Source organism: Lathyrus oleraceus, chromosome 4 (assembly GCF_024323335.1).
Source record: "Lathyrus oleraceus cultivar Zhongwan6 chromosome 4, CAAS_Psat_ZW6_1.0, whole genome shotgun sequence".
NCBI lineage: Eukaryota > Viridiplantae > Streptophyta > Magnoliopsida > Fabales > Fabaceae > Lathyrus > Lathyrus oleraceus.
In genome coordinates, this window is record NC_066582.1 from 61,381,217 (window position 1) to 61,453,305 (window position 72,089).

General features: G+C 36.6%; 1 protein-coding gene and 1 pseudogene across 1 annotated transcript; one reads left to right on the forward strand and one right to left on the reverse strand.

Annotated features, from left to right (window-relative positions):
* Window positions 1-632: 632 nt before the first annotated feature.
* On the reverse strand, window positions 633-1,675 carry LOC127135161 (ethylene-responsive transcription factor ERF086-like). Its single transcript, XM_051061950.1, has one exon. The coding sequence runs from the start codon at window positions 1,644-1,646 to the stop codon at window positions 633-635; it is 1,014 nt and encodes a 337-aa protein (XP_050917907.1). The 5' UTR covers window positions 1,647-1,675.
* A 16,911-nt stretch (window positions 1,676-18,586) lies between these two features.
* On the forward strand, window positions 18,587-20,451 carry LOC127135162 (nucleobase-ascorbate transporter 1-like; annotated as a pseudogene).
* The last annotated feature ends 51,638 nt before the right edge of the window (window positions 20,452-72,089 follow it).

Consider the following 72,089-nt stretch of genomic DNA (forward strand, 5'->3'; position numbering starts at 1 on the left):
TCAAACTCAATGGCAGTATTATGTTTTATCATCATGAAATATGAATAGTCATATCAACTGATTCATTGATTCACTTATAATGGTGAAAGAGAACTACTAGTTATCTACAAAGAAAATGAAAAAGTATGATTATAGAAACAATTATAACACTGGTTTAGAGTTTTTCAAAGTTTCTATTCATTATTATTATTATCATAAAAGTATACAAAACAGTAAAAAGGAATTATCTAATCAATCAAATCATAAAAAAAAGGAATGTAATGTACTGCAAGCAAGGGTGGCTTGACAACATATATCTTTCTGTGAACTATGCTGTTACAAAGACACTCGTGCCATAACTTTCTTTATTGTTGTCAAAAGTTTAGACAAACTAGCTCAAAAGCAGGATCAAATCATATCATCAATATGCATCTCACACAAGTAACTTTCCATCAGACAAACTTTTTTCAAATCAACATATTGTATGTAACATATTTAGTAATAATTTCACTAGAAAACATCATTAAAAAAAAGCTTACTTACTAAAGTTACTTGAAAAACATAAACAAAAAAAAGTACTACTATTACTACTGCTGCATGCAATGCAATACAAAATAATGCAGGTGTGTGAAAATGCAACTCATCTAGATAGTTTAAAAGAGAGGGTAACCAAAATCAAGTGATGGAGAATAGTTTGTTGAAGAAGAAGCTTGGTCATTGAGGATTCCATAGCTTGGAGTGAGGTTTTCAATGATGGGATAATTTGGAAACATTAATGTTTCCATGCATTCATCTTCATGAACTGTTAATGGATTGTTGTTGAATATAGCTGAAAGTTCATTAGAATTCCAATCTAAGAAACCTTCACTTGGAGAATAAGAAAACTCTGAAAAACTAGTGACCCTTGTTGGCATTTCTTGAGAAAATGAAGGGATGCCAAAGTGTGATTGAATTTGACCCTCCATGGAAACTTTGTTGCTATCACCAACTTTTTCATCACTTGAAGCAGAACTAACAGTGCTGTTTCTGAAACAGTTATCAGGCACTATGCATTCAAGATAGCCAGAGTTGTTATTAGTACTATTAGTAGTTTCATTGGAGAAGAAGAAACTATCATCATGATTTGATGATGATCCATGTGTTGTTTTTTCATGATCAAAAGTACTCATGATGATCATGTTTTGATCTTTTTCAGTAGTGAGTGAAGTGTTGTTGAGGTGAGAAAAAGTAGCATTTTGATTGGTTTGAGTAGTGGTTGTGAGTAACTGTGAAGCTGGTAAGAGAGTTTGAACATCAATAGGAGAAGAAACAAGGGTGTGAAAGTTTATAGTATCAGTGTAAATGAAATTTGTTCTAGCTTGATTTCCTTTCATGGAAATGGCAGCTCTATCATAAGCAAGAGCAGCTTCTTGAGCAGTATCAAAAGTACCAAGCCAGTGTCTTTCTTTGGTTGTAGGGTCTCTGATTTCAGCAGCATATCTACCCCAAGGTCTTCTTCTAACACCAAGAAACCTTCCTGGTTCGGTTTGTTTTCTTCTACCTCTTTTTTCACCACTAGGTAATGTGTTGGTGTTCCTTTGAAGTAGTGACAGACACATTTGTGTTTGATTTGTTTCATGATATGCTTTGAAAGATGAATCTGATGTTGGTTTTTTAGAGGTTGACATGGCTGAGAAAATGGCAAAGAAAATATGGATTGAAATGAGGCTGCAGAAGGTGAGAAGTTTCTGTTATGATGAATGAATGGTAGATGATTTGATTTGAAGGGTCTTTTAAAGACAGTGACTCTTACATTTTAAAATATTAAATAAAGTTGAGACGGGTTAGGTATTTGTTTGTACTCTTTAAATTCTCAATAGGTCCTCAAAATTTAAAGAACGCTGACAAAAATATATATTATTTACTGACAAATTTTATGTTGATTATGGAATCGAAAGCTCAACTCGACATCTGTCCAACGTTTGATCTCAAATGTGAATCAGTCTCACTCACAAATTTTATGTTGATTACGGAGTCGAAAGCTCAACTCGACCCCTGCCCAATGTTTGACCTCAAATGTGAATCAATCCCAACTGATTGTTGAAAACGACCAGACGAATGAGCGATATGGTTTGAGTATTTTTATAATATAAATTGTAATTGTAATATTATATATATATATATATATATATATATATATAATATATATATATATATATATATATATATATATATATATATATATATATATATATATATATATATATATATATATATATATATATATATATATCATTTCTAATATTAAAATTCTTAATGCACTAAAATAATGACATCTAGTTTTCTCCATATATCTTTTACGCGCAACTATATGTTAATCATTCGAGTTAAAAGAAAACTACAATAGACAACAAATTTCTCCTTCAAAAAATTTAACATTACAATATATTTTAGATTAAGTTTGAACTCATAATATTTAATTAAATTAAAAGAGATTTCTTATCTTTTTACCGATGACTTCAGATATTATATAGTTATCTGATCGAACTGCCATAATTAATATTAATAACAATTTTTGTATAAGATTCATTGTTTGAAGGATCATAGTGTACTTTCCACCCACTTTATTAAAATCTTTCTTTATCTTATTTCCATTAAATCACTAGCTCTTGATATGATATTTACTTAAGGCTCACAACTTAAGAGTGAAAATAAAGATTCCCCTTCACTTGTCAAGTTACTTAAAATGTGCTCTACACAATTACACTTGTGTGTTCATATTTCTTTGCAACAGTCACTATCTTTAATTCCTAGTTCCAATGACACTCTAAAAATGCATTTTCTATATGTAATTAGAATGAGCACAAATACATATAATTAGTAATATATTTAACCAAATGAATAATGTCTAGTTTATTGATCCAATTATTGCATCATGTACATATACAATCTATTGGGATTTGATAAGGATGGATCAAATTAAATTTCTATGCATATCAGTTCACGTGTATAGGCTCAGCTAATCAATTAACTACCTGAAATTGACCTTGTCAACTCTATTGTGCTTTTACCAATACAATGGAATATAATTTTAGAAAAATGCATACTTATCAATAAAAAATTAACCTGATAAAAATTGCATACTTATGAGTCATCAATCTTACTTCCTACAGTATCAATGTTCTAATAAATCGGAAGAAAATATTTATTTATAAAAATAATATATTTAATATTTTATTAATTTTTAAGCAAGGTAAGGCTTAATCAAATATAATTAAACATTAGAGAAAATTGTTCTGGATCGTCCATAAAAAAATATTTAATAGCGGAGCAAGAGGAATAAAGTGCAAACTATATAGTCTTTTTTTCCTCTTTGAGTTGAAAATTTCATATGTGAAAATTTTACTAGTCGTCGAGATTAATCTGACGGCGGATCGTGATCCACGCTTTCAATTACTAATCATTTCTCCTATTTATAAGAGAAAACACGTCATTTCTCGGATATTCAAATTCGTACATTACTTTTCAATTTTATATTGACTTGAGCGTTCGAGTGTTAATTTTATAGGTCAATTTTTCTCTATCACATCGAAAGTTTAGGATTAAAACAGCAAATTTTAACTCTTTTATTTATCGATCAACTCTGATTTCACTATAGAGCATGAATTGTTCTTATATTACATGCGTATCACAAACATCAATTCTAATATTGATAGATATTGACCTAGTAATGAAGGTATGTTTATTTTTGAAGAACTTTCCTATAGGTAGTTGGTTGAATTGGTTGAATGATTGGTAAAACTGAAACCTTATTATGGAGGAATGAATAATCCAAAGACACAAAACGAGAAAAAGAAAAAACAAGCACGTAGTTTTGTCTACATACTCCTAGAGAGTCTCAAAACATTTGAATTTAGAGGTATATAATTTCAGCTTCACACTCACTAGTACATGTGAATCCGCATTTTATGCAAAAATAATGATTCAATTACATCTTAATCTCTTGTTTTCTTCATGATTTTCAAAGGGAGCAGTTAAAATTATCTCTAACTGCACGCAAAATTATCTAACAATTTTGGATACATGTATGAGCTTTTCCTGTCTTGTGTCACGGAAACAACCACACATTAGAGTATACAAATTATTATGTCCTATTTCGAAGGACCCACAACTCAAATATTTTGATTCTTTATATGTCCTATATATGTTTTATTTCATATTCCACTGTGTATCAAACTGATAATACCATTTGATGGCAAATTGATATGTCCGTTTTGTCTAAATCCATTTTTTTTTAAAATCTAGAATAGAAAATGGTGTGAGATATATAGTGTAAGATGCAGACTTAAAGCTTTGCTGAAGAACATATCAGCATAAATTGAACATTTTTAATTTGAAAATTACAAAAATTTATGTTAAGGCCCACTGCAACATTCCACAAAAAACCGAGCAACTCGCGACGAATATATTAGAAAATGCAAATTAAATTTTTTTATTTATCCATAAAGAATATGAGTAAAATAGATATGTTCAACTGATTAGATTTATTTTATCATTTTTAATTATAATAATACTTTTTTTTATACATATTTAGTCAAATTTTGGTGGTGCTATGTTTTAGACATGGTAACTTTTGTGAATAAAATGAGGGATAACATAAAATTATGGTGAAAAAGTGATTCCACAGTTCGTTCGTGTAATATTATGCTTTTTGGTTAATCACCTTTACTGTTTCTTGTTTCTGATCTCCAAAAGCCATTATAAATTAAAAAGCAGTAGTCAAAAGTGCAATGAAAAGTTTAAAGGACATTTACAAGTTGAATTAGACTAACCCAACTCACAAAACTAAAGCATAGAGAGGGACACATAGGATGGAAATGTATAATTTTTCTCTCTTAATTGGCCTACAATCACATGCCTATATTGCATTGGAAATAGCACATTACAATCATAGATTCTTATGGAATGGGTCAAACTATGAATATACTTTCTCTCAGAAAACAAATCAAAAATTGTATTTTATTGATAGAGTTTTTATGTAGGGTCTTTTACTTCTTAATCGAGCATTACATAATTTGTATTTCTTTTTCTTTTGAATATTATTTTTATAAAATATTTAATAGCGGTTGTCTTTTTTTATACTCATACTATAATTTTTTTAACATATTTATCTTTAAAATTCTTTAATATTTTAATTTAAGACGATTGAGAATGTAGCAAGTGTGAATAGTGTGGATAATAGTTATATATTGATTATAAATGTGGAGACTTGAACATTTATAAATGAAAGAATTCATCCACCTATCATCTTAAGATTTTGGGTAAATATGTGGTGTGTCTTTCACAAATGTGTTGCTCTAAAAAGAAGAAGTCTCACAATGTTCAATGTTTTCTAGTGAAAAACTTCTCCAACACATGGTATCAAAGTCTGGTTCGAGTAATGGGTGAGTAGTGTGTGGAAGTCTCACATTGGTTGGAACTTGGAAATGTAGAGACTTGAGTATTTATAAGTGGAAGAACACATACCTATCACCTTAAGATTTTGGTTGAGTATGTGGTATCTTTCTCACAAAGGCGTGTTGCTCTTAAAGAAAATATCCAAAGTGAAAAATGCTCTCTTGCGTTGACCCCCAGAATTAGCCCCAACAGTGGTATCATGAGCCTTTGGTTCGAGTAAAGGGATCAACTTAATTGTATCGAAATTCCCTACTGGATAGGAGTGACCATAGTTCCCTAGTGAGAAACTTTCTCAATTCATGGTATCATGAATCTTTGGTTCGAGAAAGGGACCGATTTATTTATATCGAAAGTCAACCGCACCATAAGGATGATGAGTAAGAAATGTTTTGTTGAAAAGTGTCAACGGCACCACAAAGGTGGCGAGTAAGAAACGTTTCGTTGAAGAGTGTCAACAGCACCACAATGGTGGTGAATAAAAAACGTTATGTACAGTATAAGAGCTAGTGAAAATAGGAAGAGCTTCCACTTGAGGGGGAGTATTGTGGACTCACATTTGAGATTAGTGTTGAGAATGTACCAAGTTGAGTAGTGTGGATAATAATCTCACATTGGTTAAAAATATAGAAATTTGAGCATTTATAAGTGACATAGTCCACTCACCTATCACCTTAAGATTTTAGATAAATATCTGGTGTGTCTCTCACAAAGATGTTACTTTAAAAAAAGTCATATAATTTTCAATACTCACTAGTAAAAAACTCTTCCAACAAAGACAATATTAAAATTCAAATTCATAATATTAATAATATGCATAATTTAAGATGAAATATCACCACATATTTATTCTCCTCTACTTATTATAAAAAATTCACATTTTACATAGTTAAGATATGTAGTCGTTATAGATATTAGATATATTAATTATTTAATAAATTTAAAAAATAATTTTGTTAATATTAAAAATCAAAGGTAGTGTTTGTTACTTCATCACTTAAAAAAAATATAATAGAAAATTTATTATCATGTTGTCCATCTCTTTGTTATTTTAGCTTGATTCTCCGCTAATTGATTCCACCAATGTTACTTGGTGATATCATTTCCTCACGAGCGTTTTCAATATGTGGATCAATACTAATTGAGTTCTACATGATTTTGTTAGTTATAATCTACCAAAACTTTGGGTGACTTTAAAATAATCTTTTTGAGTAACTTTGAAATTACCTTTTAGGATATATTTAATAATGATTTTGTCTTGTATCTTTTAGGAGAAAATTTTCCCTACAATTTTGTTCACGAAAATTATTCAAAGTATTACCAATTATCAAGATTTGAAAAATAAAAGGATTCTTTTTTAATATTCTACATCAACATTAAAGTTGAATATTTTGCTTTCAGCCTAAATAAAGCCCTTCTAACATTTCCATAGATAAAGATCTATATATTCCTAAAAATAACCTTAAAAGGCAACAATGTCTAGTAATCAATTTATTGGATCAACCACACTTTTATTGAATATGTCGCCATTGTATCACTATTCCCCATCTTTAATAGCATCTTTAATAGCATAAGTGTGAAAATAAGTGACATGTCTCCCCTAGCAAAATTATGAATGAAATGAAAGAACTTTGATTGGCCTCAAAGACACCTAGCATTCCTATAACAATAGTTTCATAGGATTATACGCTCGCCACGATTCGAAAGTTAAACTAGATTGCAATCTTCACCTAAATCCCAAATAATCTTCATAAAAAATGGAAAAAGAAAGTATCAAACATGTACTCGTGTAGGGTATGAACTTGAGCTCGTAGAGACACAGAAGTTGTTGTAGGTAGAAAAACGTCTTGAAAATTTTAGCAAGAAAGTGTGTGTAAAAGGGAAAAAGTTGGGTTCATACTTTTAAATAGGAGAAACTATGGGTAATCAAAGGTTCCCTAGGTTTTCAAATACATGTGAAAGGTTCTGCACGTTTTGACATGTACCAGAAAATTAAGGTCAGTTAGGCGTCCCAAGGATAAGTCATCAATAATGACATTAAATGTCTCACATGCCTCTACTCTAACATACGTTTTTGATATTTTTCATCTGACGAATGACTCATGGTATGACACCTTTAAATACGTAAAGACTCTCTTGAGGGACTGAGCTAGTCTCTCGCCTAAGGGACTCAACTAACCTCTCGCCTGAGGGATTCAACTACTCTCTTGCCAGAGGGACTATACTAATCTCGTATAGGGAATTCCACTGGTGTTCCATATTAAGAGCTCAACTTAAGATTGTATCGCTTACGATCCTCCTATGAGGCATATATAAGATGAATAAACTAAATCGCTATGTTATTCTCAAGCCCTCATGCTTGAGGGACCATGTATAAATTAATTTGTAAAAAGGCCTTAAAAGGTGACACTGAGATCTTTAATCACCCATTTATCGGATCAACCACCCCTTTATTGAATATGTCACTCTTTTATTAAATGAATCTCCTTTCTCCAAGTTTAATCGCCTAAGGGCATAAATAGGTGAAGTGTCCTCTCCATATAATGACACAGAAAGAGTCATGGGATATGTGGATCACGCTCCCCTGAATAGTAGAAGGGAATTTGTCCATTCCCTTAGCAGTTGTTATCCCAATGAGGCCTAAGATCCATGACCCATATGGAAATAAATATCCCACCAGCATGGTTAATAAGAGGATTAACAACACAAAAATACACACATATATTAGCTTTACACCCCAAGTCAGCTAACTCTCAACCCTACAACAACTTGAAAGCCTTGGACATCCCTTAACCTCGAAGAATTATCATGCATTTGTACTTTTAGCAAGTAAGATTGACACCTCTCTTGGGGCCCCAACAAAATTAACATGGGCCATGATCACAACATTCAACCATATTATTGTCTTCGTGTCCATCCCCCTTATCTATCATGGTGAACAAAAATATAATGAATTTGGCCAACGAGGAATCTAACAGTGAGAAAAGTGTCATAGCATAGATGTACGTTGTTATGGATAATCTTAGTCGCCGTTAACAAACCTTAGAGAATAATGTCCTTCAGATGCAGCAGCGCCAACACAAAACAAAACATGGATGTCTAACTAGAGATATTGGATCCCCATCCTCTATTAGATGAAATATAGGAAGTGCTCGTCTAAAAGAACTTCGAACTGCCATCATTGGCTAAGTTTGATGGATGTAGCAACCCATACAAACATGTGGCCTCCATCAACACTCAGATGACCATCTTTAGGGAACCATCTGAGATTGATTTCAACCAGGTAGTTGCACTCACCATTTTCACTCAAACAAGTTACCATCTTGCTCGAAATTCCTCTCTGATGCTAAGCCCCATGGTCTAAATGTTGATTACTTCATATCCACCATTTAATTTTATTTTTAGGTCAAGTTCCATTCCTGGGTTCTTGAGAAATATTCCATACTTTAAGCCAATCAATAGCTCATGAGTGTGGAGAAGACAACAATGATGAGTTTGGGAGTTGAACCTGTGGTTGATTCCTCCTAAAAAAACGAGTTGCAGAAGTTTATTTTCGATGGCTGAAGGTTGAAGACAACCTCAGGTATTTGTTGGCTCGCGCGTTTTCAAAAACTATATGTTGGCAACTTTTGATTGGTTGTTATGCGTGCATTTTGTTTTTAATGTTTGATTATAATATTTATTTCATTGAACGCGCTAGTAGTCACCAAAGGGCGCTTGGTCCAGCGAATGGGGGTTGACCCCAAGGTCAGGGGTTCAACCTCTAGCACCCCCCATGTTATTTTTTCTATTTTTCTTTCTTTTCTTTTATTTTATTTCTTTTCTTATTTCTTAACCATTTTATTTCAATTTCATTTTATTTTTTTCATCACTCATATTAATTTTAATCAAAATATTTTCCAAACACACTTGACTTATTTTTTCCCCTTTTATTTTATTCCACACTTGTTTTATTTTGTTTTGATTTATTTTGTTGACTTTTCATGCTTTTATTGATGGTGGTTGATGAGGTCTATTTGATCATGACTTTGGCTTTTTTAAGGTTGATAAAACCTTCAATACTTAAAATCTATCAAAGAATGATCAATGGATCATTCATGATACTTTGAGGTATTGATAGGTTGCCTTTATTTAACCATATTTAATTTATTTGATGTATATATGAAGCCATAACTTGTCTTTCTAACTTGTTGATCCATTTGACTTGTTTTGTTGACTACTAATCCTCTAACACTTATGTTTCAATGTTTAACTTGTACATAATTTAATCATTAATCAACTATTAACTTGTAATCATTGAGGGATATAATCTTCCATTTGTCAAATCATTGATAGATGGACTTGGGATTGTATAACTTTCATTGTTTCAAATCTATTGTTAGATGATCATGGATCATCTTCAATACTTTACATAAATGATAAGTTCTTCCTTGATGCGCCATATTTTGAGTCCTTTGACCTATGGATAGATAATCCTCAAATGTTTACTTTGTACATTTAACAAACCACTAACTATACATAATTAACCTTGATATTGTTTATCTTTGTTATTGTTGATCTGTGTTTATCATCTTGTGGTTTACTTTTATGTCAACTTTATATTGCATTGTAATTTACATTCAAGTACCCATCATTATTATCATTGTATATCTCTCATGTATATTTATCATTGTCATTTATTTATTGTTATCATACAATATAAAACAACAAAAATATGATAAAATTATAAGACCAAAAAGATGCATTTCACTTGTAATCAACTTTGGACTTAGAGGATTTCATTTAGGACCATTGCTTGGAGATCTTGCCCTAATCTTTTGACACTTTGCCTTAACCTTGGATTTCATTTGTAACTTATAATCTTTCATTGTAAGAATGACATCATGTTAGCTTATGTCACTTTTGCATTATCCACTTGTTAGCTTAGGTCACTTTTGCATACACAAGGCTTTCTCTTGGGCTATCTTAGAATGAGACTCTTTACTTTTTTGCTTGGTTACCATGTAAATATTCATGCACGTCACAATTTCAAAATTAAAGTAATAAACCCTTGATCCAACATCAAGTGACATTTTTCATAATCAAACTCAAAAAACAATAAAAATATGATTAATATTGTGCACAACGATCCTTAAATGGCGGGGAATAAGTAAGGGTGGAGCTCTTCTACCCTTACTCTGATTATTTTGGACACGAGACGTTTGGCTTGTTTATCTAGAATATTAACCTCCATACATATAATTTAGTGCAATCTAATTACAAACACTCTTTTCATAAACCCTTCTTCAAGGTAAAATCAACGCAACTCATCAAAACTCGTTTTTTCTCCCTAGGGCATCACACCGAAAACCCTTTTCTCAAAGGTAAAATCAACCAACCCATAAGCATTTTCTACTCCAAACTACAGAGCTTTGATTCTCCATCACCCGGTGAATGATACGTAGGCACAAGAACCCCAATCCTTGGCGACCACAATAGTACAAAACCCAAAATCTCATTCTTTCACACTTTTTCCTAATAAATAATAAAGACATTTTTTATAGATAAATACCCACACACGCAGACAACTTAAATAGCTCCCATGGAGTAACGTGGACATGAGGGGTGTTAATACTTCCCCCTTGCATAATCGACTTCCGAACCCAATCTTGGTTGCGAGACCAATCAATATCCATATACGTGCCCTTCCCTCTATGCTTTCCTTTTCTTTTTCCTAAGGGTTTTACCAACTATTACCCCTTTCCTTCTTTAGGAATAAATAAAATTCGGTGGTGACTCTTGTGTTTCTTTGCAAACGGTCAGTCCCGGTTTTGTTATCTGACCGAAACCTTGTGTGCAATAGAGATCATGCAAGAGATGTGTTTAATTTATATCGGAATCACATAGATGCATTAAGTCTATATTGGATATACAATCATGCATGTCTTACATTTAAGTTGTATCATAATCGCATAGATGCCCCAGTGCATCGAGTCGAAATCTTATAGTACCCCCATGATGCACCCCGATATTGGATTGGCATCTGGCGTTAACTATGAACTTGCAAAATCCATGTGCCATTAATTATGAACTGATGGTATCTTGAAGCCACAACCTCAGTAGGCGCCTCGACAAGAGGGAGACGTTAGGAAGAAATTAGGTCAGAAGGTGAATTGCAAATCTTTGGCAGAACTTCATGGAAATCGCATTCAGACTCCGATATAATCCTAGATCTATATATGAGACTCTTCAGTTTGCCATTCTACTAAGTTTCTAAGAGAATCAAGGATCCGGATTTTGGAGAATCGTAGTTGAGAAGATGATTCGTTGAATCAAGTATGACGGATCTTGGTGTTTTCTTTTGAGCGCTTCCCGATTTAGAGATCTGAGATGGTTTTGAAAGGTGATTCCAGATTCAGTAAAAATGTAGGAATCAAAAGTTAATTTTTTCTTGATTCGGTAACCTAAAGAGGATACGAACAGGTAAACCAAAGATTTGGATCTGAACCACAAGAATCTAGATCCATAACTTATGAGTTTGTTAGATAGGTTTGTAAAGAGAACATGATTTTTCATGGAAATCATAGGAATCAAAAGTCGATTCCACTGACGGCGCCACTGTTTCGTCCAGGAAGCTGAAATGGATGCTCTAGCTCCGCTTTGGAACCAATAATGGAGATAGTTGGATAACGGGTGATCTTGAATGGTGGCTTTAATCTTATTTACGGTGGAGAAGGATGGATTTACATGGTTAGCACTCCAACATCCAAGTCAGCTCAAGATTCAAGATGAGTATAGTGAAAGTGGAGATCAAAGATTGTACCTTACTCTTAGCACGAGAACTATTTTTATACTTTGGATCAAGTAGAGTGGATTCGAGATGGATTAGGCCTTTGGCCGGTCCAAAAAACCTATAAGGAGGATGACTCACTCTAGTCACCCATTATCAGCCCAAAATCCAGGGCACATGGGTTTGTAGGCCCCAAACCAATCTTCTTAGCAAACTGTTGATCAAGTAACTAAACCTATAAATACCATTGGTAGATAACCGAGTAATTCATTCGCTCATTTAAAAATCATAATAGAGAGCACTCTTGTGCATCTCACTGCCTACAGAGTAACCTCTATTGTACTCACCTTAAGTACAATACATTAATTTTATTTATTTAAAAAAGTTTTCCTTTCAATTTATCATTGAGAAGCATAAATTATTTTTTTCTCATATTTTTTAATCTTTTTATTTGACTTAATTTTTTTAATTAAAATAATCTTGTTCTAAGTTATCCAAATACCTTAGTTTATCGGATTAATCCACTAAACTAACATATAGGCATGCCTCTACTCTAGAGCATTGTATAGATGCATGATTCACATCTTCACATGAACCTTAGGCATGCATTCAACGGTCCTCGACAATCCAAGTTGAAACAACCGAATTTGTTCTTACTATTACGTCTATATAAGAGTGAATCTAGGTATTCACTCATTCACAATTGTAAGAATTCCACCTCTCTCAAATACTGACTTTAGCATTGAAGTTGTAACCTTGAAGGAACATGTTTCTCCGATCCATTGGGGAATCAATCCCTGTAGCGAGAGCCTTTCCACATAGGTCATACTTAACTTCTCATCCATGTTTTGTTCCTATAGGGAATATTGGTGTTGTTTGTGAGAATTGTTTTTTGATTTTAAAAATATTATTCAATGAATCTATTTGATCTCAGTTGTTGCGCCTTCTTAACCTATTTCTTTTACCATTTTGACAATTCTAACTATTTTCTAAATGAAACTATTTTTTGCTACTTTCTTTTATGGATGTTTCTAAAACAACTACTCACCTAACATTTTTCTTGATGTTTGCTCAACAATGTTAATCCTCCAATATAACAAACACATCACAAGTTTTTATTCTTGCGACCAAAGAACCTCCTCAACACCAAGATTCATAAGCTTTAATCGTGATTCCTCCAGCAATAAGGGCATCACATCATATCACAACTTCTTATTCGATTGTTCAATATTCTCTTCCAATTCCTTTATTCCAGCATCATGTTCCTCCTACTCATTTTTTGCTTCCTTCGCCACAACATCAACTTTGTCTTTGTTAACCTTAGGTTCCACCACCATTGCATGACCTCCAGCAACTTCAAGCATTGTTCGGAGCTCCAGATGAAAATGAACACATTTTAAACACCTTAAACCTATTACAACACCAAAACATGAGGATTATTTGCATAAAAGTGAACCAATTGAAAAAACCAAGACATAGTGCAACTCATCTAAAGGTGTTGCAACATGGCCACTCCAAGTCCAACCCGATGGATGCTCTTGTCGACTCAGAGTCACAACCATGAAGATCGCAAGAGTTTCTAAAAAGGAATCATCATCGTCATCATGACAACGAATATTCTCCTCGTGACTCCATAGAAGGAGACAACATTCATACGTCAGCTGAAGATAGTTTTCCTAGGAGAACTTCTTCCCATCATTCTCAAAGGGGAAACGAGTATGGTACCGCTAACTATGTTGTTACCCAATGAAGGAGGAACCCGTTCACTAAATACATCATAGACTTCAAAATCTCAAAGTTTTTGTAAAATCCCCCAAATCTAGAGAATTATTATTGAAACAGAATCATGCGCAAATGGAATTTACAACATTCCACCATTAATATAGAATAAAAAATAATCCCATGAAACTGATATAATATATGCGCTCAATACGTATTCAAGAGCGAAAACGATTTTGAACTCCCAACTTCGTAACACAACGAAAGCAACAAAAGAAACAACAACATAGAAATTATAATACCTCGATATTATAGAATGTATACGAAACTCAAAAGTAAAATCGTAACAGCAACATGTATGCACAATGGGAAAAGAAAATCGAAATAGAATATAACTTAAAATGTAACAAAGCTCTCGAACATAACCATTATTGAGTCGTTGAAATAGAGTGAGACCCAATTGTGAGTTTGGATCGATAACGAGTTTGTTGAAAGTTGTGCGTATGGAAACGATGGCTTTCAGATTCTTGGACAGAGGCAGTGGTGCGTTTGAGTGCAGAAAATGGGTAGTTAGGATGGTTATGCGTGAGCAGTATAAAATGGAAGTGGTGTAACGATGCTTATCACAATGGTTTGGAGTTGTGATGTTGTGTTGTTAAAGGTAATGGTTAGAAGCAGATTATGCATACGTGAAACCGAAAGCATGTGTATGGTATGAAGGAGGAAAACATGAGGATGGATGGATCTCGAATGTAGGTGGTGGATGAACGTGACCGCCATTTGTTGGTGTGTGTTAGTCGCATGGTGAAAAGTGAAGGAGAATGAGTATGAGGGTGTGGTTGTGAAGAGATTAACATGAAGGTTTATGGTGAAAGGAAGTTGAGTTATAGTCAAGATGGTGGTCCTAATCAAAGCATGTGACGGATGATGGCCAAAGTTAGTCGAACCATGGTGGTTAGCGTTGCAGTGCAGTTCATGGTGTTGATGGTTGTCGGAATGTCACTACTACAAAAAACACATTTAACCTTGAACGTGAAATGAATTTAACCTCGAATATAGAGGCAAGGTAACAAATGGCGTCATGAAAAGTGGCAACTTTACCCCTCGGTTTTTTAATAATCGTGGGGTAAAGTTATCTGCATATGGATTTGATCCCTAGCATCTTCCTCTTTATTATTTTTCAGAAGTAGATGGTGTGCCCAATATTAAATCTCGGTTTTTGAGTAAAACGAGGTAATATCGCCACTTTTTTTACCTCAATTATATTTAAAGACCAAGGGGATGACTTTAATTTTTATACTTTCATTTTTACTTGTATTACAGAGCCATAGCACAAAATATAGAACCACATTTTGCAGATTTTTGAAGCAAAAACTTGTATATTTTGGTAATATCTCAAACAGAAACATTGTACCACAAATATTAATTGTTTACACCAAATGCAAAGAAAAAATGGCACACACCTTATAGTTTTACAACAAAAATAAAACAAATGATTAACCAATAAATAAATAACCAAAATGGAAACTCTTGTAGTCTATCCAAAAGTTTTAAGCTAAGATTTGTCACTAGTAGTTGAGCTTATATAATTTAAACAACATTTGAAACCGATTAGGACAATCTTCAACAATATTAAGTCTTTAGTAAAAGGAATAAAAATTATCAAAATGAATAATTATAAATTACTAAGTAATATAAAACATGTACTTACTAGTTTTCCCATAACCCCTCTTCATGATATCATTTTTCTCAGATGAATGACGTATATGTGTTGCGAAACAAGTGAGGCTCATAGTTAAAATCTTGATTTTCATCAATACTATTATGAAGCTATTTTCCATAAAGAACAATTGACCATCTAGTGTTAGAAGGATCAAACATAAAAAAATTGTTTTGCTTGAGTTGTCATGATGAATGGTTTGTTCTTATAAGTTTCCTTTCAAAGATCGGCCCATGTGAATCCTAATTTATCGGTTTCTACACCAGTGTTAATGTCAACCTGTAGAGGGATATTCATTACCTTCAGGTTTATTGACTAAACCAAAAGTAAACATACAATTCGAGTCTCCACCGTACTTTTATTTGTCCAAAGGAAAGGCTAAAAAAGCGAACAAAAGCCAAGTAAGAAGTTTTATCAAATCAAAAACTAATAAGAATGTCAGAGATCTAGGTAAGGGGGTTGGTTATGAAATGGGAAGGTTTTAAGCACCCAAAACATCCTTAGTACTCTAAGGGAACCTCTTTTTGCAAATGTGTGTTGTAGGTTGGTACTTGTGAAAATATGTGCAAAGGATTGGAGGGATGAGAAGAGAATAGATTATATTTACAAATTTGTTGTTTGAATGGATGAACCCATTGCCTACATACCATCACAAAGGTAGGATCAAAACCTCGTAGTTCAGGGTAAAAATCACAAAGATTGGTGAATTGATTTGATCAAAAGCCTTAAGGTCTTTTGTTATCAAAGGGAGAAAACTCAATCTAAACCAACAATCCATCATGTGAGGAGAGCTTTAACATACTAGTGAGGGGTTAACCCTATAATAAGTATGGAAGACTTATAATCCAATCACTAAGGATAAGGTGAGGTTTACATCAACCACTATGATAACTCAAACCTATGACTAATGTTTATGAAAAGTTCTAACAAAGGTGGCCATTGGAACCACAAAGTCAACTTGAAGTGAGTTGTATTTACAAGTTAGATTTATTTACAAAATTAAGTCAAAGTTGGATTAAAATTTATTCACAATGAGTATTAATGAAAAGATTTTGAAAAGTGAAAGGCATAAGGCCTAGGTTTCTAACTTGAAACAAAGTAAAAGTTTGCACAAAAAGAGTTTGGCTTGGGTTAGAATGAGGAGAAGAAGAGAAAGGCTAGTCCTAAAGCATACAAGGGTAAGAGAAGTTATAAAACCCTTGGAGTTCCTTTTCTTGAAATCATAGAGATGATTCAAGATGCTCCTTTCCTTTGGACTTAGCAAGCACAATCAAGCAATCAAATAATTCAGATTCAAGCTCCTAGGATCTCCATTTGGCTTGTCTCTCTTAACTTGGTTACTCATGACAATGGTCCTTCTTACTATCTCAAGATGGAATTCCTATTACACAAGAACAAACATCACAAAGTTCATAACACAATAAGAGTAATGGACAAAGAATGAGTTTTGGAAAGGAAGTCCTTTGAAGTCAACTTTGAAATTTAGCATTCTAAAGGCATGAGGCCTAGTTGCTCTTCAACAAATTTAGCATTCTAAAGGCATGAGGCCTAGTTTCTCTTGAACTCCTTTAAGCATAGGTAAGTCCTAATTCTAAGTCCTTTCTCCTTTTTGCATTGGGTTCACACAAACAAAGACAAAACAAACACAAGACAACAATATATTTATGTACAATAATGAGCTCAAATGAGCAAAAGGAAAATGGCATAAACATAAAATATGTGCTCAAGTGAGCAAAGGGAAAAGCAATATGAATAAATGAGTAAGAAAGTAAATTGCATTAAAGTAAATTGCAAGAAATTAAATGCTCAAATTAAAGTTAATAATTAGTATGGTTATGTTAGTTTGTCATAAGACAATTTAGCGTTATGTTAAGCAATCGTAAGTAGACTAATGTAGTAGTCACACCTATCTGAGGCCGGTCAATAAAACTATAGGCAAATAAAAATAAGTTAGAGATCGTGACTAGTAAGCCAAGCTCCTACAACTTGCCATGCCAAAAGAAAAGAGAAAGGCCTTGTATGGATTTTAGGTTTTTTGCTTGACCAAGAAGCAACTTATCTTGGACACAAAGCAACTCACTTGATCTTGGATCAAGTTGAGTTTGATTTGGATCAAAGAAGGTTAAACCTCTCATATGTCAAGACCAACCATATGACATTAACTCATTGGCCAAAAAATAAAACGAAAGAGATGAAGATGAAATGAATGGAAAAAGAAATAAAGTGTCACTACGCCAAAAAGGTTTTTTAACAGCGCATCTTAGACAGCGCTTTTAAAAGAAAGCGCTGTCTAAGGTTAAAATAAAAATAAAACACGGAAAATGTTCTAAAAAAATAATGAAAGCGCTGTCTAAGGGGGGGTCTTAGACAGCGCTTTTAGAAAGCGCTGTCTAAGACCCCCCCTTAGACAACGCTTTTAGAAAGCGCTTTTAAATATAGACCTTAGTCAGCGCTTTTGAGAAAGCGCTGTTTAAAGTCTTTCAATTAAAAAAAATTAAAACCAAAAGCGCTGTCTAAGGTGGGGGTTTAGAAAGCGCTTTTGGAAAGCACTTCATGCTTCCAAGAAACCCAATAGCGAGGGACACAGCAGAGCTTCCATCTTCATCAAGCCCTAGCAGCTCCGCCAAAACCAGACCCTCTTCTCGCAAACACAAACCCTCCAAAGAAAACGATCCTCCTTCAGATCACAACATCATCGTCCCTTACTCCCTCTCCCATGTCAAATCCAAGAGTCTGTTACCACCAAGACCTCCTTCTTCCAACCCTCTCAAACGCAAACTTGCTCTCGACACCATCGCCGCCGAAAATTCACTCCCGGCAACTACCGATTCCGGCGTTAAGATTTTTCTCATCCATTTAGGGTTTTTAGATCTTGTTAATTTATTATCCGGTTTCTTATTTTGTATCTGTATGTGTTGTGTAGGTTATCTACAATCATTTTAGTAACTTTGAAAAATGATATTTAAGGAGTAGTATATCTTAAATTCTTGTTTTAGTAAAGGGTGTTTTCCATATCACAGCTATGCATTTTCAATATTGTTTTTCATTTCAGTTAGGGAACTGTGTTGAAATTGGTATACCGATGCTTCTGTTGGTCGTTGGATTGTCGCAAGTAAGTGACACGATAAAATCATAGTTGTTTTTATCAAATTAATATTTATTTTCTTCAGACAGACTAATTTGGTGTAAATTGCAGTATCTCAAGCATGTGCGACCATTTAGGGACATTCCTATCTTTGAACGTTTCCCAGTTTTGGTTTGTGTCACAATTGTTTGGATCTATTCTGTCATCTTGACTGCAAGTGGAGCTTACCGACACAGACCTTCCATGACACAACATAATTGTCGTACAATCTGTTTTTGTGATTTTTCTTTCAAGCCTGTGTGACTTGAGTGACCATGCAATCTGTTTTCAGTCGACTGGTGCATATAAGGCAGCATCTCGGTTGGCAATTGCCACTCCACCTCCTGCTTATATGTTGAGTCGAGGCATTGGTTGGCAGGTAAATTACCCGAAATGCTAATAACATTGATATGTTGCGGTTATATACGTGTTTGAGACTGAGAGGCTTATTAATTTTTCGTAGGGGATTGGTATCTTGCTTGATGGACTTTATGGAACGGGGACAGGTTCCACTGTTTCTGTGTAAGTTACTCGTCATTGAATTTCGAATACAAGTTGCTTGGTGTATGTCGATACTTTTGTCTTTCTATGATAGCTTGAACATTGTGGTTGGTTATTATTCCAGGGAAAATGTGGGACTCCTTGGCCTGACTCGAGTTGGAAGTCGCAGAGTTGTTCAAATTTCTGCTGGTTTTATGATATTCTTTGCTACTTTAGGTTGATATTAATGCTCCAAACACAATCTTCGCTACTAAAAGCAACAATTTTGATCCAATATATGGTGGCAAGTATTGATGAGAAAAAAAACCCGATTCACTTGCTGATTTTTTTCAACTTTCTGTTATCTGCAGGAAAGTTTGGAGCTGTATTTGCATCTATACCCTTCCCAATATTTGCTGCATTGTACTGCGTTCTATTTGGCCTTGTTGGTATGTTTTTGGCGTTTCAAGTGAACTTCATCGCCAATGTTTCACTATGCACTGATTATTGTAAAATTTACATCACTAATAATGTGTTTCATTGTTCATCGGGTGCCGTTGGAATATCATTTCTTCAGTTTACAAACATGAACTCCATGAGAAATCTCATCATCATTGGGCTCACATTGTTCCTTGGAATATCCGTTCCCCAATTTTTCGATCAATACTGGACTAATTCACGCCACGGCCCCGTTCACACCAACGCCCTATGGGTGTGTTTTCCCTAACACTATAATATTATCCTACTCAATTTGTAGACATTTACATTATAGTAATATTTATATATGTTTTTTTTTATCTTTGCAGTTCAATGCATTTTTAAACACGATATTCTCGTCGCCACCAACAGTAGGATTGATTGTAGCAGTGATCCTTGACAACACTCTTGAAGTTGAAAAATCGAAGAAAGATCGAGGAATGCCGTGGTGGGTGAAGTTTAGAACATTTAGAGGTGATAACAAAAATGAAGAGTTTTATACTTTACCATTCAATCTAAACAAGTTCTTCCCACCTACTTGAAGACGGTGTAGAGAAAATGAAGAGAGTAGAGTAGATTTTATTTTGGATCTGCACATTCCAGAATTCATGACTAACAAATGCTATTCTTCCTTTAACATCACCAATTTTTTTGTGTGGACCATATAAATTTTGGTCCAACAGAGGATTGTAAAAGCATTTGGAACCATGCTTTGTAGATTTCAATGGAATAAAAAATTTCCCTAGTTTATTATTCTTGTGTTGATGGAGGAAGACGAAGCAAATATAATAGGAGGGTCTTAGAAAGCGCTTTTGGCCAAAGCGCCGTCTAAGGAGGTGGGGCTTAGACAGCGCTTTTCAAAAGCGCTGTCTAAGGTATACCTAAAAAATTTAAAATAAGAGGGTCTTATAAAGCGCTTTTGGCCAAAGCGTTGTCTAAGGGGGGGGGGGGGGGGGGGGGGGGCTTAGACAACGCTTTTAAGATTTAAAAAAGCGCTGTCTAAACCTTTAGCAGCGGAGGTTTAGACAGCGCTTTAAAGCGCTGTCTAAGGCTAAAAAAAGCGCTGTCTAAGGTCTTGTTTGTTGTAGTGTGTCAAACACAATTAGTCAAAAGTGAATCAAATCATCATCAACCAATGCTAAACAGAAGAGAAATGAAGATCAGAAGTCAACAAGTCAAACATATTTTTTTGGTATTTTTTGAATTAAAAATAAATGCAAAATAAAATGGACAAAATATGGTTAAACCTCAAATTCAATTCAAATCAACTTCAACAAGTCCAATCAAATTCTCATAGGTCTAACATGGTCAAACAAGCTCTGACAAATTTTTTCAATAATTTTTGAAATCAGAAACTATTTTAAAACAATTAAAAACAATAGAAAATAACACAAATGAACTAAAATCTCAAATAAGTCTCAAATCAATTAAGAAATTGATGAGACCATTTTTCATTGACTTATCATGACCCATATGTGTTAAGAAAATATTTTTTGGATTTTTCAAATATCAAAAAGTAATTAAAATGAATTAAAAACTATCAAAAACCAAATAATTCACAAAAAATATTAAATGAAGTCACAAAATTAATTAAAAATGAAAATATGAAACTAGATTTTTCAAGAAAATTTTTGGCATTGGTATCATATTTTTGTGACTTCAAATAAAATATCTATGAATTTTTGAAATTAAAAGGAATTAAATGAAATTAAAACAGAAATAAGAAAAAGAGAAAAAACCAGCGCGCTTGGATCATTCATTAAATGATGTGGCCATGATCTGAGGGTTCAGAGGCGCGGTCATACCATGTACTCAAGTCAAGCGCATCACACATTGAATTAAAACAAGTCAACCAAATAAAAGGCCCAGATTATAACATTTTACCAAGATCCAATGGCCTGGAAGCTCCCACGTGGGGATGGTGGTGGAAATCACCATCTTCTCCGGCCAGACAACTGATTTTGGCCACCACGCCCAGGGATTTCAACTTAAATGAAAATGAAAAAGCAAGGTATCAAAATGAAGCTGAGGTGATGTACATCACCCCTGTAACCATGGATTCTCCTTAATGTTCCTATTTAAAGAGAAAAACGAGCTTGAAGATCATGGTACACAAACTGAAATGGCACGATTCATGAAATTAAGACCACCACTGGCCTGCCTCATGCTTGAGGACTTCAGAAAACAGCACAAACTCAAGCAATCACATTGTATTTCAAGATCTGAATCAAAAAAAGTTTGGTGATATACCTCTGAAATGGAGCTTCAAAAAGCACAAATTGTCCAAGCTCTTGATCCAATTTTGATCTGGAAGTGTAATGGTGATGCAAGGTTAAGGAATTAAGACTTGAAGATCAACTAATGATGTTGAAATTCAAGCTTGAAATTGAAAATGAAAACTGAAATTCCTTTGAGTGAGGGTTTGGTTTTCAATCCAGCAGCGTTTCAGATCTCCTTCAGGTTGAATTTTGAATGAGGTTGCACTTCTATTTATAGTTGGAATGGATGCAGGGTGGTGCAATGCTCGTGTGCATGAAACTTGGATCCTTCATGCATGGGCCTGTACAGGTGCTTGCAAAGCCCAATAATGAGTGGAAATGCATGCTGAGGTCAAATTTAGTTGAATTGGACGTGCACAAGAGGCTGCACAGGCTTGCATTCCAAGTTATGATGTGAATTGCAAAAATGAGCATAAACATTGAGCTCTTCGAAACATCCACATGGAAAATCCAAAAATGGTCATGTGAGTAATGGTTGGAAAGCTCTTGGCATAAGGAACAAAATTTATGTTGGGAAAAAATACATTTGGAGTTTGGAAATTTATGAAAACTGGCTGTGAAGTTTTGGGTACAAAACATGTTTAGGTTCCCCTTTGAAAAATTTGCCAAAAACAAGCAACTTCAAGCCTTTCTGTTTCAATTATTCAAGCCTCAAATGGAAAAACCTCCAACATCAAAGTTTTAGATCTTTTCAAGATTATAATTTTGGACTTAAATTTCTCATCATTTGGTTTTTTAATGAGAAAGTTATTGGCACTTGAAGTTGGACATTTTTCAAATTCAATGGCCTAGGTCCAAAGTGACCTATAATGTTTTGTATTATCACATGTGTTTATTTTAGGATTTTGAAATTTTGTCCAACATAACATTTGAATTAGACATCTTAAGCTTTCCAATGCAATTGGTATCACCTCAAAATCATAAAAATTAAATAAATTATGTCCTTGGGAAGTTGATCCAAAATTAGGGTTTCAGTCAAAATGACCTATAATGTTTTGAAATTAATGATGACCTTACAGGTTTCAAATGGATTTTTGGTGAACATGAAAGTTGTTCATATGGTTCGTAATAACACCTTTTCTCTTGGGGTCATCTTCATTTGACAAACACATCAAAAAGTATATCTCAGTGATCCTCAGTTTAGTCAGATGACTTACTGGTCAACTTCTCAAGGCCAAACTTCAAATCTTGATGAATGAATGATTGAGGATATTCAAATAAGCTCATATATGCATAAAATAATGAATGAAAGAACTTCCCTTGATTAAATTTGATCATAGGTTGAGGTTGCTTCATGAGCAAGGCACAGTCAATACACAGTTGAATTAGGGTTTCCTTGGGAAACAATCCTCAAGCCCTTTGGGTTATCTTGATCAAATTGGAAAATTGAGATACTTGGGAGACATATATGATGATTAGTAGCTTTGTGGACCATTGTCATGCTTGCCTTCATCTTCATCCAGCTACTTTATTGAGCTTAGGAGCCTCCTAGGAGCAAAGGGAGCACATGATCACTTGAGCTTCAAAACAAAAAGAGTTAGTGAGATATTTTTGTGCTTTTGGTTAGTAAAAAAAATAAGAAAAGCAATAATATACAATACAAGCATGCTTGGTGGTCTCAAACCACTCACACAAGTCCCACCCAAGGGTTAAGGAGCCACACATGCTATGATCCCTGAGGCAATATATTGAGCAATGATATGATGCCATGAGGGATCTTAGGGTCAAAATTAGGGTCTTATAGATGCCCCTATTTAAGGTCGTTCTAGCCGGAGATATGAAGGTTAAAATCTTCGTCTCGACGAGATAGAATGAGCTTAAATAATAACATAGAGACGGATTTTGGTTCCTAAGAGACCTCATGATTCAAATGTATGCATGCAATAAAATCTTCATGATGAATGGTTTCCATGAAGGAAAAGAAATCAGAAGGAACTAAAAAAATCCATAGGAGTAACGCACTCACTAGGGAGATAGAGACTCTAGGGAAAAGCAAAAAAATGCGTGAGCAGGCCACAACTTGAAAACTTGCTGGGAGACACGAAGGGATTCCACGAAAATAAATCGATGTAAAGACTCGAGCTGACGCAAAGATGCATGTATTGGGGAATATGCCAATACAACAAAACTATCCATGAAGGACACATCGGATAAAGATCCGGACTTAGACGGGGAAATCCATAAAGGACTCAGCTGAGGAAGAAAAAACGAGATATTACCGGCTACTGGGTAATAAACTCAAAGAGAGACATGTCATCAAAACACCGGTTACTGGGTGAGAGAACAACATGCTCAGGGAGAAAGAATATCTAAGACCAGTATAAGGGTGAGAGATATCAATCATCTGAAACATCTGAGGAGGACCAAAAAGGTTCATCTCAACTCAGGAAAGTCTGACTCCACAGGGGACAAAAAGTCATAATAGGGAGCAGAAGGAAGGAACATCAGGGATACCGGGCGTGAATCGGGGAACATATCCAAGACACTCATCATCCGAAAGGTGGGCTGAAAAAACAAACTCGACTTACAGGATGGACATTCGATTCCATAAGGAAATACGAATCTTACTCGACTGGGGAAGAAAAGACTTCAACTGAAGAGCGCATGAGATATATTATCTATTACCGTCATAACGTAGATAACATACTCGCATGGAAGACTATTCACAACTGGCTACTGGGTTAATAAAGGATAAATCGACCAAAAAGAAAGGACATCGGGATACCGTTTACTGGGTATAAAAGGATGACCAGTCAGAAGGAGAAACAACCATTACCAAACAAGGGTAAATGAAAGATGACTCGGCGGGGGATGAATTGCTTGATAAGAGAAATTATCCAGGAGAGATATCACCGGTTACTGGGTGGTATACTCAAAAACGAAGGAATGTCAATACCGAATATTGGATAAAGATAACCAACAAAGAGGGGATTATATTTACCGGTTATTGGGTAGAAAACCGCTGAAATAGGACTGACAACTACCGGTTACTGGGTAGAAGGCCACTGATCGGAAAAATAGCAAGTGTACTATTTTTACCGATGTAGTAATAAGGAGTTTTATTTCCAAGTATCGATCTCAGGGATTGCGTAGGAAATACTTATTCTAATTTGATTCTATCAGAACAAAAAGATAATGGTTTGGTTGTTTTGGAATTTATAATAGTAAACACAAAAAATAGTAGAAATAATTGATTAATTTAAAATATGCTAGGGTGAGTGGTTGATTTAACCAGTTATGAATTCAGCCAAGATTTCCTTAATACATATGAAACATTCAATCACCTAACCTCAGAATGTTCTTCCTTAAGTCCTTGAGGAAAAAAACTATTAAACTACCAATTCTTACTCAAATGTCCATTCAATTAATCATTGGTTTTAATCATAAACGATATCAAGGTTTACGGTGATTTACAAAAGTTACTAGTCCTAGATGATGCATTCATAAACCCAATTGTGTGAAAACCCTAACAATCACAATCCTGTTATTGAAAGTCATAGATCAATTTGTATTTGTCCGATACAAAAGCATAATAACATCACACAACTGAATTGAAATAAGTAACATGGTAATAAAGAAATCATTTGTTCAAATTCATAACATACGATCAAATCAGGACCACCCCCCTAGCAAAAGGGGGTTTAGCCTCTCATAGTGCTCAAATAATTCATAATGTAAAGATTATACATTACAAAGAATTAGGAGATTTTGATCTTCAATGGTTGATGCCCTTGAATCTCGCCGTCCTCAACTCCTTCGTAGTAGCTATCTTCTCCAATGCAATGTTTTCTTTCGTCTGTCAAAAAGTGCCTTCTTCTTTCTCTTCCAAGCCTTCTTATAGCTTCAGATGAATCTCTTCCAAGCAAAAGGTCCAAACTACCCTTAATGAGCAGAATCGGTTCACAAAGCAAAAGTTAGGGTTTCCAAGCTGCGCCTAATCAACACGGCCGTGTGTCACCACACGGGTGCCCGTGTTGCTCTCCCTTATAATTATTTTCAGCATAAGCTATAGAGGCAGCAACACGGGCCGTGTTCCTCCACACAGGTGCCCGTGTTAATGCACTGTTTTAATCAACACGGCCGTGTGGTGACACACGGGTGCCCGTGTTGATCTCTGTTTTTCTTCTCCCATGTTGCTCTGCCTGATCAACAACACGGGCAGTGTTGTGGCACACGGGTGCCCGTGTTAACCTGTTGTTTCTTCATATTTTTGCCTTTCTGAGTATCCATAACTTCACCATTATTGCTTTTAAACCTGTGCAATGGCCTGTAACAATGACACTACCAAACGAAGCATAAACGAGATCTTTTTGACATAAACGTGTAATCGAATGCAATGCAATACCAAACCAACAAAACATGATAAATGACTCCAAAGCAACTAAAAACAAACATAAATCTTACCAAAGTGATGAAAATATGTCGGATTAACGGTGGGAATTCAATGGAAATTGTGACCGATCACAACCCCAAACTTGTCTCATTGCTTGTCCTCAAGTGATGTATTGAGTCCAAACAAAGGTCACCCCCGAATTCATTTTCCACAATGCAACCTAGTCTTTCACCATTTGTGTTCTTCCTTTCTAATCGAGTTTCAGGTCTCTCCGATTCAGGTAGTTTACCATATTTCCACATCAGAAACCTCTTCACCTGCAAGCTTTTCACACACTCACAATATCTCTCAGGGTTAGGTGTGTACACTCACAGCACAGTATGCAATACCAAACTCTTAACTTTGAATACATTCTAATGTCACTACCACAATAGATTCCACACACTTTTCGAGGTCTTTTTAGGCTGTAACGGGGCTTGGGTACGGTGGGATAAACAAAAAAAATGGATAACAAAGGGTTTTGAACTCGGTAGTCATGTTGTGTGATTTTTCTTTCTCTTTTTCTGGTGCATCACGTATACTTTGGGGGTTAATTTCACTCTTTTGATTCTTTTTCTACTCAAATTTTCTGAGCATTTTATATGTGTTAGAGTCTTAAGTCTCAGCAAGTGCATTTTTCTCTTTTGTTTTTCTTTTCATTTTTTTTCTCTTTTTTTTTTCTTTTAAAGAAAATACATACTATTTTTCTTTTTGTATGATCTCTTATTATGCACTTTCTTCTCTTTCAAGATTTCCACCCCAAACTTAGTTTTCTTGCACATTTTGCAATTCACACAATCATACCGAGTTATGAAAAAAATGAATGATTAAAACTTCACAGGGGGTTTATGATGAATAATGCTTAAAAGTTAACATGGGGTTTACGATGAATAAAATGGCTAAGGCTCAACAGGGTTTACGAAGGGAACATACAGATAGGGATGGTTAGAAAGGCCCTGGCTAAACAAACAACTTGCCTCAGTGTGTTTTGTCATGCTGTGACGTGTCAACAGGACATACGCAAAATCAGAGTGATAAAGTCATACCTGGTTGAACTCTCATGTTGATATTTCGTGTTTGGCTTTTTGTGATCTCACCATGTTGGTTAGCTTGCAAGCTCTGAAGTCTCCTCGTGTTATGTGGTTCTTTTCTGACTTGGTCTTTCCATACCGCTCTCTTGGTTCGGTGTCCCCAAATTGTGTCTGACTTCTTTTCTCAAGGTTGCATCAACTTCCGGGGTGCCTTATCAGCCTAAGTTTGAGGGGTGTCATTCATCCACTATCATTGATCTCGGGCTCGTCCAACCATTTCTCATCACTCTGTACACACAGTAGGTCCAAAAGAACAGAAAACAAACAAAACCAACAAACATACTAATATAATGATAACATAACAAAAACAAAACAAAACAAATTGAAAGAAAATAAAAACATGAAAGGAGAACCCCCCCCCCCCCCACACTTGAACTAAACATTGACCTCAATGTTTAAATTCAAACACGAAGGGGACTTACAGTGATCACTGTTGAGGAGGAGGCGGAGGATCGTGCGGGAAATGCAACATCAGACGTTGCATCATGGCCTGCATGTCATCCATGATTGTCCCTTGCCGGAACAGTTCCACACTCTGTCTATCTAATTCCGCACTTTGTCTGGTTTACTCGGTGCGGAGAGTTCCCATCTCCGTCTGGATCCAACCCCACTGGTCCTGGGACATAAAAGAGGAGCCTTCACCATGTAGGCTCGAATCATGTGGGGGTGGCATACCGTGGGTAGTTGGCCTCTCATCTTCTTCCATGTCCTCACCTGAAAGGTCATGGTCAAACTGCACATCTTCCCCTACAGCTTGGGCTGAACCTGTGTACAACCAGTTAGCAGCATTGGCAATGCTAATGGACCCAGGTGCAGGTAGTGTGAGAACTTCCACATTGTGAATCATCAGAGCGTAATGAGTCGGCCTGATGGCAATCATTTGTTGATTGACTAGCGTGTGCATATGAATCTTAGTCTTGCCCATTACTGCAGTCTCTTCCATCAAGAGTTGATCATACCCGAAGTGGCCCGCAATCTGCGTGATCATACCACCTACAGAAATATCCCCAGTAGTTGCATGGCCAACCTGTTTCAGATGATTGGCGGCGAAAGCCGCTGCATTGATTCGCTCATTGTGGGCCATGCAATACAGAAAAAATAACTCTCTCTTTGCAGCAACCCCTGTACTATCACCTCGTCTGAACAAGGTGTATGCTAACCCTTTTTGTGCATACCTGAAGCACGGGTTATGAATTCCAGAAGCTTTTCCCGAGCTAGGGTTATATCCAATTTTACCTGTAATAGCTTGCCAGAAATCAATAGCAGAAAAAGTGTCCGGAGGGGTTCCGGGTCGATGTTAATTCCTTAGGATTGGCATTAATTTTAGAAAACAAATAATGTAATCATCTCTGTTGTTTTAATATGTTGGGTTGAAGAAATTCAACATCTGGACCAACATGTCATGTACGATGTCACGACATCAGGTATGTGACATCGCACATGTGTAGAAAACTGAATTAATTAATTCAGTATATATTCTGGGATCAGCAAGGATATCTGGTGAATATCCTAACTCCCATGTGGAGGTCTTGAAGACTCAATCAGAAGATATATAGGCTCAAAATATGGAGATATATATGGAGAGATTCTAGGATTGAAGACCTTGTTTGTAGCAGAATTTTTCTGCTGAAGTTGTAACAGCAAAGAACAAGTCTGCTGCGATTTCTGAAGGCCCAAATCCAGTTGGGTGATTAGGTTATAAATAGCTGATTGTAACCTAGTATTTGTAAGGCTCCTAGAATGAAAATTTAGGGGTGTGTGTGAGGTAAACCTCCCAATCTGTGGGAAGGTTACCATGTGTATCTCAGTGGTAAAAGCTGAGAGTATTTGTAACTCAAAGCCTGTAGGCAAGAGTGATTTTGTTCTTGAATGAAGCTGTGAAGCAAGTTCAAGGTGTGGTAACATTACATTGTATTTGTAGTGATAGGAATGGAAACTGGAGGTTTCTATCTAGGAGTTCCTAGGTATAGATTGCATTGGGTAGGGATTAAGTGAAGAGTTGTAAACGGGTGAGTTTAACTCTGAATTAATACTGCTAATAGTGGATCTTCTTCCTGGCTTGGTAGCCCCCAGATGTAGGCCATGTTGGACTGAACTGGGTTAACAATTTCCTGTGTTTGTTTTCCTTCTGCATGTGTATTTATTACTGTCATAACTCAGTTGGTTTCCCAGTCAGGTTATCAAGATGATAACAGACCTGGTATATAACCTTCTGATTGAATGTCAATCAGAATGGTGTAACATTCATCAGTGACAGCGTATACTGAATAATAAGCATGTTAGTTTCAGTTCAGTATTTATTTAAGTCTGTTCTTTTTAAGGATAACGGACCTGGCTGGAGGATCATTGTGAAACTGTCAAACTGGACGTTTTGACAGTTGATACTGAAGGTTGATACTGAAGTAGAGACTAGTTGGTCTTTTACAGTACTGCAAACTTAGCACAGCATGTTTCCAGGAACATAACAGAATCAGCATATGTTCTGGATGTCGAACTGAATGTTGTGACATTCATTCCCAACAGCAGGTGCTAAAGTGTAGGATGATTGGTTTTTCTGGTTCAGTATTTTTCTCAGGCTATTCTTCAGGGATTCAATAGCTTAGAGAAAAACCAGGAAACCAACTACTAACCTACAATTAATGAACCTAACAAATAGCCTAGTTGTTAGCAATCTAATAAGTGGAAATTAGATTAACGTGTTCAACCTTTAATTCAGGAAATACAAGTAAAAGATATACACACTGGAACAATGTAACAGATGATGTCCACAAACAACAGTAAGTCATCATGCTGATAACTGTGGAAGAAAACAACAGAAGTGAGTGCTAGGTTTGATTTCTGTTGAGTCTTTCTTCCTGATGCACAAAACCAGGTGTTCATACATTCTATGGTGACATAGAATGAGATGTCGTGACATCTGTGAACTTGTGCATATTAGTACAGTGGTTAATAACTATCTTGCTGTATTAGTTACAATGTTAGATCAGATGTCATGACGTGGAGTAGAACATCTAAATTCTGACTACACCAGAATTTCTGTCCAGATACCGGGAATCTCAGAATACTCCCAAGTTCCTCAACAGATAATTCATGATCTTCATCAAGCAAGCGGAAAGTAATTTTCCCATAAAATTCCATCTCCGAACCTGTCCACCTTCTCCTCATCTTGAACTCCACCGTACTCAAGAATTCAAGGGTGATCCGAGCGAAGGTCGGTGCTTCGAATTGCATGTATTCCAACATACCGATGTTGTGGAACATGCGGTGCACCTCTTCTTTCAAACCTAACTCATCCAGGGTAGCATCACACATATATCGGGTTGGAATAAGCTTACGTTTAGCTAGAATCACATACCTCTCTTGATGATTCGGTTGGTCAAACAAAATGCCATGAGGATTTGTAGAGCGTCTAACCTATTGCTTTGGTCGAGAAGACGTGGCTACCTCCTTCTCCTTGCTTGCACGCTTTGGGGGCATAATGGTACCTGGAAAAAAAATCTCAAAATCCAAAGAATAGGTTAGTGAAAACTGCAACCGTCACTGTGTAGAGGACGGCGGGAGGAATAATTTTTGTGAAGGTGAGATGAGGTTAAAGTGAGTGGAGCTATGAGAAAAGTGAAGCTTAATTTGATGGAGGCTAGGTTAACAATGGAGGAAGAGGGAGAGAGAGGTTTCCAAAATCAGAAAAAGTGAGAATGAGTGGTGGGGAAGAGATATAATAGCAAGTGGGGCCCAACATTGAAAATACCCAAAATCACAAAATTTGAAAAATTGGTCAGTTACAAACAACACGGCCGTGTTCCTGCACACAGGCGCCCGTGTTAATCCTCTATTTTAATTAACACGGTTGTGTGTCACCACAAGGGCGCCCGTGTTAATCCACTATTTTGATTAACACGACCGTGTGTCACCACACGGGTGGCCGTGTGGATGCCCTGTTTTCCTCAATTTTTGAATTTTGCAAAGCTTCTTAGTTTTGGCATCCTTTCGCTGAGAAGTGATTATGATTATGGCATCCTTTCTCCTTACATGCAACAACGTTTCATACCCATACACAAAAGAAAAGAAAGAAAAAAAACAAAATAATTTAACAATCGAACACGTGGGTTGCCTCCCACGAAGCGCTTCGTTTAACGTCGCATGGCTCGACGGTTCATTTCCCTTATCATGGGGGATATTTCAGGGTCAAAACCTTGTTGCACCTCTTGTCTACAACTCGGACGTTGTCTCTTTTATCAGTGTGGACTCCTTTGTGCCACGATTCCTTCTTAACTTTCCTTTCGGTGTTAGGAATCCTTCCGTTTAGGGTGGCTACTGGAAGTGGTGAGACTTTGATAGTATTCAATGTCCTGATTAAGCCTACTTGATACTGAGATTCTGTATCTTCCTCCACCTCCTGGTCTCCAAAAGCATTCAATGTTATTTCCTTGTTGTGAACTTTCAAGGTTAATGTGCACTCATCCATGTCGAGCTTGCATCGACTCGTCTTCATGAAAGGTCGGCCCAGAATGACGGGTGCCTCATTGTCTTCAGGTATGTCTAGGATTACAAAATCGACTGGGAAAGTCAAATCCGCTATCGTTACCAGCACATCTTCAGCTATACCATATGCATCTTTTCTTGAGTGATCCGCAAACTTCAGATTGGTCTTTATATCACTGATATTTTTAATACCCAGCCTGTGATAGATCGATAATGGCATCAGATCCACACTAGCTCGAGAATCTATTAGTACCTTTTTGAAGGTTCTTTCTTTGATTGTGCATGGTACTGTGACGGTTCCTGGATCCTTTTGTTTGTTAGGAATTTTCTGCTCAAGGGAGTTTGCATTATATTGTTCCTTCCCGGATACCTGTTCTTCAGTGGTTGGTTTCTTTTCAGCCATTACCTCTTCCACGAATTTCTTGTACATGGGCATCCTTTCAAGTGCTTCAAACAAGGCCATATGACCCTCAATCCTTTTAAACATTGTCATGAATTTCTCCAAGTCTGACTCACTAGGTTCCTTCTTTGTCATTCTCTGAGGGTAGGGCAGCTTAATCACCGGTTTAGTTCCTTTTGTAGTTTCTTCTTTAGTCGGCTTGCTCGGTGATATAATTTTTTTCTTTTTATTAGCCTTTTTCTCAGTTGTCGTGACAATATTAACATTCTCCTGCCCTCTCGGATTTTGAACTGTTTCACTTGGTAGGGAACCTGGTGTTCGAGAACTTGCCAGTTGCTGTGCTATCTGCCCCAGCTGGACTTCTAGATTCTTTAGGGAGGCGGTGGTGTTTTTTTTATTGTTTCTAGTCTCTTCTTCAAATTGCATATTTTGAGCTGCCATCTTTTCAATTGCAATCTCCCAATCTACCTTCTTAGGTACCTGTTGTTGCTGCTGCTGATATTGATTTTGATATTGACCCTGTGCCTGTTGTTGCACGTTCCCTCTTTGATCTTTCCATGCAAAGTTGGGATGATTTTTCCACCCCAGATTGTATGTGTTGGAGTAGGGATTGTTTTGCTTTAAAAACTTGATATCTTCTATCTGCTGCGGTGTTGCAAAGCAATGAACAGTATTGTGTGGTCCATTACAAATGCCACACACATCGTTTGGTGCCTGTTGTACTTGAGCCACTTTCTGAGCACCTATGTTTAGTGCCTTAAACCTTTTCTCCACCTCTGCAGCAACTGCTTCTTCAATTTTTACCTGTTTGTTTGTCTCAAGCTTCAAATCAATTACTGCAGATTTGCTTGACACCCTATCATACAACTCCAAATGCTCATTTGAGGCAATTGCTTCAATTATCTTCTTCATACCGGTGGTTGTTGCAAAGTTAACTGAGCCACCAGCTGCTGAATCAAGGATTTGCCTCGTTTGAATTCGAAGACCATTAACAAACATTTGCATCTGCTCAGTTTCATCCATGTTGTGAGTAGGACAAGCCACTAGAATTCTCTTGAATCTTTTATAGGCATCTCCTAGTGACTCACCCTCCTTCTGCTTGAAGTTTAGGATCTCGTATCTTTTTCTCAGTGACACTGATGCAGGAAAATATTCATGCAAGAATGTTGTTTCCATCTCCTCCCATGTAGTGATACTACCAGCAGGTAAGGAATAGAACCACTCTTCGGCTTCATCTGCTAAAGTGAATGGGAACATACGAAGCCTTATTGCTTCTTCGTTATGTCCAGGCATTTTAAGCGTTGTGCTCATAGTTAAAAACCTTTGGAGATGCTTGTTGGCATCTTCATTCACTCTTCCAGAAAAGGACCGCCTTTCGAGTTGATTAATTATGCTGGGATGCAGCTAAAATTGGTCGACATTAACCGGTTGGTTTACAATTGTCAGACGACCACCCGGAGTGTTGGTTCCACCATAGTCATCGAGAAGTCTCTCTGGTGGTGGTGGTGGTGGGTTTGCAGCCATGATTTCAGGAATTGTTTCCGCGTCTGAATCTGAATTCTCTAAATGCACTGAAACAACTTCCTCGTCTGCTTTCTCTACCAATTCCAGATTTTCTCGCTTGGCTTGTCTCAGTCTAGCGCGAAGAGTTCTTTCTAGATCTGCGTCAAAAGAAAAATCCGCTGAGGTCTTACCTCGCATAAACTAGTTAGACAAATATTAAACTTGAATAACAAAATTGTCACAGATAAAATTTTGGTTGGCGAGCAACAAAATTTTGATAGAATAGAAATTAAAATATGTAGTTTGGCAATCCCGGACAACGGCGCCAAAAACATGATCGGAAAAATAGCAAGTGTACTATTTTTACCGATGTAGTAATAAGGAGTTTTATTTCCAAGTATCGATCTCAGGGATTGCGTAGGAAATACTTATTCTAATTTGATTCTATCAGAACAAAAAGATAATGGTTTGGTTGTTTTGGAATTTATAATAGTAAACACAAAAAATAGTAGAAATAATTGATTAAGATAAAATATGCTAGGGTGAGTGGTTGATTTAACCAGTTATGAATTCAGCCAAAATTTCCTTAATACATATGAAACATTCAATCACCTAACCTCAGAATGTTCTTCCTTAAGTCCTTGAGGAAAAAAACTATTAAACTACCAATTCTTACTCAAATGTCCATTCAATTAATCATTGGTTTTAATCATAAACGATATCAAGGTTTACGGTGATTTACAAAAGTTACTAGTCCTAGATGATGCATTCATAAACCCAATTGTGTGAAAACCCTAACAATCACAATCCTGTTATTGAAAGTCATAGATCAATTTGTATTTGTCCGATACAAAAGCATAATAACATCACACAACTGAATTGAAATAAGTAACATGGTAATAAAGAAATCATTTGTTCAAATTCATAACATACGATCAAATCAGGACCACCCCCTTAGCAAAAGGGGGTTTAGCCTCTCATAGTGCTCAAAGAATTCATAAGTAAAGATTAGACATTACAAAGAATTAGGAGATTTTGATCTTCAATGGTTGATGCCCTTGAATCTCGTCGTCTTCAACTCCTTCGTAGTAGCTATCTTCTCCAATGCAATGTTTTCTTTCGTCTGTCAAAAAGTGCCTTCTTCTTTCTCTTCCAAGCCTTCTTATAGCTTCAGATGAATCTCTTCCAAGCAAAAGGTCCAAACTACCCTTAATGAGCAGAATCGGTTCACAAAGCAAAAGTTAGGGTTTCCAAGTTGCGCCCAATCAACACGGCCGTGTGTCACCACACGGGTGCCCGTGTTGCTCTCCCTTATAATTATTTTCAGCATAAGCTACAGAGGCAACAACACGGGCCATGTTCCTCCACACGGGTGCCCGTGTTAATGCACTGTTTTAATCAACACGGCCGTGTGGTGACACACGGGTGCCCGTGTTGATCTCTGTTTTTCTTCTCCCATGTTGCTCTGCCTGATCAACAACACGGGCAGTGTTGTGGCACACGGGTGCCCGTGTTGACCTGCTGTTTCTTCATAATTTTTGCCTTTCTGAGTATCCATAACTTCACCATTATTGCTTTTAAACCTGTACAATGGCCTGTAACAATGACACTAACAAACGAAGCATAAACGAGATCTTTTTGACATAAATGTGTAATCGAATACAATGTGATACCAAACCAACAAAACCTGATAAATGACTCTAAAGCAACTAAAAACAAACATAAATCTTACCAAAGTGATGAAAATATGTCGGATTAACGGCGGGAATTCAATGGAAATGGTGACCGATCAGCCACAAAGATTCACTAGGGAAAAGGATGAACAATTACTGGTTACTGAGAAATTGAACAACTAAACCACAGGGAACTGCAGGGGATAACAAGAAAGGAGTTAATCTAGGAACAAACTAGAATGACACAATAAAACAAGACTCAACCCGATGAGGATATAACTCAGGGGAGTAATTCCATCCCAATACACAACTGGGGAGGAAACTGAAACAAAAATCATCCACGAGGATATAACTCAGTGGGGAATAAAGAAAGAAAGATAGACACTTTCTGCCTATGAGGCTGCCTCTAAATGGAGAGATCAGACACAATCATCTGCTTGGGGAAGAACATTTCACCAATAGTAGGAGATAACAAACAAAGATATATGGTAAAGTATGCAACATGTATATATGAATGCTATGATTATGCAGGTATATGCGTGGTTTATGTATGATTAATGCTGACAAACAGACATATCTAACACAAACAGGTTCGAGAGCCACAAATGGACATCCGACATAACATCTCAAAAGAGAAAAGGCAAGGCCCGCCAATCACCGTTGGGAATAGGCAAAGTCACAGCTTCCAATTGCCGAGGATTTTCTAACAAATCGGGAATAGGTGACGAGATATCAATAAGATCTGTCTTAGAAGCAACACTACTAGGGAACTTATCAAAGAATGGTGTGAAATTCTGTGGGGGAACAACCACCAAATAGACACACATCAATCAACACTCCCTTCTACTGCTGGAGAGACATCTCCGCTAAGGGGAGAAAGAACAATTGCTCCGTTGGGAAAGGAAATAACACGTCTTCCTCATCACCGTCCAATACTGGAAGAGATCTTCAATCACGGAGGGGATACAAATTATCAAGCTCGGATTGGGAAACCCCACTGGGGATGGACTGTAAGCGACCATACTAGGGATAAACTGCCGACAACCCTACTGGGGATGAAAAGGGACTCAAGCCCTTCACCAACTGCTCTAGGTAAACTTCCTGCTTGAAGAGACAATTATCTGGAAGAATAGCTCTGCAGGGAATACATGCCTACTCTGCTGAGGACTTCTACTCATATTGGGGAAAGACAAACTTCCTCGTGAATAGATAGCATACCAACTTTTATCAATCTATAAGGGATTTTAGGTTAGTCCACACAAGAGATGACAACCATATAATTGATAAAACACAAATGCTATTGTCAGACTCTCTGGGGAGCTGACAATGTATTACTCTTCTCTGCGCTCGCTGGGGAGACAATTTGAAAGCTGATGAAGAGGATATCAGAATTCCAGAAATATGAGCAAATGTCTTACCTTTTGGAGATCGTACTATCCTTGGGAGAGCACTGAAGACATCCCATTTATCCTTTTAGTCTTTGTGAATGTTCACTTTGTTTTAAAACAGTTCAAAAAACTTTATTAGTTTAAAACAATGATATTTATCAATTAAAACATGCAAACATTTGTTAAACAGAAACAAATAAGAGTGCAAATAATTGGATAAAGGCTCAAATTTATTTAATAGAATCGTAGCCCGCAAATGGCGATACTCCATGGATCTTTACAAATTTGGAATTGGTGATATATATTGGAAAAAGGGCTACATTGAACATAATGACCATTTCTCCACCAACTCCGAATCCAATGTATTTGAAGCTTCAGTTGACGATGACTAAGCGAGAATCTTTGACAGATGACAACTTGTAGAACAAAGTCTTGTCAGGATGCAGTTACTTGCCAAATCCCTAATTTTTGCCTAGATTGCCCTAAGATGAGGTACTCAATCTAGCGGGATATATATATATATATATATATATATATATATATATATATATATATATATATATATATATATATATATATATATATATATATATATATATATATCATTTTTATGTCTCTAACTTTTGCCTGGACCGCCCTTTCGGGTTTTCAATCCACCGAGACGCTCATTTTTGCCTAAGCTGCCCTTTCGGGTTTTCAACTTAGCGAGCTATTTTGTTTTTATTTTTAGGCGAAGTATTTCTTGACTGCATCTGAATTCATAGGACGAGTGAAATCCTCCCCATCCATAGTTGTAAGCAACAAAGCACCGCCTGAAAAGGCTCTCTTAACAACATATGGACCTTCATAGTTTGGAGTCCACTTGCCCCTGGAATCGGGTACGAAAGAGAAAACTTCCTTGAGAACGAGGTCACCTTCTCGGAGCACACGAGGCTTGACCTTCTTATCAAAGGCTTTCTTCATCCTTTGCTGATACAACTGACCATGGCACATGGCAATTAATCTTTTCTCTTCTATTAAATTCAACTGGTCATAACGACTCTGGACCCATTCAGCCTCAGTCAACTTGGCTTCCATCAAGACTCTCATTGATGGGATCTCAACCTCTACATGGAGTACAACCTCCATGCCATACACAAGAGAGAAAGGGGTTGCCCCTGTTGAAGTGCAGACAGATGTACGATAACCATGCAAAGCAAATGGCAGCATCTCATGCCAATCTTTGTACGTAACAACCATCTTTTGGATAATCTTCTTGATGTTCTTATTAGCAGCTTCAACAACCCCATTCATCTTGGGTCTATAGGGAGAAGAATTATGATGTGAAATCTTGAACTCACTACACAACTCTTTCATCATCTTGTTGTTCAAGTTAGATCCATTATCGGTAATGATCTTGTCTGGCACACCATAGCGGCATATGAGTTGATTCTTGATAAACTTCACAACCACCGGCCTGGTCACATTTGCATACGATGCCGCTTCAACCCATTTGGTGAAGTAATCAATAGCTACGAGAATAAAACGGTGACCGTTAGACGCCTTTGGTTCAATCATGCCAATCATGTCAATTCCCCACATGGAGAAAGGCCACGGTGAGGAAATAACATTCAGAAGTGTCGGGGGAATATGAATCTTATCCGCATAGATCTGACACTTGTGGCATTTCATCACATATTTGCAGCAGTCAGACTCCATTGTCAGCTAATAGTAGCCTGCTCTCAACATCTTCTTGGCCATAGCATGTCCATTGAAATGAGTACCAAATGTACCCTTATGGACTTCAGTCATTAACAGGCCTGCTTCGTGTCTATCCACGCATCTGAGCCGAACCATGTCAAAATTCCTCTTGTAAAGCACATCACTATTAAAGTAGAAACTACTAGATAATCTCCTCAAAGTCTTCCTGTCTTTAACTGAAATTCTGGTGTAGTCAGAATTCAGATGTTCTACTCCACGTCATGACATCTGATCTAACATTGTAACTAATACAGCAAGATAGTTATTAACCACTGTACTAATATGCACAAGTTCACAGATGTCACGACATCTCATTCTATGTCACCCTAGAATGTATGAACACCTGGTTCTGTGCATCAGGAAGAAAGACTCAACAGAAATCAAACCTAGCACTCACTTCTGTTGTTTTCTTCCACAGTTATCAACATGATGTCTTACTGTTGTTTGTGGACATCATCTGTTACATTGTTCCAGTGTGTATATCTTTTACTTGTATTTCCTGAATTAAAGGTTGAACACGTTAATCTAATTTCCACTTATTAGATTGCTAACAACTAGGCTATTTGTTAGGTTCATTAATTGTAGGTTAGTAGTTGGTTTCCTGGTTTTTCTCTAAGCTATTGAATCCCTGAAGAATAGCCTGAGAAAAATACTGAACCAGAAAAACCAATCATCCTACACTTTAGCACCTGCTGTTGGGAATGAATGTCATAACATTCAGTTCGACATCCAGAACATATGCTGATTCTGTTATGTTCCTGGAAACGTGCTGTGCTAAGTTTGCAGTACTGTAAAAGACCAACTAGTCTCTACTTCAGTATCAACCTTCAGTATCAACTGTCAAAACGTCCAGTTTGACAGTTTCACAATGATCCTCCAGCCAAGTCTGTTATCCTTGAAAAGAACAAACTTAAATAAATACTGAACTGAAACTAACATGCTTATTATTCAGTATACGCTGTCAATGATGAATGTTACAACATTCTGATTGACATTCAATCAGAAGGTTATATACCAGGTTTGTTATCATCTTGATAACCTGACTGGGAAACCAACTGAGTTATGACAGTAATAAATACACATGCAGAAGGAAAACAAACACAGGAAATTGTTAACCCAGTTCAGTCCAACATGACCTACATCTGGGGGCTACCAAGCCAGGAAGAAGATCCACTATTAGCAGTATTAATTCAGAGTTAAACTCACCCGTTTACAACTCTTCACTTAATCCCTACCCAATGCAATCTATACCTAGGAACTCCTAGATAGAAACCTCCAGTTTCCATTCCTATCACTACAAATACAATGTAATGTTACCACACCTTGAACTTGCTTCACAGCTTCATTCAAGAACAAAATCACTCTTGCCTACAGGCTTTGAGTTACAAATACTCTCAGCTTTTACCACTGAGATACACATGGTAACCTTCCCACAGATTGGGAGGTTTACCTCACACACACCCCTAAATTTTCATTCTAGGAGCCTTACAAATACTAGGTTACAATCAGCTATTTATAACCTAATCACCCAACTGGATTTGGGCCTTCAGAAATCGCAGCAGACTTGTTCTTTGCTGTTACAACTTCAGCAGAAAAATTCTGCTACAAACAAGGTCTTCAATCCTAGAATCTCTCCATATATATCTCCATATTTTGAGCCTATATATCTTCTGATTGAGTCTTCAAGACCTCCACATGGGAGTTAGGATATTCACCAGATATCCTTGCTGATCCCAGAATATATACTGAATTAATTAATTCAGTTTTCTACACATGTGCGATGTCACAGACCTGATGTCGTGACATCGTACATGACATGTTGGTCCAGATGTTGAATTTCTTCAACCCAACATATTAAAACAACAGAGATGATTACATTATTTGTTTTCTAAAATTAATGCCAATCCTAAGGAATTAACAATCTCCCCCTTTGGCAAATTTTAGCTAAAACAAATAAACAATACACTGGACAAAACATCCCAATTTGGGAATGCTCTTCATCTCTGTCATTGGCTCCACCACCACAAACACCAAAGTTGGTGTACATGGGGAAGAAGAGGGACAAGACTCAGTTGTACCAGAACCCTTCCCCTCAACCGGAGAGCTTCCTGAAGAATATGTAATGCTGAGTACATAGACAATGTAACTCAGATCACAAGGCACAACTGTCTTCTTAACTCAGATCACAAGACACAAGTGGTAAACCCAGTTGGTGGATTTTGTGCCTGATGCCAACTTCTGTTTGCTGCCACATCCACAGTTGGCTTGCTTCTGGTACATTCTCAACCCCAGGACTATATTTCTCTCCCCCTTTTTAGCTAAACATTTGTAAAGGCACCCTTCACAAAACCAGATCCAGGCGCAGCTTGCCCAAACCTTAACATACCCCATGATTCTGAGAATGGAGTGTTTTTCTTGTGAGAGGAAGAGGGCTATTGCATCCTTTTAATAGTCCAGCCCGTGCTTAGGAATTTCCGGTAGAAATAAATGCTTGGTCAAGATGCATTTATTTTTGCTGAGAAACAGTCAGAGAATCACCAACAAAATCTCAGATTATCTTTGAATACCTTTTATAGCTCTTGACTGTTTCTTTTCCAAAACAGCCGTTCTAGTGCTCGGAGACTATTCCATATATGCAGTCAGACACGTTGCACGCGATGTCTTAACATTTCACGCGGCTTTTTCCTGCATTCTGCTAGTATTCAACATTTTCCAAGGTTCCTGTCATACCTCCAGTAGAGACTTGACATCTGGCACTGATACAGTCAAATTCCCACACTTCAGCAGATGGTTACTCCCCCTGTACCACACAGCTGTAGCCATCTGGCTTATTCTGATTTACCAGAATTTGACACATCATCTTCATAATTCCTACTGACTTTTAGAAGGAATTAGCAGCATTGTCCAGGGCAATGTCATGACATTCAGTCAGAGATTCTTCAGCTCACTCAGCCTTGACACAGCATCCTGATAACTGACAAGGTGCCATACCTAGTTATCTGAGTACACATAGACCACAAGCTTGATGATTACTTGCAGCTTCAAGGCCAGAACTCCCCCTGTCATGGACACCCCACTCTCCTCTTGAAGATTGGAGATCACACATGGGCATATCCAACATCCCAAAGTTGGACCTTCACATACTTCCTGATTCATAGAGAATCCAGACCACTTGATGAATGGAAAACACAAGACGCATCTTCATGTCTTCAAGAGCACACCCTCTGTTCAACCCTCTTAGCTGAACACATTCACACTCTGTGTCAATCTCTCTTCTAACCAGAACAGAAGACCACTTCACTGGATGTTCTAACATCAGCTGGGACATCCTTCACAATAAGACAAGGCACACCATCTGATAGTCTTCAGATATCACTGAGTCATCGGGTTGATCAAGAAGAACCCAGACATTCATTGGGACATATACATTTTCATCCCATTACAAGAGATAATCTTCCATAGATAGCTCAGAACTCCTACCACAAGCTCCAAGGGATGAATAGAAAGCACCTCCTTTAGTCTTCAACTTACTACTTTTCTACTCAAGAGTAATTTGTCTCAGACTTTCCTCAAGAATAATCAGCTGCCATATGTTGATTATCTTGATTCTTCGAACTCACTTCTGAGGTAGACCAATTGCCACTGGTTGATTACCTCCTTCATGAATCCTCATATGAAAAGGTCAAATGTTGCTTTTTGACCTCCCCAAGTTTATCAGACTTCTCCCAAAGATATTCTGACCTTCCAAGTGAGACTAGAACTTCAAGCTTTTTGAAGTATCCAATCTACAACCCTGTAGACCTTTCTATCTCAAGTTGATGTGCCACTTCACCAACTAAGAATCTGATGTTGAACCAAATGTCACAACATTGTGTTTTGACATCTAGCTGTTGAATTCAGCTCCTTCTTCTGCCACTTGAAAGAACTTCCTCCCTTCACAGAACAGAGTTCAATGTTCTCATAGACTTGATTGTGGAACCAAGTTTGAGTAAACAACCTCCATCCTGCAGGTTTGCAGTTAAGTCATCCAAGTTCACACCTTGATGAATCCCTGCTTCTTCTCCAAAGACATCAGACACTCTGATGTATGAGTCTTCAGAAGGACCAGTTAGAAACTAACCCTTCAGCTCTACCAAGGATTCCACATCCCAAGGCAAGGCTGTTTCCATGATGTCAAGACTGCTGCCACTTGTTCTTGACTCCACAGTGTGCATAAGCTAATGCACTTCCTTACCTAGATCAGAAATAAACTGATCAAAGTAACCACCATCAAGACTATGATGTCTTCTTCTTCTTGTACATACCAAGGCTGAATCATGTTTCTTGCCAGGAAACCTTTTCAGAGATCATATGCTTTTGCTGCCACCAAAGAGATAGATCATAAGCCAATGTACTATCCTTCCTGTGATTCTGCAGAGGGTCTTAAAGAAGTGATGTTCCAACATCTTTAAGAACATCCGTTATCTTGAGCTCCAAGGATAATCAATTAACCACTTGTACTTGGCACAAGTAGACATTGATCTTAAATCCTTTCCCAATTTTCCTTTCAGATACTTCCACCATAAGAATACTTTGAAAGTACTCTTCTTGTGTCAACATCTTCTGCTTGCAAGCACCTGGACAATTTTGAAAGTCTTCCCAGATTAAATTCACCCTTAGGAATGAGAGAGATGAATTATTCCTTACAAATGTGTCACACAACTACCAGAACCCATGTGACACAGGTCAACAGCCAACCAGACCCTAGGCTGACCAGACTTGAGGAGGTTAACCAAAACTCCCCCTCAACTTAACAATCATGGAAACTCCACATCAATAACCATGCATTGTATAAAAATGTCTCAACCTGACATACACCATCCCTACCAGTGGCAACTAACTCTATGAGTTATTCCTATACATACTCCAATCACACCAATCAGACTCCAGTTGACCATAAGTACTAGTGATACAAAACAGCACCAGTCAATGGTAAATATGCATTGCTAGAGCATACTACCTCAACTAACCTCTGAATCTTCATATTCTCACTCCTCGAAAGAACTGCCACTTCTGAAACGTGGTGTTTGAATAACAAGATTCATGGTTCCACTCCTCTTAAATGGTATAGCAATCAGGTTATCCCATTATTGACTACTAACATCCAGGGGACTTGTCTTCCAACACAACATAGTACTTCAGGGAACAACTATCCAACCCTGATCAATTAACAGGAATATGCCAAACAGCAGGAGATTGCACAATGTCACATCTCAACCAGCTCAACTTCTAGAGATCAGACTTCTAAAGGTGACCTTCTTGAGCATACACACAGTTGACCCTACCCTTGTCAACTTAGCACACACAGATGTCTCCTCTTCCAGGTCAGGAGTAGGTTCCAAACAGAAGTATCCCTTTGTTTGATACCTAAAAACATCTGCTCTTCAACCAGTAGCTGCATACTTGTTGAACAACATGTTCTAACATCGCATAGAATATTAGTTCCACCTCCTTGGAACAAACCTTCCTTGAAGGTCTTCAAGGTCTTCATACACCATACTCAAGTGAGTAAAAGAATCAGTGATTAAGTGATTCTTACCATCCTGAAGTGAGAACGTCATGATGAGTGGACTTGAGGAGACTCAAGTATCTTTGACATCTTCAGTAGATTATGATGAGATCTTGAATACAGCAGCCTTTCATCCACATGAGGGGAAACAACATCAGAGTTTGAGTTTTGCCAGGTATTATGCAGCGGAAATCATAATACAACTCAACCTATGAACACACACTTCACCAGATCAGCCTCCAAGACCATACCAAGTTTGAATGTGATTCAATACTGGCACAGCTGTCCCACACACAGGCCAATTGCCACCCTCCAGAGACAGGTACAAACCATTCCTGTCATGAACAGTCCATCCACCTACTTTAAGGGACCATTTAGGGAAATTACAGAACCTTTCACAGGTTCCAGCATCAGTACTAACATAACTCCTTGCAAGATACCAGAAAGTATCACCCATGGATCTCATCCAGAAGCAGAACAAGATGCCTGCTCTGATACCAATTGAAATTCTGGTGTAGTCAGAATTCAGATGTTCTACTCCACGTCATGACATCTGATCTAACATTGTAACTAATACATCAAGATAGTTATTAACCACTGTACTAATATGCACAAGTTCACAGATGTCACGACATCTCATTCTATGTCACCCTAGAATGTATGAACACCTGGTTCTGTGCATCAGGAAGAAAGACTCAACAGAAATCAAACCTAGCACTCACTTCTGTTGTTTTCTTCCACGGTTATCAGCATGATGTCTTACTGTTGTTTGTGGACATCATTTGTTACATTGTTCCAATGTGTATATCTTTTACTTGTATTTCCTGAATTAAAGGTTAAACACGTTAATCTAATTTCCACTTATTAGATTGCTAACAACTAGGCTATTTGTTAGGTTCATTAATTGTAGGTTAGTAGTTGGTTTCCTGGTTTTTCTCTAAGCTATTGAATCTCTGAAGAATAGCCTGAGAAAAATACTGAACCAGAAAAACCAATCATCCTACACTTTAGCACCTGCTGTTGGGAATGAATGTCACAACATTCAGTTCGACATCCAGAACATATGCTGATTCTGTTATGTTCCTGGAAACGTGCTGTGCTAAGTTTGCAGTACTGTAAAAGACCAACTAGTCTCTACTTCAGTATCAACCTTCAGTATCAACTGTCAAAATGTCCAGTTTGACAGTTTCACAATGATCCTCCAGCCAGGTCTGTTATCCTTGAAAAGAACAGACTTAAATAAATACTGAACTGAAACTAACATGCTTATTATTCAGTATACGCTGTCACTGATGAATGTTACAACATTCTGATTGACATTCAATCAGAAGGTTATATACCAGGTCTGTTATCATCTTGATAACCTGACTGGGAAACCAACTGAGTTATGACAGTAATAAATACACATGCAGAAGGAAAACAAACACAGGAAATTGTTAACCCAGTTCAGTCCAACATGACCTACATCTGGGGGCTACCAAGCCAGGAAGAAGATCCACTATTAGCAGTATTAATTCAGAGTTAAACTCACCCGTTTACAACTCTTCACTTAATCCCTACCCAATGCAATCTATACCTAGGAACTCCTAGATAGAAACCTCCAGTTTCCATTCCTATCACTACAAATACAATGTAATGTTACCACACCTTGAACTTGCTTCACAGCTTCATTCAAGAACAAAATCACTCTTGCCTACAGGCTTTGAGTTACAAATACTCTCAGCTTTTACCACTGAGAAACACATGGTAACCTTCCCACAGATTGGGAGGTTTACCTCACACACACCCCTAAATTTTCATTCTAGGAGCCTTACAAATACTAGGTTACAATCAGCTATTTATAACCTAATCACCCAACTGGATTTGGGCCTTCAGAAATCGCAGCAGACTTGTTCTTTGCTGTTACAACTTCAGCAGAAAAATTCTGCTACAAACAAGGTCTTCAATCCTAGAATCTCTCCATATATATCTCCATATTTTGAGCCTATATATCTTCTGATTGAGTCTTCAAGACCTCCACATGGGAGTTAGGATATTCACCAAATATCCTTGCTGATCCCAGAATATATACTGAATTAATTAATTCAGTTTTCTACACATGTGCGATGTCACAGACCTGATGTCGTGACATCGTACATGACATGTTGGTCCAGATGTTGAATTTCTTCAACCCAACATATTAAAACAACAAAGATGATTACATTATTTGTTTTCTAAAATTAATGTCAATCCTAAGGAATTAACATTAACAGATGCCCCAGGCGGGTAAATCTGACTTTGGAGAAAGCACTTGATATCATAATACCATGGCTTATCATCTTTCACTTCTTCAACTGCAAACACATGAACTGGTCTATCCAAGCGCATCACAGTAATATTGGGAACTTTATTCCAATACTTCACCACAATCATTGAAGCAAGCGTGGCAAGAGCATTTTCCATCCGATTCTCATCTCGAGGAATATGATGGAAGTTAACCTCAGTAAAGAAAGTTGAAATCCTCCTCGCATAATCTCTATATGGGATGAGGCCAAGCTGAATCGTCTCCCATTCACCCTTAATCTGATTAACAACAAGGGCCGAATCACCATAAACATCAAGATGTTTGATCCTAAGATCAATACACTCTTCCAAACCCATAATACAGGCCTCATACTCCACCATATTGTTCGTGCATTTGAAAGTTAGCCTTGCTGTAAAAGGAAAATCTGTGCCCTGAGGAGTAATAATTACTGCCCCAATACCATTTCCATGTTGATAAACAACACCATCAAACACCATACCCCATCGGGAACCAGGCTCTGGCCCTTCATCGAGCATAAGCTCATCGCAATCTTTCATCTTCAAATACAGAATTTCCTCATCAAGGAAGTCGTACTGAACAGACCGATAATCTTCAATTGGTTGATGTGCCAAGTGGTCAGCCAAGATACTACCTTTAATAGCTTTTTGAGCTCAATACTTAATATCATACTCAGATAACAACATCTGCCAACGGGAAATCCTCCCAGTTAAAGCAGGCTTCTCAAAGATATATTTGATCGGATCCATTTTGGATAACAACCAAGTTATATGATTCAACATATACTGGTGTAAACGCTTAGCGACCCAAGCCAAAGCACAACATGTCTTCTCAAGCATTGAGTACTGAGACTCACAATCAATGAACTTCTTACTCAAGTAGTATATTGCATACTTTTTCTTCCCTGATTCATCTTGCTGACCCAGGACACAACCCATGGAATCATCAAGCACCGTCAAGTACATAACCAATGGTCTCCCTTCCACAGGCGGAGACAGAATCAGAGGCTCATACAAATACTCTTTGATACTGTCAAAGGCCTTCAGAAAATCCTTGGTCCAATCATGACGCTGATCTTTCTGAAGGAGATTGAATATAGGCGCACATGTGGAAGTCATGTGGGATATAAATCTGGAAACGTAATTCAAGCGGCCAAGAAAACCTCGGACTTGCTTCTCAGTTTTGGGCGCAGGCATCTCTTGTATTGCTTTGACCTTGGCAGGATCAACTTCAATACCTCTTTCACTGACAATAAAGCCCAATAACTTGCCGGAACGGACTCCCAATGTACACTTGTTTGGATTCAAGCGGAGTTTGTACTTCCTCAAACGCTGGAAAAGCTTCAACAAGTGTTCTACATGTTCTACTTCCGTTTTCGACTTTGCAATCATATCATCAACATATACCTCGATCTCCTTGTGCATCATATCATGAAATAAGGTAGTCATAGCTCGTTGATACGTGGCTCCGGCGTTCTTCAAACCGAAGGGCATCACTCGATAACAGAATCTTCCCCAAGGTGTGATGAATGTTGTCTTCTCCATATCCTCGGGTGCCATTTTAATCTGGTTATATCCGGAAAATCCGTCCATAAACGAGAAGACATTGAATCTCTTCAACATCATTTGCCTCAAATACATGGAATTCAAAGTTGGGAGATGGTGTTGGATCATTATGTTCAATGGGTTTGATCAACCTGCATAATTATTTTGAGTATAAAAGAGATTTCAGAACTTAAACAAGACAAATCATTATGCAGATGAGAAGATTGATTTTATTCTCTTTTTAGGGTTTTATGGTGATCACCAATTTCATGAAAAAAAGTAAAAAGGAAAAATTATTTAGGAAAAACAAACATTTAACATGTGATTTTTGAATGAATATCATTGTATTAATCAATATGCCAACAATGTCATCACTTCTCCTTTTGGCATGGGAGAAGGGTTTTTAACCAAAATGAACATATTACGTTGACTTGTGGATAACTGTCGGAACATCAACAGCGACCCAATTATTGCAGATTCCGCCAGGTATGAGAAAATTGCCAAGGTCTTCCTCTTCATCATCTTCAACAATGGCAACAACTTCCTGATCTTCAACCGTGTGGATGAAACCTCCACTATGGAACAACCCACGCTCATTGGAAACACCAGAAGAATACCCTATGCCAGCTCGGGATATATTATCTTCCAATTTGATCATTTGCCCCAAACCAGTAGTTGCACCATGCTCAATGGCCAACTTCGCATCATTGTAGGAGACAAATGAAGAAAGTCCTTTCCTTGAAGGCTCAGCAATAGATAAGGCTTGAAACTGAGTCCCAACCTCATCCTCAGCATCAATATAGGAGAAGGAAGATAAATGACTGACCAAGAGATCCTTCTCTCCCCCTATTACCACCAACTTTTTGTTCTTCACAAACTTTAACTTTTGGTGTAGGGTGGATGTCACGGCGCTTGCCTCGTGAATCCATGGTCTGCCAAGCAAACAATTGTAAGACGGATGAATATCCATGACCTGGAAGGTGATCTGGAAATCACTAGGTCCAATCTTGATCGGGAACTCTAATTCACCGATCACAGTCTTGCGCGATCCATCAAACGCCTTAACTACCACTCCACTCTGCCTCATGGGAGGCCCCTGATAAGAAAGTTTGGCCAGAGTAGATTTTGGCAACACATTAAGTGATGATCATGTGTCCACCAACACATTGGACAAGGAATCATCCTTACAGTTCATTGAAATGTGTAGAGCCAAACTGTGGTCTTTTCCCTCCTCGGGAAGATCAGCATCACAAAAGCTCAAATTGTTGCAAGCGGTTATATTTGCAACAATGCTATCAAACTGTTCAATTGTGACATCGTGGTCCACGTATGCCACGTCCAACACCCTCTGCAAAGTTTTGCGGTGTGGTTCATAATTCATCAACAAATATCTTTGATGGAGTTTGTAGCAGCTGATTAACAACATTGTATTCACTCCTTTTGATGAGCTTCAACATCTCATCACCATCCTCTTTTAAAATGCCAGATTGGCCAACCAGGACAGGAGTTTTAACAGTTCTATCAACAACAGAAATATTTGAAGAAGAAGTCCCCACGGGACTAGCAGGATTAACAACAGTTCTCTTTATGACATCTTCATGGGGTTTCGACTGCACCGAGAAAACACGACCACTACGGGTCACACCACTGACGTCAGAAATGCTTACTACGGAAGTTGAGGGAAACGACACCTCCTTCCCATCTTCTAACATAACTACGTTATACCCATAGGGAACAACCTTGTCTGATGAATACGGGATAGGACCCGCTGGCTTGATCACAAGAGCTGGTGATACCTTCTTCTTGCTGCCATCATACTTGACGACAACAGGCTCTGGAAGTTTAAACACCGGGGTGATAACATCGACTTCGTCCTCATTGCGATTCTGAAGTATCTCGATCATTCCCTGATCCACTATCTCTTGGATGTCCTTTCTAACATGTCGGCATCCTCTCTCGTTGATAGTGCACACCTGGCACCTATCATGGTCATGCTCGCAATGGCTGTGTTCACACAACATCTTATGCATCTCGACCAAAGATTGCCTTATGTCGTTGACATACAGGACTTTATATTTGCCAAGGCATCCCTGGACCATGTTAACAGCAGCTTTCCCATGCTCGAGCAATGGGTTCTTCTTAACATCAGGACCTACTTCCTCGAAAAACAAAATACTGCTTCTTACAAGGTCTTGCACCTTGGTCTTCAACAGGTAGCAGTTCTCCACGTCATGTCCGGGAGCACCGGAATGATATACACAATGTAGTTCTGGCTTATACTACCACTGAGGATTGGTTGGTACAGCGGGAGGGTCTCGTGGAGTGATCAGTTTTCTGTCTATCAAAGACAGATAGAGCTCAGCATATGTCATTGGAATCGGGTCAAAAGTTACCCTTTTCTTCTCGTAGTTGTTGGTGTTGGTGTTATTGTTATTTCGAGGCTGGTAGGCCTGTTGTTGTTGACGATGTTGTTGTTGTTGGTGGTGAACTTCTCGAAAAGCAGGTGATATATGAGCCACCTAGTGTTGGTTGACGGCAGGGCGCACGTCATTCCTCCTCACAGAGGGCCTTCTTTTGATATGAGAGGACACAACATGTGTCTCTCCCTCCTTCTTCTTAGCAAAGCCCCCATACCTCTTTGCTGAAGAATTGTCTTCTCTGGATAATCGTCCTTCATGGACCCCTTCTTCCAGTCTCATTCCCATGTTCCCCATTTCGGTGAAGTCCGAGGGAGCACTGGCTATCATTCTTTCATAATAGAAAGAGCTCAAAGTCTTCAAAAAGATCTTTGTCATCTCTTTCTCCTCTAGGGGTGGCACTATCTGAGCTGTCAGTTCGCGCCATCTCTGGGCGTACTCCTTGAAGGTCTCCTTGTCCTTCTGCGACATCGCCCTCAACTGGTCCCCCTATCAGGAGCCATATCCACATTATATTTGTATTGCTTGATGAAGGTCTCGCCGAGATCATTGAAAGAGTGGATGCTAGCACTCTCCAGCCCCATATACCACCGGAGCGCAGCACCTGACAAGCTATCCTGAAAGTAGTAGATAAGAAGTTGGTCGTTATCTGTCTGTGTTGACATCTCGCGAGAATACATCACAAGATGGATGAGCGGGCATGTGTTTCCCTTGTATTTCTCAAAGTCAGGAACTTTGAATTTAACAAGGATCTTCACATTGGGCACGAGGCACAATTCAACAGCACTTTTACCAAAAAGGTCCTTACCCCTCAGAGTCTTCAGTTCCTTGCGCAGTTTAAGGAATTGGTCTTTCATCTCATCCATATTTTCATAAACATCCGGACCCTCAGATGGCTCGGAGTGATAGATGGTGTCTTCAACTCGAGGTAAGGTGTGCACAACGGGAGGTGGCACAGAAAGGACCGGGCTAGATGCCGACAGAGAAGCGAGAGTTGGAGATAAACCCTCTGGCACAAAGTTAGCAGGAATTCCCCAAGGGAACCCGGCTGGCATAGGCGGAGCGAAATGGGTTGTTGCAGCAGGCACCATTGAAACAACTATCTCTGATATAACAGTCCTCGCATGAGGAGTTGCATGAGTTGGCGGAGCTTGGCTTTGGGCGGCCAGAACCGACTCTATCATGGAAGTCAGTCTAGCGATCTCTTCCTTCAATTCCCGGTTTTCTTGCTCTAAATGCTGTATTATCTTTGGATGATTGGCCCTTGTATTATACCGGTGCGTCAGCTTGTCTTCAAAATAAATGAAGAGCAAAGAGTTGGACCACTGATCAAAGGCTCAGAACAAAACCTTGCTTATGCATATGATGCATGCAATGTTTATGCATATGATTTGTTTTTATTTGAGGAACTTTATAGAGATCTATTTGCAAATATTTGAAAATATTAATCTTTTAAGACATATAGGGAATACTCATAGCAATAATATTTGGAATTTTTTTACACCAATGAAGTAGTACAATTTTGGGTAACCAAATATAATACAAGAGAAAAGGAGAATAAACATCCTATGCAGCCCTAGAAATAGTCGTCCAAAGCTCTCGAAATCGGAAGATAAGCTGCACGAAGCCTCTTCACCTCTCTCTCGTAAGCTACTTCCATGTTGGCCTTCTCCTTAGCAAGTCAATCATACTTCCTCTTCCAAAACCTTGATGACTGAGGAAGAAGAGAAGTAACCACATCATCAGGCTCATCAGTAACCTGATGCTCCAGAAACTCTATCACTGCATCTTTATCTCTGAGCTGCTGAAGTAGTTCCTCACGCTCACGAACCCATGCACGCGACCGGTATTCATCTCTCAACTCCTCTACTCCTTGATTAGGGAGGGTTGGTGGCCCAACCATAACCATAGGGGTAGGTCTCGGATAATCATAAGGCATGCGGTACTCGAGAGCTCTCTTCCTCACCCAAGAGGTGTAGGGTTCCAAAGCAATGCAATTCTTCGGACCAAGCTCTTTCCTTCCCTTCCTATGAACCTTGCGCCAGGCGCGGACCATCCTAGTCTTCAATTTCTGGGGATCTTTACCCTCTTGAAAGAACACATCTTCCAACAGAATGTTGTTAGGTTTATCCTTTAAGGGGAACCCAAGCTGACGGTAAGCCAAAATGGCGTTGTAGTTAATTCCACCACATGTACCAAGAAGAGGCACATTGGAGAATTCACCACAAGAATCAATAATCTGAACACCATCATAAACACGATTATACCAAAAGATATCATCATCAGTGAGAGACATAAGTCTCGTGGACCACCGTAGACATCCCTTATTCTCCTTGAAGGCAAGCGTCTAAGGCAAGTGCGAAATAAACCACTTGTATAACAGAGGAAAACAACACACAATGGATCCACCACCCTTTGCATTCCTCATATGCAAAGAGAAATAAGTGTCACCCAACAGAGTCAGAACGGGATTAAGAGAAGAGAAAATCCTAATAGCGTTCACATCCACAAAATTGTCGATGTTGGGAAATAACACTAGCCCATAGATGAGAAGTACAAATATGGCTTCAAAGGCGTCCTCACTCATGGCCTTCCCAAACAAGGTAGCTTGGGCAATGAGAAAATCAGATGGGAGACCTTGAATTCAACCTTTGGTAGTCATATGAGCAACAACATCAGATACATCTATGTGAAGCATGTTAGCAATCTCTTGGGAAGAAGGAACCCTCTCCAAACCACTAAACGGCAACTGATCCAAAATAGGTATACCCACATGATAGGCATACTCCTCAAGTGTAGGAAAGAGCTGGAAATCCAGAAAACTGAAGCAACGATACAGAGGATCGTAGAACTTCACCAACACACTCATCAAACCTTCACCCACCCAGGTAGAAAGAATAGACAGGAGCTTCCCATGACGAGCTTTGAACTCCAAGGGCTCTAATACATAGGATGTCAAAGTCCTTAACTCTTTCAAGTCGGGTTGTCTGAAACTGTACATCTTCGTATTCCTTCTTTGCTTAGCCATGTCAGAAAATTTGCAAATAAACCTCTTAAGTTCCTTGAAAATTCTTTATTGTTGATGATATGGATGCATATGAATGCATGAATGCATGGATGTAACAATCACACTCAAGGATCAAGCAAATCACACCATAGAAAGGTCACGGGATGGCTCAAGTCATTCGCAATATCAATCATCCATTTTGGTGGATTATGGTTTACACCTTATCAACACCCAAGTTCCATTGATATTGAGGATATACGAGAACGGATCAACCGCAAATCAAGGGTTTGTTGTAAGTCACGAGCCTGGAGTCTCGGTTAAGAACCACCCAATGGGAGTTTCCTATGGTTAAACCTGACAATCATGTTCTAAAAAAAAGGTCCCTATAGTCATCATCTCATCTTTCGGATATTATCGGATAAACGAATACTCGTATTCCAAAAATATTCTCAAGAGAAACTCTTATGAATGTAGTATCGCGTAACAATCATATCAAATCTTACACTTGAACGACCTTCGCACTACGCCCTAAAATAGGCCAAGATGGGCTAGGTATCTAAGGTCCTTGACTTCTAAGGTTTATATTGGAAAGAGTAATGCCTAACCACGACTACTCGTGTGACATTATTGGTCCCAACAAGACCTCCACCAAGTGAATGGGCTTGCAAGTCAACTTGTTAAGGAATAACTCCACACAAGTCAACAAGACTATGCCATTCTCCTATCATAAGTGCAATCGAGTTCGGGTATAGAACTCATCTCACAAGAAACCACCAAGCACACAAGCAATTAGTATATTAAATAATTCATACATTACAAACAATACAATCATCCCAAATTTGCACAAAAACATGTCACAAATAAGTATAAACATACAACACACATAAGCAAAAAGTAGGCTAAACCCACTAGGAAGCAATTTTCCCTAGCAGAGTCGCCACTTTTCTGTAGCGGGGTATTCGTTACCTTCAGGTTTATTGACTAAACCAAAATTAAACATACAATTCGAGTCACCACCGCACTTTTATTTGTCCAAAGGAAAGGCTAAAAAAGCGAACAAAATCCAAGTAAGAAGTTTTATCAAATCAAAAACTAATAAAAATGTCAGAGATCTAGGTAAGGGGGTTGGTTATGAAATGGGAAGGTTTTAAGCATCCAAAACATCCTTAGTACTCTAAAGGAACCTCTTTTTGCAAATGTGTGTTATAGGTTGGTATTTTTGAAAATATGTGCATAGGATTAGAGGGATGAGAAGAGAATAGATTATATTTCCAAATTTGTTGTTTGAATGGATGAACCCATTGCCTACGTACCATCACAAAGGTAGGATCAAAACCTCGTAGTTCGGGGTAAAAATCACAAAGATTGGTGAGGGGTTAACCCTATAGTAAGTATGGAAGACTTATAATCCAATCACTAAGGATAAGGTGAGGTTTACATCTACCACTATGATAACTCAAACCTATGACTAATGTTTATGAAAAGTTCTAACAAAGGTGGCCATTGGAACCACAAAGTCAACTTGAAGTGAGTTGTATTTACAAGTTAGATTTATTTACAAAATAAGGTCAAAGTTGGATTAAGATTCATTCACAATAAGTATTAATGAAAATATTTTGAAAAGTCAAGGGCATAAGGCCTAGGTTTCTAACTTGAAACAAAGTCAAAGTTTGCACAAAAAGAGTTTGGCTTAGGTTAGAGTGAGGAGAAGAAGAGAAGGGCTAGTCCTAAAGCATACAAGGGTAAGAGAAGAGATAAAACCCTTGGAGTTTCTTTTCTTGAAATCATAGTGATGATTCAAGATACTCCTTTCCTTTGGACTTAGCAAGCACAATCAAGCAATCAAACAATTCAGATTCAAGCTCCTAGGATCTCCATTTGGCTTGTCTCTCTTAACTTGGCTATTCATGACAATGGTCCTTTTTACAATCTCAAGATGGAATCCCTATTACACAAGAACAAACATCAAAAAGTTTATAACACAATAAGAGGAATGGACAAAGAATGAGTTTTGGGAAGGAAGTCCTTTGAAGTCAACTTTGAAATTTAGCATTCTAAAGGCATGAGGCCTAGTTTCTCTTCAACAAATTTAGCATTCTAAAGGCATGAGGCCTAGTTGCTCTTGAACTCCTTTAAGCATAGGTAAGTCTTAATTGTAAGTCCTTTCTCCTTTTTGGATTGGGCTCACACAAATAAAGACAAAACAAACACAAGACAACAATATATTTATGTACAATAATGAGCTCAAATGAGCAAAAGGAAAATGGCATAAACATAAAATATGTGCTCAAGTGAGCAAAGGGAAAATCAATATGAATAAATGAGCAAGAAAGTAAATTGCAAGAAATTAAATGCTCAAATTAAAGTTAATAATTAGTATGGTTATGTTAGTTTGTCATAAGACAATTTAGCACTATGTTAAGCAATCGTAAGTGGACTAATGTAGTAGTCACACCTATCTGAGGCCGGTCAATAAAACTATAGGCAAAGAAACACAAGTTAGAGATCATGACTAGTAAGCCAAGCTCCTACAACTTGCCATGCCAAAAGAAAAGAGAAAGGCCTTGTATGGACTTTAGGTTTTTTGCTTGACCAAGAAGCAACCTATCTTGGACACAAAGCAACTCACTTGATCTTGGATCAAGTTGAGTTTGATTTGGATCAAAGAAGGTTAAACCTCTCATATGTCAAGACCAACCATAAGACATTAATTTATTGGCCAAAAAATAAAAAGAAAGAGATGAAGATGAAATGAATGGAAAAAGAAATAAAGTGTCAAACACAATTAGTCAAAAGTGAATCAAATCATTATCAACCAATGCTAAACAAAAGAGAAATGAAGACTAGAAGTCAACGAGTCAAACATATTTTTTTGGTATTTTTTGAATTAAAAATAAATGCAAAATAAAATGGACAAAATATGGTCAAACCTCAAATTCAATTCAAATCAACTTCAACAAGTCCAACCAAATTCTCATAGGTCTAACATGGTCAAACAAGCTTTGACAAATTTTTTCAATAATTTTTGAAATCAGAAACTATTTTAAAACAATTAAAAACAATAGAAAATAACACAAATGAACTAAAATCTCAAATAAGTCTCAAATCAATTAAGAAATTGATGAGACCATTTTTCATTGACTTATCATGATCCATATGTGTTAAGAAAATATTTTTTGGATTTTTCAAATATCAAAAAGTAATTAAAATGAATTAAAAACTATCAAAAACCAAATAATTCACAAAAACTATTAAATGAAGTCACAAAATTAATTAAAAATCAAAATATGAAACTAGATTTTTCAAGAAATTTTTTGACATTGGTCTCATATTTTTGTGACTTCAAATAAAATATTTATGAATTTTTGAAATTAAAAGGAATTAAATAAAATTAAAACAGAAATAAGAAAAAGAGAAAAAACCAGCGCGCTTGGATCAATCATTAAATGACGTGGCCATGATCTGAGGGTTCAGAGGCGCGGTCATACCATGTACTCAAGTTAAGCGCATCACACATTGAATTAAAACAAGTCAACCAAATGAAAGGCCCAAATTATAACATTTTACAAAGATCCAATAGCCTGGAAGCTCCCACGTGGGGATGGTGGTGGAAACCACCATCTTCTCCGGCCAGACAACTGATTGCGGCCACCACCCACAGGGATTTCAACTTAAATGAAAATGAAAAAGCAAGGTATCAAAATGAAGCTGAGGTGATGTACATAACCCCTGTAACCATGGATTCTCCTCAATGTTCCTATTTAAAGAGAAACACGAGCTTGAAGATCATGGTACACAAACTGAAATGGCACGATTCATGAAATTAAGACCACCATTGGCCTGCCTCATGCTTGAGGACTTCAGAAAATAGCACAAACTCAAGCAATTCACATTGTATTTCAAGATCTGAATCAATTTTTTTTGGTGATATACCTCTGAAATGGAGCTTCTAGCACGAATTGTCCAAGCTCTTGATCCAATTTTGATCTGGAAGTGTAATGGTGATGCAAGGTTAAGGAATTAAGACTTGAAGATCAACTAATGATGTTGAAATTCAAGCTTGAAATTGAAATGAAAACTGAAATTCCTTTGAGTGAGGATTTGGTTTTCAATCCAGCAGCGTTTCAGATCTCCTTCAGGTTGAATTTTGAATGAGGTTGCACTTCTATTTATAGTTGGAATGGATGCAAGGTGGTGCAATGCTCGTGTGCATGAAACTTGGATCCTTCATGCATGGGCCTGTACAGGCGCTTGCAAAGCCCAATAATGAGTGGAAATGCATGCTGAGGTCAAATTTAGTTGAATTGGACGTGCACAAGAGGCTGCACAGGCTTGCATTCCAAGTTATGATGTGAATTGCAAAAATGAGCATAAACATTGAGCTCTTCAAAACATCCACATGGAAAATCCAAAAATGGTCATGTGAGTAATGGTTGGAAAGCTCTTGGCATAAGGAACAAAAGTTATGTTGGGAAAATATCCATTTGGAGTTTGGAAATTTATGAAAACTGCCTGTGAAGTTTTGGGTACAAAACATGTTTAGGTTCCCCTTTGAAAAATTTGCCAAAAACAAGCAACTTCAAGCCCTTCTGTTTCAATGATGCAACCTTCAAATAGAAAAACCTCCAACATTAAAGTTGTAGATACTTTCAAGATTATCAATTTGGATTTAAATTTTGAATAATTTAGATTTTTAATGAGAACGTTATGGGCACTTGAAGTTGGACATTTTTCAAATTCAATGGCCTATGTCCAAAGTGACCTATAATGTTTTGTATTATCACATGTGTTTATTTTAGGATTATGAAACTTTGTCCAACATAACATTTTAATTATACATATTAAGATTTCCAATGCAATTGGTCTCACCTCAAAATCATAAACATTAAATAAATTAGGTCCTTGGGAAGTTGATCCAAAATTAGGGTTTCTGTCAAAATAACCTATAATGTTTTGAAATTAATGATGACATTCCAGGTTTCAAATGGATTTTTGGTGAACATGAGAGTTGTTCATATGATTCTTAAGAACATTTTTTCTCTTGGGGTCATATTCATTTGAAAGACACATCAAGATTTATATCTCAGTGATCCTCAGTTTAGTCAGATGACTTGACTAGTCAACTTCTCAAGGCCAAACTTCAAATCTTGATGAATGAATGATTGAGGATATTCACATAAGCTTATATATGCATAAAATAATGAACTAAATAACTTCCCTTGATTAAATTTGATCATAGGTTGAGGTTGCTTCATGAGCAAGGCATAGTCAATGCACAGTTGAATTAGGGTTTCCTTGGGAAACAATCCTCAAGCCCTTTGGGTTATCTTGATCAAATTGGAAAATTGAGATACTTGGGATACATATATGATGATTAGGAGCTTTGTGGACCATTGTCATGCTTGCCTTCATCTTCATCCAGCTACTTTATTGAGCTTAGGAGCCTCCGAGGAGCAAGGGAGCACATGATCACTTGAGCTTCAAAACAAAAAGAGTTAGTGACATATTTTTGTGCTTTTGGTTAGTAAGCAAAATAAGAGAAGAAATAATATGCAATACAAGCATGCTTGGTGGTCTCAAACCACTCACACAAGTCCCACCCAAGGGTTAAGGAGCCACACGTGCTATGATCACTGAGGCAATGCATTGAGCAATGATATGATGCCATGAGGGATCTTAGGGTCAAAATTAGGGTCTTACACAATCCACTTGCACATAAATAAAGGAACTTTAAAAACAACATAATCAATCTCTAAAATCTCCCCAATGACCCCAAATTAGGATCTAGATGCTAGTACATGATTGTTATCTTTGTAAATAGAGAAGTACATGGATTCAACTTCAACCACAACCCCACTATTTTGCATGTTACTACAATCATCCTTTGATTTTGTATAGAATGAAAATTTAGTAATGGCGTATGCACTCCAAGTAATTACATTAAACTTAGGCATGCATGATAACCATTTGATTATCTTTGATGCACTAACCTCTTTAGAAACACTTTCATTAAACCAAGTTATGAAAATTTTGTTATGTTCTATCAACAACCATCTTTCATTCATCCTGGGGAATTTTTCATTTATAAGACTTTTGTGAGCGGTCAATTAAGGTTGAACTTCATCGATGTTATTCAATATATACAAATATTCTTGAATAACTACATCTTGGCCAAAAGTATTAACATTTAAACCTTAAGTTAAGTACTTGTACCACCATATCTTGCATCATGACGAGACTCAGGAATTTCTATAGAGTTCTCTTCTGACAAATAGTTTGTACATAACTCAATAGCTTCTTTTGTGATGTACCTTTCAACAATCAAAGCCTCTGCACGGGGATTATTCTTTGTATACTCTTTAAATATCTTCATGTATCACTAAACTAGATACATCCACCGTAAATAAACTGGACTACAAATTCTAATCTCCTTTACTAGATGAATAACTAAGTGAACCATAATGTCAAAGAATGATGGATGAAAAAACATCTCTAATTGACACAAGATAATTGCAGTCTCATGTTCCAACTCATCTATATTTCTAGGATCAGTTGCTTTACTACATATAGAATTGAAGAATAAGCAATATCTGGTTATAGTCACCCTTACATTTTTTGGTAGAATCCCATGGATAGCCACTAGTAGAAGTTGTTGCATCAAGACATGACAATCATGAGATTTTAGGCCAACTAACTTGAAATATTTCATTGGCACAAGTTTCCTCACATTTGATAAGTACCTTTTGGAAACTTTGATACCCTACAAACATTCGTAAAAACTTTTTTTTCTTTTTTAGAAAAAGTGTGACAAGCTGGGGGGAAATATGTTATATTTCCTATTTCTTTTGGGACTAACTCTTGTTGTACACCCATCACCACCATATCTTCACAATATTTCTTAGTATCTTTTGTCTTGCCTTTGATGTTGAGAAGTGTTCCAATCAAACTATCGCTTACATTTTTCTCCACATGAATCATATAAAGACAATGTCTTACATCAAGACTAGACCAATATGGAAGATGAAAGAACACCCCTCTTTTTCCAAATGTTTTTTTCCACGGGCCCTTTTTATTTCTTTCCAAATACAACATTGATGTTTTGTTATATTTTATAAAATTCATTCCCGGTTAAGGGCTTAGGAGCAATATCAAACTCTTGTTCCCCATTAAAACCCTTCAGCAATCTACGCTATGGATGATTCGGTCCTAAAAAATTTTGATGCCCAAGATAAATAATATTTTTTCCATTTTTTATATGGTGGTGGCATGTACCAAATTCACATATAGGGAACGCTTTATATCCCTTGACGTTGTATCCCGATAAACTATTGTATGCAAGAAAGTCATTTGTAGTGCAAAACAACATGGCACACAACTTAAAGTTATCACATGTACACACATCATCAACATCGCCCCCTTCCTCCCACAAAAGTCTTAAATCTTTAATCAACAACATTAAATAAACATTTATGTCGTTTCCTGGTTTGTTTTAGACCCGAAATCATCATCGATAACATCATATATTTACGCTTCATGCACAACCATGGGGATAGGTTGTAAATTATGAGAAGAACAGGCCATGATGTATGGTTAGTACTCAAATTACCAAAAGGGTTCATTCCATTGGTGGCAAGTCCAAGCCTAACTCTCCTCGGTTCAAGGGAAAAATCTGGAAACAAGGAATCAATTTTGTTCCATTGCAATGAATCAGCTACATGGCGAATTTTTCCATCACACACTCTTTCATATGCATTCCATCTAGTATTATTAGCATCATTACATTAGCAAACAATCTCTTAAACCTTTGAATTATCGGTAGGTACCACATCACGTTGGAAGGAACACCCTTTCTAGTTACCTTGTCATCCTCTTCAACATCATTTTCCTTCTACTTGTAGTGTGACTCCCCATATCCCGGGAACTCCTTCAATTTTTCCTACTCTTTCCTATATAATATGAAATCATTATGACATGCATGTATTTTTACATAGTCCAAAACAATTGGACATAATATCTTTTTGGCCTCATAACTACGGTTCAACAACATGTTACCTTTTTAAAGCACTTCTTTCAATAATTCAAGCAATCCAGAGAAACTTCTATTGGTCCATCCACCTCTTGCCTTAAGATTAAATAGTCTTAGCATAATTGACAATCTTGTTAAACTTTTGCATCCAGGATACAACGACTCTTCCATGTATATTTGCAAAGTATCTTCCATATTAGCTCTCTTGAAAGAATCTACTCCAATATCACAAATCATGTCTTCTAGAGTATCATTCATAAATTCATCATCATATTCAACTGTATGTGATTGAGATTTTTTTTATCACTTTACCATGCCATACCCATTTCGTGTAAAATTTCAATAATTCCATCACAACCTAAATGATTGAATGTAACAACACTTGGATGTTTTTGCGTATTTCGGAAAATTTTACAAGGACACAAAAAAATTCCATTATCGTTAGGAATATTTTTTTCTGCCAATTCAAGAAATTGAATCACTTCATCCTCATACTCTTTACTTAATATATTATCTTTCATCCAACTATGATCTATAGTCGCCTATGGCTTTTGAAAATAAAATAAAAATAGTACACAACAAAAAAAAATGAAATGTATAAGTCTAAAAAACCATAATAACAACAATACTAACGAGGTAACAACATCAACGACGTTCACAATACCACCACCACCACCAACAACAATGACAACGACAGAAACAACAACAAAAACAATGGTAATGGAAAATTTGTACATACCGGAAATATGATAAGAGATTCTAAGAAAAGTGTTAGTTTGAGGTTCGAGCTTCCTTCCTCCTTCGAGAATAATGGTGTTTCAGTTTTGTCTGTTGGAAAAGAATAATGTTTCAGTATCATTCGCTAGCTAGGCTGCAAAAAGTGAATGAGACTTAACATTAAATCTAAAGGAATAAAAAATTGTTCAGAGAATTTTTATCTCGGTTTTATAAAAAAATCGAGGGAACATATCTGGCGTGAAACTGTAAAATATAAAGGCATCTTTTTAATTCTAAATAAAACATAAAATTACAAGCGCTGAGAATCAAAGCTCAAACTCAGCCAACCTTTTATGTCGGTTTTTATGAAAATCGAGGTAAAAGATTAAGTTATTTAAAAAATAATAATAAATGGCACATTTTTGGTCTTTTGACCTCCGTTTTTCAATAGCTGAGATGAGAGCTTCGCCATGAAATGTATTATTTATAGTAGTGTGTGAGAGCATGTGGAGGATTATATGAAGGTTGTGTCATTCACGTGAGTTTATGTGGTAATGTAGGATTATCTTGTGAGTTGTAATTGAGAGAAGAGGTTAAAATGAAGAAGAATATGATTGTTAGATAGTGGAGTGATTAACGTGTAGTGGAGGTGAAGAAGAAGTGAAGTCGTGGTTATGTGAGAAGAAATTGGAGGTAAGGTGTGGACTTAAAGAGAGGGGGGTTAGTAAGGTGTTACCAAGTTTTTGTTGCAGGGTTTGTGATATCGGTTATGAGGTTGGAAAAAGTTGCAGGAAGTGTTAACTTGGAGAAGAAAAAAAGGTCCAATCTTCTTTTTTTTAAACTTGTTTTTTCACTTTTGGTCTAATTCGAAAACTGAGAGAGTTTCATTAGGCGCAACTACTCCCTCCTTTATATGGCCAATGAGTAAGGTTAATATCATCCTTTAGGGTTTCTAAATTTAATGCAATTCCATAATTAACCTTTAAACTTTTTAAATAATAAAAATTAGTATAAAATTTAAATAACAAAATCCAATATATTTTTTCAATATAAATAAATAAAACAAAATAATTGTTTTATTTTCCCTGTTGATGATTGCTTTTCCCCGGGGAAGTCTTACTTTCTTAAGCCTCCCTAGTTGGGTCTTTAGTTTGTACTCTACCCATGTATCCGTTATTTTCTAGCATTTTCCTTTTCCCCCCCTGCGGAGTTTTATTTGTCCCCATCTGGGTACCCCTTTGGAATCTGACTTTCCCCTTCGAAATTTCAGTCTCCTCTTGTCTCTAAGAGTTCTTTGTCTCTTGTGGCACTATATTCCCCACAGAGATTCCTGTTTGCATTCATATCATATCATAAACATCTTGCGGTATCCTAGGGCCAAAAATCGGGTCTTTAATATTTAAGTCTCTCCAATCTTGTCGAGACGAAGATGTCAACCTTCATATCTCCAAATTGAAGAAAATTAAATAGGAACATCTTCCATACCCTAATTTTTAACCCTAATATCCCGCATCTCATTTGCCTTTTTTGCATACAAACAAGGTCCCATCTTGGCCCTTCCCTTATCCATATTTGGTTTTGCTTCTTGAAGGGATCATACAGCACCTCTTTGTTTTACCTTTGTGCTTATTTGATTCATTACTTATCTAACCACTAATAAAAATATCAAAAATATGTTTTATTTCCCTTAAGTTTATTGTGAAAGGTAGGGCTCCTCAAGTCAAAATAATCTCAAAGTTTGGTGACTTACTTCTCAAGGAAAGTCAAAGGTTCATGTGTTTATTTCCATGCCTTCTTCAACAAGTAACTTCAAGCTTTAAGCAATCTAATCAAGAGGTAATTGAGGACACCGTATTTTGAGTTCATATGATCACCCATGTGCTTTGAAGTGCAAGAAAAGTCTAAGTGCACAAGCTTGTTCCAAGGGGTTTGACCTAAAAGTCAACATTTTAAAGTCAAGGTTCCAAGGATCCCAACTCCTTCAATTATCAACATTTTTGAATGCCCCTTTTTGCATATGACTATTCTTAACATCCTCGACAACTTCTCTTTACATGATAAGAGGCAACTATGCTTGGAGTATCATCAAAAGTTTGGAGAGATTATAGGTCATTTGTGGACTTAGTGAAATTTGACCTATTTTCAAGTGACTTTTTGATAACTTTCAAAGATCATAACTTCTTCAATTTTCAACATTTGGAGTTGATTCTTTTTGCACAATTCCATTGGTGATACCCTCTATAATATTTTGTTAAAGATCAAGTTCAAATTATGCTTGGAAGTCCATGGAATTCATTGGGACATTGTAGGTCATTTTCACCCATGAAGCATTCAAATTTTTACTAAGTTATGGAACCACTATTTTATGCCAACTTTAACACACCATAACTTTGTGCTCAAGCATCCAAATGCAACCTTTCTTGGCTCATTGTAATCTTGGCCATGATGTTAACACATTGCAAAGAGAATGGGATCAAAAAGCCTCTTGAGTAGGATGCTCAATTGAGTTGAACATGGTGACTTGAAACTGAAGAAATCACCATTGCCCAAAATTTGATCATGACTAAACTCAACTCCAAGCAAAATTAGCAAGTGTTTTGGTCCTAAACATGTTTAATCAAACCTCCAGAAGTTAATTGACACTTAAAATGCATCATTTGGCTGAGTTTTGAGAAGTTTCAAGTCGCACTTTTCACACACTTGGATCAAATTCGTTTTGCACGAATTCAGCATCATTCCACATATATTTGGATCCAATTACATTGCATATAAATAGAGGAAGTTGTTGCCTTTATTTTCAAGCTTTGGAGAGCCAAAAACCCATGTTGCAACTAGAAATTTTTCCAGAAAATTCAACTATTATGTGTTTTGAGTTTCAGCTTGTTTCAATCCATTTTCTTGATTCTATTAGCTCCATCGGCATCCTATGAAACTTTTGTAACAATTCCCAAGCTTTTAGACCTTCTGAATTGGTCCAACCAGATCAAGCTTCATCAACTTCCGATCACCATTTGGACAAGGTAGTTTTGAGCATCATTTGAACTCAAACAAGTTACCACAATGTAGTCCTTCACTCTCTGTTGCTTTCCCCTAACTTATCTGGTGTTGATTGATCGTGTTCATCATTTAATTTAATTTTTCGTGTATTACTTGTTTCGAAAACTTCTTTAAAATTCCCCTTGCTCAATTCACATAAATGAATTTGAGACATGAGGTTGAATTCGGGATGAGAAGAGCATCACAATGGTGGTGGTCTCGGGTCTTGAAGTTACGAAACAATGAAACTCCGGTGAGAGCTCACTGGAGAAGATGATCGGAGTATTTCTCAGGTGGTCTAAGTTTGGACCAGACACGTTGTCATTTTAAAATGTTTTGATTGATTAAATTCAAACTGGATCCTGTGTTCTGTTGCAGCGTGTTCCATCACGTTTCTCATCATTTAGAGTGTTGAATCTGCCACGTCAATTAATGAGGCATGATCCAACGCTCCTGGTTTTTTCTGATTTTAATTCATTTTCTTTTATTACTTTAAATTGATTTTCTTTAAAAATTCGTAGTAATTTCATTTTTTATCCCAAAAAATCCAAAATAATTTCTTAAATTTTATTTTATTTTTCTTCATCTGATTTTTATTTTTCCACATTTTATTTCATTAATTTTCTAGTTTTCATGAATTTTCTCTTTTCTCCTTTGTTTTAATTGGTTTAAAAATACTTTTCTGCATTTAAAAATTCTTAAAATTTTATTACATGTTTCTCATTTTATTTCCATCTTTCCATAATTTTCTTTGCTATTTATTTGATATTTTGAAGGACTTTGTGAATTTTCCATTTTATTTCCATTTTAAAATCATTTAAAATCACCTTTTATGCATTTTTATTTTATTTAATTGAATTTTAAATTTGTTTGACCTTGTGGACTTCTGTTGGCCTTGGATCATGATGATTTTGACTTCAAGTTTCATCAAACTCAATGAATCTTGGGTGTTGATAGGGTGAAAATCCTAATCCACCAAAATGGATGATTTATTTTGATGATGACTTCTCTTGTCCCCTTTCTTCTTCATCCCCTTCTTTTCCCTCAATCAATTGGATGGATTTGTGTCCATCTTGTTCATGAGTTGTGGATTGGTGCTTGATGAACTTTCATCATTTCAAATATATCTTTCTAAGTGATCATTAATCGTTTAAGGTACTTTGGATTGATGCATAAGTTTGTCCTAAGTATCATGAAATATGGAGTGAAGTAATGGACCATTCTCCTAGCCTTTGTCTTTGATCATCCCCTTTCATTTTCTTTTTTTGTGTGGCATAAATTTAGGAGGATGATTTACATATCATTTCTCTAGCATGTATTTATATAAATATTATTATTGATTGGCCTCAGATAGTTGTGACTTCTACATGAGTCCAATTACGATTGCTTAATATAGCGCTAAATTTATCCCAAACGCAATGACATTTTTATAAGGGAGATTGTAAGTCTCCCATTCCTCATGGTATTGTGTTAAAACTTTGCTCCTTTTCCATTTGTGAGAGTTAGTGGCATACTTGTTGATTTTATCCAAGTTGGATCCCTTCTCATAAATGATGTCTAGGACCATATTTTCATGCTTGTGAGTGGATAGTTGAGTGTTCTCCAAAAAATTACCACAATATCTTTTCACCTTCACTAACACCTTTTACTAACATTTTACTTGTATTAACTTTTACTTCAAAGTCATTTTCCTTTATGCCTTTATTTTTTATGTCATTTATTTTATGTTTTATGTTTAACATTTCATATCATATTGTTTGTGTTTATGCCATTTTGTTCTTTGTCCATTTGGACCTTTCTTTATATCATTGTAAAGAAGTTACTAATAAGAAGACACTAATAAAAAAATTGTTTCTTCTAACTCAGGGACTTGTGGTTACTATCCTTTGTATCTTTGTGGAGTTATGGACTTAGAATTAGGATCTTGCCATTTTCTTTGGGACTTTGTGGCTTGAGACTATGGAATCCATCTGATACCTTTGACTTAGGACTTCTCTGAGAATACTTGGCTTGGTTACTTTGGTCTCATCTGACACATGGATCACTATTTACTTATTTTTCTTGCTTGAGTATTAATCCAGAGGAAGGAATTATTTCTTGACTTATTTCATAAATCTTGCTATCTCTTAGTTAGATCTTTCCTCCTTAGCTTTTACTTTGTTCTTTAGGATATTCTCTTCTTCTCCCCCCTTTCTTTAATTTTCAAAATCTTCCCTCTTTTTCAAAACCTTCTTGTTTTTAACTTGAATCATTTTTCTCAATAAACCTTGACTTTTGTAAATTGATTTTCAAAACCTTTTTCTTAATAAATGTCAATCCATATTTAGCATACTTAGGCCATTTTCAAAGGACTAAAAAATGTCTAACTAATTCAAACCATTTTGTGCTTTTTGTGCACTCTTCTCTTTTGAATTTTTTTTCTTAAGGAATTAAACATGAGTCATTTCCATAGTTGAGTTGTAATCCTCCTATCTCCATATTATTAATGATAATTCTTTTCCATCTGTGAGAGCTAGTGTCATACTTGTTGATCCTTATCCAAGTTTGAGCCCTTCTCATGATGATGCAAAGTTCTCATACTTGTGGGTGACTAGTTGAGTATTCTCCTTAAAATGACAAAATGTCTTCTTCCATAAAAATGAATCAAAATAAACTTTCTTTGTTATTTCTACCACGAACTACGAGGTTTTGATCCTCCATTGCACTTTTTTGGTACGTAAGCATGAGCACTTTAAAAGTCTTGGCAAACACCAAATCATAATAAAAATGCTTCTTTTCCCATCCCTCCAATCTTTTAACAATCAACACCCTTTTTTAAGCTAAAATGTGCATATTTTCAAAGAGGTTCCCATGGAGTACCATGGATGTTTAGGGTGCTAATACATTCCCTTTGCATAACTAACCCCCGAACCCTTGTTCTCTTTTTATTAGTTTTATTTTAAAACTTCTTTGGGTTTTGTTCGTACTTTATCCCTTTTTCCTTTGGAAACACAAAAAGCGCAATGGCGACTCTTTCTTTGTGAGTTAAGTTAATCAATAACTTAATCTAAATTTTTTTACCGCTATAGTATGACATGCTTAATTAGTGATTGACTTAGAGAATTTTAAAGATCAGAAGCTAAAACACACATAATGTTTTTGATCTACTGAAATTTTGTTATATAAAATTTCAAAACATGTTCAATCCAAATCACAAATACATATTCACTTAAGATTCATCTTATTCAAAATGAATACCACTTATAAGTAGTCGACTACTCCCATTGTTTCAGAGGCTCCCATAGTCTCTGAGGTAACTTCAGAACAAACAGTCAGGCCCTCTGAAAAAATTCCATCACCCTCTCTTCCTCAGGAACTAAAGCAATATAAGATGATTAGTAAGAATAAGAAGAAGTCCAAGAGGAGAAGAAGATTAAGATAGGTGATTCATTTTAATTTTGATGAAGAAGAAGAATTAGATTTAGATTGGGGAAACTTTTTCCATGCTTGGAAATATAAGAATGATTAATGTTATAAACATATTTTTGCAATCATTCCTTAATAAATTTCTTTTCCCTTTTTAGTTTTGCATACCATCCTTTTAATCATAATTATTTTCTTTAAAGTAAACTGATTAAGAAGTTCATAATGCATAAATAAGTCACAACGCTTTTAACTTGATATATCATTTTCATTAGATTCATTTGATATATCCAATTAACCATAGAACTTTCTTTGGTTATATAATCAAAGGCTAAGATAGAATACATCAAATTAAACTAAGAATCACACAACTCTTACGCCATAAGAAATTACAAAGGAATTCTTTTGACATAATGTTTTACAACACATTCATTGATTATAGATGTTTTACAACTCTTATAATCCAATGCAAAAGAGAATATCATAAACATTGAATCTCTGAATCTAAACAAAAAATAAAATAAACAAAAGAAATAGAAGAAGAAGAAATTACCACAAAACTTAAAAAAGAACCAGACAAAGTCAACATAGAAAGAATGTCAGAGTGTGATGGAAGAAGAAGGAGGAGATGAAGCTGGATTGTCCTTAAGGACCAGCATGAACTTTATCAGCAAGACTTCATCCCAAGGTTAAATAAAACATCATCCTGACTTACAACTGTTACTTGAAAAGGGAAGAGCTCACCCAGAACTTTTTTAGAGGGAGTGAAGAACAACTTTCTCTCAAGGAAAGGAATGTTATCTTTAGGAGGTTAAAAATTTCTTGACAAAATTTTATTCTTATGCCAAAATGAAGGAGAAGCAGAAGATCATAGTCAATGACTCATAATTTTTCAAGGACAACTAGCCTTTCATTGATGCTCTCTAGTTGGTTTTTCATGCCAAGGTTTGAGATGTAGGTCAAATCAGGTTAGGACAAGGGTGAGAGATAGAAGCTTTTGAAAAACCAATGTACGGTTATACAACTCTATCAACCATGTTTTAGAGACATGTTATAAAACAAGAATAAACACTTAGACTAAGAGAGATCAGTTTAAATAGGATAAGGCCAACAAAATCCAATAGATAAAAACTAAAGGATAAAAGAAAAGTAAAGGAAAATATTTTGAAAAGACAATTTTCAAAAAATATTTTGAAAAAAACAACAAGTAAGATAAACAAGTACAAAGAAAAAGTAAAAAATGACAAGAGAGAGAGAGAGAGAGAGAGAGAGAGAGAGAGAGGGGCCACATAGAATCTAAAGAGTAACGCATTACTACTCTATAAATTCTGCCGAAATAACTTCACAGCTAACATAGCAATTTTCAGACACGTGGATTTCTTAGAAAACATAAAAAAAAATCATTAAAAAAGTATACATGTAATTCTTATTCCTGTTTCGAGTCTCAGAGCTTGATGCTTTTGAGAAGCTATGCGTCATCAGAGACTTTTCAAGACTTCGATGAAGCTACTTTTTATCAGCATTAGTCTTTGATACTTCCTATTCATAAACAAGCTTTTTAATAAGATTAGAAACCCTTTTTCAGAGAAGAATTAAGTCTTTAAAAGACAAAGGGTAAAAAAGATAAATAACTAAATAATGAATTGATTTGAACAACAAGACTTTCTGATCAAAAATTTTGAGCCCACAATACTTGGTTCTGAGTGAAGAATAAGTGCAGGGATATACAAGAAGGCCATAGTTTAAATACTTTCCACTTGTTCTGAAAATTCTTATGCAGGTATATTATCTAAGATAGTTATGCATCAAGGAAATAGATAAATAGACTCAAGTAAATAATATATCATCCATAAAAGTTGTCTAGATAAAAAAAATGTAGACATACCTTAGTGTAGCTTCTGAACAAATTTTGGTTCCAATAATGTTCTTACTAATGAGAATCATTCTTAAGGCACTCTCTTTGTTGAACCTTGTCATCTTTCAACATTATCTTGGAGTAATACTTGTAACCATGGTACTCTTATGCTTCTTATCTTCAGACCCCAAATTTCCTTCCTCTTTCAGATGTAGAATTTAGGACATATGCTTTCCTCTTGTTGTATGATGTATTCATCCGTTGTCCAGACATTAGGACATATGTATTATCTTTTCCTCTTAGCATATCTGCCTACACAATTTCAGATTTTAGTACCCACAATCTTATGAGTCCTTTTGTGTTTGCCACTCTAGGCTTTTTCTTAATATGTGCCCTTTCCTTAAAGTAATGTCGAGGCTCATTCCAAAAATTCCTTTTATAGAAATTTTGTCTTAGATAATCTTTGACATTAGTTTCTGAACTTTTCAGAAGCTTAGATCCATAAGTCTTAGGTACTAGTTTTCTTTCAACCTTTGGCACGAAAGTCTTAGGTTCTTATCTTGTTTGACCTTTTGTGCTTTGGATCATAGTGTCTGGTTTCATTAGAATCACTAACTTTGAGATCTCAGGTTTCATTTTAATCAGAACCTTTGACTTCTCTGTTACTGACTCTGATGGGTTCAGGACTTTGATCCCTTCAGCATCAGACATAAGTTAGTCATTAAGCCTTTTAACAACATAACTTTAAGAAGATGGTTCTAATAGATTCTTACGTGTCAAGGTTTTGGAAAAAACATTTTTCGTGAAAGTCCAGACCTTCTCTTTTTCTCTTTCCTACTCCATATATCATGGATGCAAGCTTAGTTCTGTTAAGATCTATTATCAAGAAATCCTAAAGAGTAATGGCATATAGATTTATTTCCAATGTATCAACATTTTATTTAAAATACTTCAATTATTCTTAAAGAAAATCGAGTTGTTTCTTATCATCCTTCATGTGCCTTGTCTTGTCTTGACAGTGGCTCATGAGAGAATGAATTAGATTAGAACAAGATAGGTTAGAATATACCTCATCTTCCTTATATAATTCAGAGACAGAACCTGACCCGAATTCTGAATTAGAAAGTGTGAGAGCCATCAGTGCAAGGTTGACTTCTTCAACTTCTCTGTCTGAATCTTCTTCATCATCAAGTTCATTCCATGTTACCATGAGAAATTTATTGAACTTACACTTGAAACTTTCCTTCGGAAGGCTTCATTAAATGATATTTCATTTTGTAGATTAGGACAATCATTTCAGAAGGGACCAGGCTTGTTGTAGTTTTAGAAGATCTTCTGATCATCTTCTCTATTTCTGGAACAAAAACCTTTGAAGTTAGAGATTCTACTAGAGAGTCTCTTGTTTCTCTTGGTCAGCTGTTGAAATATATTGACGAGGAAGGACATTTCCTTATCATCAGAATCCCTAGTAGAATCTTCTCAAACATAAGCTTCTTCTGGTTTTTCTGACTTTTGAGAATATGGAAGTTTAATCATTCTTTCTTTTAAATAAGTAAATCAAGATTAAACCTTAATTCCTGTAGTAATAACCTTTTCCTCACGAGTC

What these genes read in the sequence shown, in the direction of transcription:
- LOC127135161 (XM_051061950.1), bottom strand. Translation starts at nt 1,646, where the DNA reads ATGTCAACCTCTAAAAAACCAACATCAGATTCATCTTTCAAAGCATAT.